This window comes from Moschus berezovskii, chromosome X, assembly GCF_049115385.1.
Source record: "Moschus berezovskii isolate FMDL1 chromosome X, NW_MosBer_1.0, whole genome shotgun sequence".
NCBI lineage: Eukaryota > Metazoa > Chordata > Mammalia > Artiodactyla > Moschidae > Moschus > Moschus berezovskii.
In genome coordinates, this window is record NC_142488.1 from 94,966,643 (window position 1) to 95,028,735 (window position 62,093).

Here is a 62,093-nt window from a genome sequence, read left to right on the forward strand (position 1 = left end):
CTTTTAATTTCATGGCTGCAGTCACCATCTGAAGTGATTTTGGAGCCCCCCAAAATGAAGTCTGTCACTGTTCCAATGTTTCCATTGTTTCCCCATCTCTTTGCCATGAAGTGATGGGACCATATGCCATGATCTTAGTTTTCTGAAAGTTGAGTTTTAGGCCAGCTTTTTCACTCTCCTCTTTCACTCTCATCAAGAGGCTCTTCAGTTCTTCACTTTCTGCCATAAGGGTGGTGTCATCTGCATATCTGAGGTTATTGATATTTCTCCCAGCAGTCTTGATTCCAGCTTGTGATTCATCCAGCTCGGCATTCCACATGATGTACTCTGCGTAGAAGTTAAATAAGCAGAGTGACAATATACAGCCTTGACGTACTCCTTTCCCAATTTGGAAGCAGTCTGTTGTTCCATGTCCAGTTCTAACTGGTGCTTCTTGACCTGCATGCAGATTTCTCAGGAGGCAGGTCAGGTGGTCTGGTATTCCCATCTCTTGAAGAATTTTCCAGTTTGTTGTGATACACACGATCAAAGGCAATTAGCATAGGGGTGCATATATCTTTTATTTTTATTTATTTGTTTATTTTTATTTTTGGCTGTGCTAAGTCTTCCTTACTGTGTGTGGGCTTTATCTAGTTGTGGTGAGTGGGGGGTTACTCTTCATTGTGGTGCTCAGGCTTCTCGTTGCAGTGGCTTCTCTTGTTGTGAAGCAAAGGCTTGTAGAGCACAGGATTCAGTAGTTGCAGCACTTGGACTCAGTAGTTGCAGTATGCTGAATATAAGGTATGCAGGCTTCAGTAGTTTGGGCACAGGAGTTCATGAGTTGTGGCTTGTGGGCCCTGGAACATGCAGACTTAAGTAGTTGTGACTCATGGGCTTAGTTGATCTGCAGCATATGGAATCTTCCTGGGCCAGGGATCAAACCCATGTCCTGTGTATTGGCAGGAAGATTCTTATCCATTGCACTACCCGGAAAGTCCTATGTATCTTTTTTTTTAGTATTAAAATTTATTTAGTTTTTTAAATTTATTTTTTAATTGGAGAAAGTAGTATATATTTAGTATGTGTGTGTGTGTATATATATATATATATATATATATATATATATATATAATGTGTAAAATAGATAGCTGGTGAGAAGTTGCTATATAAAACAAGGAGCCCAGCTTGGCACTCTGTGATGACCATATATCTTTTTGAATTAGAGTTTTTATATTCTTTGGATAAATACCCAGAAATGGAATAGCTAGATCATATGGTAGTTCTATTCTTAATTTTTTGAGGAGTCCCATACTATTCTCTATAGTGGCTGTACCAATTTGCATTCCCATCAATAGTGTATGAGGCTTCTCTTTTCTTTGCATCCTAACCAATATTTGTTATTTCTTGGTTTTTTGATAGTAGCTACTCTGACAGGTGTGAAGTGATATCTTACTGTGGTTTTGATTTGTAGCAGCAGCAGCAGCAGCAGTACTGAGTGTTGGACATCTTTTATGTTCCCATTGGTTATCTGTATGCCTTCTTTGGAAAAATATCTATTCAACTCTTCTGTCCATTGTTTAATTGGGTTATTTGCTTGTTTTTGTTGTTTAGTTGTATGAGTTCTTTATATACTGTAGATACTAACTTTTTATCAGATATGTGATTTGCAAATATCTTCTCCCCTTCAGTAGATTGTCCTTTTGTTTTATTGATGGTTCCTTTGCTGTGCAGAAGCTTTTAAGTTTGATGCAGTCCTATTTATTTTTGCCTTGCTTTTCTTGCCTGAGTAGACATATCCAGAAAGATTGCTAAGACCGATGTCAAAGAGCATTCTGCCTATGCTTCTAAGAGTTTTATGGTTTCAAGTTTTTCATTCAAACTTTTAATACATTTTGAATTGATTTTAGTGTATAGTGTAACATAATCATCTAATTTCATTCTTTTTGCATGTGGCTGTCGTTTTCTTAACGTCTTTTATTGAAGAGATGCTCTTTTCTCCATTGTACGTTCTTTGCTCTTTTGTCATAAATTAGTTTTCCATATATGTAAGGGTTTATTTCTGGTATCTCAATTCTGTCCCATTGATCTATGTAACTGTTTTTCTGACAATATTGTGCTGTTTTGATTAGTATGGCTTTGTAATATAGTTTGAAATCAAAGCATGAGATACCTGCAGCTTTGTTCTTTCTTTTCAGCATCACTTTGGCTTCCTAGATGCTCTGACTCTGTGACCCCATGGACTGTAGCCCACCAGGTTCCTCTGTCCATGAGATCCTCCCAGCAAGAATGCTGGAGTGGGGTGACATTTCCTCCTCCAGGGAATCTTCCCCACCCAGGATAGAACCCATGTCACTTAAGTCTCCTGCATTGGCAGGAGGATTCTTTACCACTAGTGCCACACTAGAAGCCCATTAGTATGTCTTTGTAATAGTTTGAAATCAAGGCATGAAATACCTGCAGCTTTGTTCTCTCGTCTCAGTATTCCTTTGACTAGTCAGAGCCTTTTGTGGTTCCACATAAATTTTAGAGTTTTTGGTTCTAGTTCTGTGAAAAATGTCCTGTGAATTTTGAAACTGATTGCATTAAATATGTAGATTGTTTTTAGGTAATGTGGACACTTAATAATATTAATTCTGCCAATTCATAAGCATGGAATATCTTTCCATTCGTGTCATCTTTAGTTTCTTTCAGCAGTGTCTTATATTTTTTAATGTTACAGGTCTTTCACCTCCTTGGTTAAATTATCAGGTGTGTATTTAAAATTTACGGCACATCTCTGAAGTAGCTACATTTCAAGTGCTCAGTAGTCCCTTGTGGCTAGTGGCTATCAAATTGGACAGTGAAGTTCAGGAGTCTTGCTGCCTAGGTTCAAGTCCCAGCTCTGTAATTTATAGCTGTGTAATCTGGACTAATTGCTTTAATGCATATGTACCTCAATGTGAATATCAAAAAATAAAATGGGAACAATAATTGTACCTACCTCATAGTGTGCAGTGAAGATAAATGAGAAAATGTGAGTAGAAGGCTTTAGTGTTATCATCTTTGTAGTTACTGCAGCATCCAGAGAACATCCATGGTTTCCAACTAATGAATGTTTATTGAATTGAACTGAATTCTGCTCAGAGTTCCTCAAATAGCAGAGGGATTAAAAAGTAATGCTTTGACAGATGAATGGATAAAGAAGATGTGGTACAGATATACAGTGGAATACTGCATGTATGCATGCTAAGTTGCTTCACTTGTGTCTGACTCATTTTGACTCCTTCAGGGGATATTCCTGACCCAGGGATTGAACCTGAGTCTCTTATGTCTCCTAAATTGGCAGACAGGCAGGTTCTTTACCATTAGCACCATCTGGGAAGCCCACAATGGAATACTACTCAGGCATAAAAAGGAATGAAATAATGTCATTTGCAGCAACATGCATGCAACTAGAAATTATCATACTATGTGAAATAAGTTGGAAAAGACAAATACCATATATTATCACTAATGTGTGGAATCTAAAGTGAAAGTTGCTCAGTCATGTCCAACTCTTTGAGACCCCATGGACTATACAGGCCATGAAATTCTCCAGGCCAGAATACTGGAGTGGGTAGCCTTTCTCTTCTCTAGGGGATCTTCCCAATCCAGGGATCGAACCTGGGTCTCCCACATTGCAGGTGGATTCTTTACCAGCTGAGCCACAAGAGAAGACTGTGGAATCTAAAATATGACACAAGCTAACCTATCCATGAAACAGAAACAGAACTGGGGACATAGAAAGTATACTGGTGATTGACAAAGGGGAAAAGGTTGAATTGGGAGTTTGGGATTAGCAGATACAGACTGGAATATATAGAATAGACAAGCAGCAAGGTCCTACTGTATAGCACAGGGAAGTGTACTCAATATCCTGTGATAAACCATAGTGGAAAAGAATAAAGTGAAGCCGCTCAGTCGTGTCCGACTCTTTGTGACCCCATGGACTGTACAGGTTCTTTCTTCCATGGAATTTTCCAGGCAAGGATACTGGACTGGGTTGCCATTTCCTTATCCAGGGGATCTTCCCGATGCAGGGGTCGAAACTGGGTCTCCTGCACTGCAGATGTGGAAAAGAATATGAATATATAAACTGAGTCACTTCACTATACAGCAGTAATTAAAACATTGTAAATCAACTATATTTCAATTTAAAAATTGGTGATTTAAGTACACTTATGGCTCCTTCACATTGTTATACAGCAGAAATTAACACAACATTGTAAACTGATTGTCCTCCAATTAAAAATAAATACTTTTTAAAAAAATCAACCATATTTCAATTAAAAATATTAGGGATATAAGGATACTTATGGCTGATTCACATTGTTGTATGGCAGAAACCAACAAAACATTGTAATGAAGTTCAGTTCAGTTCAGTCGCTCAGTCGTGTTCGACTCTTTGCAACCCCATGAATCACAGCACACCAGGCCTCCCTGTCCATCACCAACTCCTGGAGTTCACTCAAACTCATGTCCACAGAGTCGGTGATGCCATCCAGCCATCTCATTCTCTGTCATCCCCTTCTCCTCCCACCCCCAACCTTTCCCAGCATCAGAGTCTTTTCCAGTGAGTCAACTCGTCACATGAGGTGGCCAAAGTATTGGAGTTTCAGCTTTAGCATCAGTCCTTCCAATGAACACCCAGGATTGATCTCCTTTAGAATGGACTGGTTGGATCTCCTTGAAGTACAAGGGACTCTCAAGAGTCTTCTCCAACACCACAGTTCAAAAGCATCAATTCTTCGGCAATCAGCTTTCTTCACAGTCCAACTCTCACATCCATACTTGACCATGGGAAAAACCATAGCCTTGACTAGACAGACCTTGGTTGGCAAAGTAATGTCTCTGCTTTTTAGTATACTATCTAGATTGGTCATAACTTTCCTTCCAAGGAGTAAGCGTCTTTTAATTTCATGGCTGCAATCACCATCTGCAGTGATTTTGGAGCCCCCAAAAATAAAGTCTGACACTGTTTCCACTGTTTCCCCATCTATTTCCCATGAAGTGATAGGACCAGATGCCATGATCTTCGTTTTCTGAATGTTGAGCTTCAAGCCAAACTTTTCACTCTCCTCTTTCACTTTCATCAAGAGGCTTTGAGTTCCTCTTCACTTTCTGCCATAAGGGTGGTGTCATCTGCATATCTGAGCTTATTGATATTTCTCCCGGCAATCTTGATTCCAGCTTGTGTTTCTTCCAGCCCAGTGTTCGTCATGATGTACTCTGCATATAAGTTAAATAAGCAGGGTGACAATACACAACCTTGACATACTCCTTTCCTATTTGGAACCAGTCTGTTGTTCCATGTCCAGTTCTAACTGTTGCTTCCTGACCTGCATACAGGTTTCTCAAGAGGCAGGTCAGGTGGTCTGGTATTTCCATCTCTTTCAGAATTTTCCACAGTTTATTGTGATCCACACAGTCAAAGGCTTTGGCATAGTCAATGAAGCAGAAATAGATGTTTTTCTGGAACTTTCTTGCTTTCTCCATGATCCAGCGGATGTTGGCAATTTGATCTCTGGTGCCTCTGGCTTTTCTAAAACCTGCTTGAACATCTGGGAGTTCACGGTTCACATATTGCTGAAGCCTGGCTTGGAGAATTTTGAGCATGACTTTACTAGCGTGTGAGATGAGTGAAATTGTGCAGTAGTTTGAGCATTCTTTGGCATTGCCTTTCTTTGGGATTGGAATGAAGACTGACCTTTTCCAGTCCTGTGGCCACTGTTGAGTTTTCCAAATTTGCTGGCATATTGAGTGCAGCACTTTCACAGCATCGTCTTTCAGGATTTGAAATAGCTCAATTGGAATTCCATCACCTCCACTAGCTTTGTTCACAGTGATGCTCTCTAAGGCCCACTTGACTTCACATTCCTAGATGTCTGGCTCCAGGTGAGTGATCACACCATCATGATTATCTTCATCATGAAGATCTTTTTTGTACAGTTCTTCTGTGTATTCTTGCCACCTCTTCTTAATATCTTCTGCTTCTGTTAGGTCCATACCATTTCTGTCCTTTATTGAGCCCATTTTTTCATGAAATGTTCCCTTGATATCTTTAATTTTCTTGAAAAGATCTCTTGTTTTTCCTATTCTGTTGTTTTCTTCTATTTCTTTGCATTGATCTCTGAGGAAGTCTTTCTTATCTCTCCTTGCTATTCTTTGAAACTCTGCATTCAGATGCTTATATCTTTCCTTTTCTCCTTTGCTTTTCGCTTCTCTTCTTTTCACAGCTATTTGTAAGGCCTCCTCAGACAGCCATTTTGCTTTTTTGCATTTCTTTTCCATGGGGATGGTCTTGGTCCCTGTCTCCTGTACAATGTCACGAACCTCCATCCAGAGTTAAGTAGGGAAAACCACTAGACCATTCAGATATGACCTAAATCAAATCCCTTATGATTATACAGTGGAAGTAAGAAATATATTTAAGGGACTAGATCTGATAGATAGAGTAAAGCAGTTACCATCCAATAAAAATGAAAATAAATCTTAAAGGGAAAATTAATGCTTTGGAGTGAGAGGTCATACGTTAAAACTCTAGTTCTTCCCCTTCTTAGCTCTATTCATGACTCCACTCCTCTCACCCTGGTATACTCCTCTAGTCTTTTCTGCTCTGTAACACCTATACTCCTTTATCTCTGGACAGGAAAAGCCGCTTTGAGATTGATAACCATCCCCACTCTCCATATCTTTCCCTTACTGCACATGTGCAGTTGATTTGTGGCAGCCATTTTGTCTCAGTTTCCTCCCAGTCCCAATCTATGACATGACTTTTGGTATGTGCATGCATGCTAAGTCACTTCAGTCGTGTCCAATTCTTTGCAACCCTATGGACTATAACCTACCAGGCCCCTCTGTCCATGGGATTCTCCAGGCAAGAATACTGGAATGGATTGCCATGACCTTCTCCAGGGGATCTTCACAACCCAGAGATTGAACCCACATCTCCTGCATTAGCAGACAGGTTCTTTACCACTAACACCGCCTGGGAAGCCCAGGTGACTTCTGGTGCTATTCCTCAAACCTGGTTGCTAAGTTGTTAGAAATCATTGACCTGACCTGCAAGTGCCTAGGTGATGTATTTTGTTATAGATAATTTATTTGTATTCTAGGATTTGTAGCAATCTCAACAAAATGCATAGACTCAGGTATAAATCCTCAGTCTCATTTGCCTTCCATTCATCTCTATGACCTTAAATCAGTGAGTCCCAGTGTGGTATGAAGAAGACAAAAATCAGAGTCACTTGGAAGAAAGTGTTAAAATATAGATTCTCAGGTTCCACTTATATCTTCTGGATCACAATCCCAAGGAATAGAGCCCAGGGCTTCTGATTTTTTTTTTCTAAGCAACTCACAATTGCACATTCACATTGGGCTTCCCTGGTGGCTCATTGTCTCAGTGCCAATGCAAAAGACACAGGTTCAATCCCTGGGTGGGGAAGATCCCCTGGAGAAGGAAATGGCAACCCACACCGGTATTCTTGCCTGGGAAATCCCATGGACAGAGGAGCCCAAAAGGCTATAGTTTATGGGGTTGCAAAAGCGTCCAACACGACCTAGAGAATAAACAACAACAATAAAAGTGGGAGACTTTTCTCTGCATGTTGGGGCCAGCATGATGAAACATTAGCATGGCCTGCTCTCCAGGGGCTAACTGCCTTGAAAATCTGATACTCTGACGTTTGCCTTCTTTTCCCCTTCTATGATGCCAGCCAAGAACACTCACTTCAACTTTGCAGTCCTTAGCTATGGGAGGGGGACACTCCAGGAGCCCAGTTTCTGTCCTGATGAGGCTCCAGAGCCCTATCATAAAACACATTGGCTGAACCTCTTCCATCCCTTCCAGAGGAGAGAAGAGTTCACTTGGGTTCCCTGGAAGCCCAAGGGTCTGGAAACGACCCCCAGTCAACTCTCTCCTCATCCCATAAAGGTGTCCAGATCTTCCAGAATTCAACATGGGCAGTCACTTTATTCCTTTTACCACAAAAAGCAAACTCTTGTGCATATGCTGTTTCAAGTGAAAAGCAGACTTTGCGTTTTTGCAGAGGAAAGTTGCAGGACAGGGTGCCTCACCATGCCAACCACCAGCTGAGCTCTTCCATTGACAGAGAACTGGAGCTGGAGCTGACCCAGCAATAACTGCAGAAATCAGAATGAGCAGAGGGCTAGGCAGTGCCCAAGCCATGATAGGAGGCAGGATGGCACGTCTTTTTTGTTTGGTTTTTAAATTAATTAATTTTAATTGGAGGCTAATTACTTTACAATATTGTGGTGGCTTTTGCCATATATTGACAGGAATCAGCCACAGGTATACTGTGTCCCCCAATCCCAAACCCGACCCCTGACCTCCCTCCACATTCCATCCCTCTGGGTTGTCCGAGCACACCAGCTTTGAGTGCCGTTTCATGCATCGAACTTGGACTGGTCATCTATTTCACCTATGGTAATATACATGTTTCAATGCTATTCTCTCAAATTATCCCACCCTCACCTTCTCCCACAGAGTTCAAAAGTCTGTTCTTTATATCTGTGTCTCTTTTGCTTTCTTGCATATAAATAAGGTCATTGTTACCATTTTTCTAAATTCTATATATATATATGTGCATTAATATACTGTATTGGTGTTTTCCATTCTGACCTACTTCACTCTGTATAATAGACTCCAGTTTCATCCACCTCATTAGAACTGACTCAAATGCGTTCTTTTTAATAGCTGAGTAATATTCCATTGTGTATATATTCCATGGCTTTCTTATCCAATCATCTGCCAATGGACATCTAGGTTGCTTCCATGTCCTAGCTATTGTAAACAGTGCTACAATGAACATTGGGGTACACATGTCTCTATCAATTCTGGTTTTCTTGGTGTGTATGCCCAGTAGTGGGATTGGTGGGTCGTATAGCAGTTCTATCTCCAGTTTTTTAGGGAATCTCCACACTGTTCTCCATAGTGGCTGTACTAGTTTGCATTCCCACCAACAGTGCAAGAGGGTTCCCTTTTCTCCACACCCTCTCCAGCGTTTACTGCTTGTAGACTTTTGGATAGCAGCCATTCTGACTGGCGTGAAATGGTACCTCATTGTGGTTTTGATTTGCATTTCTCTGATAATGAGTGATGTTGAGCATTTTTCATGTGTTTGTTAGCCATCTGTATGTCTTCTTTGGAGAAATGTATGTTTAGTTCTTTGGCTCATTTTTTGATTGGCCCATGTTTTGATTAGGTCATTTATTTTTCTGGTATTGAGCTGCATGAGCTGCTTGTGTATTTTTCAGATTAATTCTTTGTCAGTTGCTTCATTTGCTATTATTTTCTCCCATTCTGAAAGCTGTCTTTTCACCCTGCTTATAGTTTCCTTTGTTTTGCAAGAGCTTTTAAGTTTAATGAGGTCCCATTTGTTTAGTTTTGCTTTTATTTCCATTACTCTGGGAGGTGGGTCATAGAAGATGTTGCTATGATTTTTTTCAGAGAGTGTTCTGCCTATGTTTTCCTCTAGGAGTTTTATAGTTGCTGGTCTTACATTTAGATCTTTAATCCATTTTGAGTTTATTTTTGTGTATGTTGTTAGAAAGTGTTCTAGTTTCATTCTTTTACAAATGGTTGATCAGTTTTCCCAGCACCACTTGTTAAAGAGATTGTCTTTTCTCCATTGTGTATTTTTGCCTCCTTTGTCAAAGATAAGGTGTCCATATGTGCATCGATTCATCTCTGGGCTTTCTGTTTTGTTCCATTGATCTATATTTATGTCTTTGTGCCAGTACCATACTGTCTTGATGACTGTAGCTTTGTAGTGTAGTCTGAAGTCAGGCAGGTTGATTCCTCCCATTCTATTCTTCTTTCTCAAGATTGCTTTGGCTATTTGAGGTTTTTGTTTGTTTGTTCGAATATAAATTGTGAGGTTATTTGTTCTAGAATGGCTCCTGGCGTCTGTGGGATTTGCTACCCTCGTAATGCCATTGGGGTGAGTGGAGCCAGGTGTCTCAGAGGTCTTAAAGAATCTGCCAGCCAAGCAAGGGGTGCAGGCTTGATCCCTGGGTGGGGAAGATCCCCTCGAGAAGGAAATAGCAACCCTTTCCAGTAATCTTGCCCGGGAAATCCCATGGACAGAGGAGCCTGGTGGGTTATAGTCCATGCGATTGCAAAAGAGTCAGACATGACTGAGAAACTAAACAACAAGCGGATGGAAAGAAGGGTAATCAAAACATGGAGGATTGTATATAGAAAAAGGGTGGTAATGTCAAAGGAAAACTTCACCTGAGTCTTTTTCACTTATTACTCCTCTGTTCCCCCTCACCCATAAAAGGCACAGCCTAGGCAGTGGCAGAACTGTCACTGGTTGTTCTGACTCCACATCCAAAGCTTACTGGGAGGCCTGGCCCCATCTCCAAGTTGTATATACAATTAGGACAATTTGACTAACCAAGTTATAGATGTATGCTAAAAGGAACTAATGATATGGCATAGTCCCCTTACTAGGGCTTTAAGCTTTTTAACAAGATTCTAGGAAATGAATCTTAAATGCAAGAATGACCTACAATAGAAATTCAACCCTGCGGCAGACTGGTAGAAAGGAGAGGGAGCTACTGAGAGGTGGAGACCCAAAGAGAAGAGATTAAGAAGAATTATAGCAATTCTGCTGATGTATTGTGTTGGCAGTTAACCCATAAAGAGACTAATTTTCTATGTTGCATTTTGGAAACAACCCTCTTAGCGAATCATTGAGTGCTGCCAGGTAGCTTTCTTGTTTAGCCTGAAACCTTGGCCTAAAGAGCATCTGGTTCCTAGAAAGTGGGTGCTCCTACAAAGTGTGCTGTGATGGTGACTCCAGGAATCCAGCTGGACCTTGGCAAGGCCACAAAGCTTAGTTAGCAAATCCAATGGAAGTGACTGGCTGGATCTCTTTGGTGGCCTTAGTGTTTCTCCCTTCTCTCATATCTGTGGGTATTAAGTTAGGTCTAGTGTGGTCAATTAACAGCTTCTGTGGGAATAAGTTTTTTGTTTTTTTAATTATGAACCATTTTGCCTGAAGAAAGAGTCATCACATTTGAACTTGAAAAGCAAAGGTAATAGGCAGCCATCCTTAAATGTTCAACAGGAATCTGCAAAGCACCTATTTGGTACACAGTCCTATGCTCTGTGCTGTCTCTTTGCCCTAATGGGTTGCTTTGCCAAAAATACATGACTGCTTCCTAATCTTGTCTTTCAGGACAAAACTTAGATGTCTCCTCCTCAGTCTCCCCTAGTCTTAAGCGACCCACTGGCCAGTCACTTTTCATCACATTACCTGATTTCATCTTCTTCATAGTGCTTGTGTGTACCTGAAATTATCCTGTTTCCTTTTTCCTTCTCTTCCTCCTTCTCTTTCTTCCTCTCTTCCTTTTATTCTTCCTCCCTTCATTCCTCCTTTTTTTTTTCTCTCTCTCCCTCTCCCCACCCTCTGAGCTAGAATGAGTGTACGTGTGTGCTAAATCACTTCAGTCATGTTCGACCTCTTTGCAACCCTATGAACTATAGCCCACTAGGCTCCTCTGTCCATGAGATTCTCTCCAGGCAAGAATACTGGAGTGTGTTGCCATGCCCTCCTCCAGGGGATCTTTCTGATCCAGGGATCAACCCTGCATCTCTTATGTCTCCTGCATTCTCAGGCGGGTTCTTTACCACTAGCACCACCTGGGAAGCCCAAGCACTAGAATGTAAACTTCAGGAAAGAAATCAGGTGTGAGTAGCCACTCAAAAAATATTTTTTGAGTACATAAATGAGACACTTGGAAAACAGGAATATACAGCCAGGTCTTAAAGGCCATGGATCAGAGTAAGTAAGTGTCAGTCGCTACAAGGGAAGCCCATGGATCAGAAGGGAAACCAACTTTCCAGGTGAAGAGATTAGACTATAAGGATCTATGAGCTGAGTTTGCTAGGAGGAGGATCAGAAGGGATCAGCCAGCTCATGGCCCAGGGGCCAGCTTAGGAAGCATTGATGCTGTCATTGGAGGAATGGGAAGGTACAGAGGCAACAGGAAAAACAGGAGGCAACAGGAAAAGCATGTAGCAAAGCCAAAGATACCAGGGTGAGGGTGTAAGTGATTTAAAGGGCAGTGAGAAAAAATCATTTGGTTATTTGGTAGGAAGAAATAATGAAAACAGGGTTTAACAGAGTTTATCCTAAAAGAACAAACTAGAGCAAAATCCAGTCATTTTCTACAAGTGTACTTGTTTCTCAAGTAAATTTCTGTGGGAGAACACAGCTTAGAACAGATAACTACCTGACCTCTCTCATGCTTATCTTATCCTTTCTATAAACCAAGAACTTAAGCAATGTCACTGGGAATAATTACACAATAACAATTCTACCAGGCCAGCTTACCTGTCTCCTGAGAAACCTGTTTGTGGATCAAGAGCAACAGTTAGAACCAGACATGGAACAACTGAATGGTTCCAAATTGGGAAAGGAATATGACAATGCTGTATGTGTGTGTTTTAGTCACTCAGTCCTGTCTGACTCTTTGTGACCCTATGGACTATAGCCCACCAGACTCCTCTGTCTGTGGGACTCTCTAGGCAAGAATACTGGAGTGGGTTGCCATGCCCTCCTCTAGAGGATCTTCCTGACCTAGGGATTGAACCCAGGTCTCTTATGTCTCCTGCATTGGTAGATGGGTTCTTTACGACTAGCACCACCTGGGAAGCCCACAAGGCTGTATATTGTCATGGATATTGTATGTATATATTGTCACACTACTTGTTTAATTTCTGTGCAGAGTACATCATGCAAAATGCTGGGCTGGATGAATCACAAGTTGGAATCAAGATTGCTGGGGGAAACATCAATAACCTCAGATACACAGCTGATATCACCCTTATGGCAGAAACTGAAGAGGAACTAAAGAGCCTCTTGATGAGGGTGAAAGAGGAGAGTAAAAAAAAAATGCTGGCTTAAAACTCAACATTCAAAAAATTAAGATCATGGCATCTGGTCCCACAGCTTCATGGCATGAAAGGGGAAAAAGTGGAAGCAGTGACAGATTTTATTTTCTTGGGCTCCAAAATCACTGTGGATGGTGACTGCAGCCTCGAAATTAAAAGACGCTTGCTCCTTGGAAGGAAAGCTATGACAAACCTAGACAGCGAATTAAAAAGCAGAGACACCACTTTGCTGACAAAGGTCTGTGTAGTCAAAGCTATGGTTTTTCCAGCAGTCATGTATGGATGTGAGATTTGGACCATAATGAAGGCTGAGTGCCAAAGAAGTGATGATTTTGAATTATGGTGCTATAGAAGACTCGAGAGTTCCTTGGACTGCAGGAAGAGCAAACCAGTCCATCCTAAAGGAAATCAACCCTGAATATTCATTGGAAGGATTGATGCTGAAGCTGAATCTCCAATACTTTGGCCACCTGATGGGAAGAACTGACTCACTGGAAAAGACCCTGATGTTGGGAAAGATTGAGAGGCAGGAGGAGAAGGGGGTGACAGAGGATGAGATGGTTGGATGGCATCACCGACTCAGTTGACACGAGTTTGAGTAAACTCTGGGAGATAGTGAAGGACAGGAGAGCCTGGCGAGGTGCAGCCCATGGGGTTGCAAAGAGTCAGACACAACTTAGTGGCTGAACAACAACAACAAAGCAATATAGCTTCTATCATTTGACTACTTATTTCATTCATTGTAATGTGAAGGTAGTTATGGACAGGAAATAAATGAATAGTTGTGGCTATGTTCCAATTAAACTTTATTTATAAACCATGCAGTAGGTTGGATTTGGCCCACACTTTATTGAACCCTGTACTATGTCCTGAGTCTCATCTCAATAACACCAAAGAAGAATGAATTCTGTGGTAGCCATGAAAGTGTCCACTGGGAGACAATCAGCCTCCAAGTATGCAATTATCCAACAGCTTCTACCTGAAGGTTACTTTAGGGCCTGCTGTTTTTAAGCTGAGGTCATGTCCTTCTCAGGCAGCTCTCAGCTTATGACTGAGCATGGTAGTCATACAAAGGCTTGCCATTTCTGGCCAGCACAGGACTATCTTTGCACATCAGCAATCTTTGCAGATTCAGCCATTCAGCTGGCTGAGATTTTTTTGAGCTGCACTGCAATCTGAGGATTTTCATCTCTAGTTCTCCTTTCTTCCCTCTCTGTTTTCACAGGTATCAGACCTGCATCACAGTCTAAAGGCAAGTAATGTGATGACAGCTTAGACCTCAGTGATAGCAATGCTAGTCGCAAGACATGGTCAGATTCTGGACAAATTTTGCAGATAGAGCCAACAGGTTTGCTGATAGATTGAGTGTAGATTGTGAGTTAAAGAAAGGATTCAAGGATATCAATGATGATTCTATCTAGTGCATCTTTGTTTTCTAGTTCATTCAATTTTGCTGTTCTTATTATTATTTGTCTTCTGTTCTCTTTAGTTTTATTTGGTTGTTCTGTCTCTGAATTATTACCTTATACACTTAATGAATTAACTTTAAGCCTTTCTTCTTTTTTAATGAGCATTTAAAGCTGTAAATTTCCCATGAATAATATTTAGCTGCATACGATGAGTTTTGAGGCATAGCATTCCATTCCATTCAGATGCATCTTTTAATTTCAGAATTTCTTCATGGACACATGAGTTGCTTAGAAGTGCATTTTCAACTTCCAAAAATATGGACTTTTTCTAATCATCTCTTGTGAAATTTCTAATTTATCTGAATTATGGTCAGAAGAAGAATTTTTTTTTTTAATTTGTTCAGATGAGATGTAAGGCCTGGGATGTAGTCAAATTTCATAAAAATGCTGTGTCAGCTTACTGAAAATTCTGTAGTAATTTGTCATGGTGTTCTATGTATGTTGTTGTTCAGTTGCTCAGTCGTGTCCGGTTCTTTGTGACTCCATGGACTGAAGCACACCAGGCTTCCCTGTCCTTCACTATCTCCCGGAGTTTGCTCAAATTCATGACCATCGAGTCAGTGATGCCATCCAACTATCTCATCCTCTGTTGTCCCCATCTCCTCCTGCCTTCAATCTTTCCCAGCATCAGGGTCTTTTCCAATGAGTCAGCTCTTCACATTAGGCGGCCGAAATTTTGGAGCTTCAGCATCAGTCCTTCCAATGAATATTCAGGGTTGATTTCCTTTAGGATTAACTGGTTTGATCTCCTTGCAGTTCAAGGAACTCTCAAGAGTCTTCTCCAACACCACAGTTTGAAAGCATCAATTCTTAGGTGCTCAGCCTTCTTTATGGTCCTGTTCTCATATCTGTACATGACTACTGGCAAAACAATAGCTTTGAGTATACGGATGTTTGTCAGAAAAGTGATATGCTTTTTAATGTTGTCTAGTTTGGTCATAGCTTTTCTTCCAAGAAGCAACCATCTTTAAATTTCGTGGCTGCAGTCACCATCCACAGTGATTCTGGAACCCAAGAAAATAAAGTCTGTGACTGTTTCCATTTTTTCCCCATCTGTTTGCCATGAAGTGATGGGACCAGATGCCATGATCTTAGTTTTTTGAATGTTGAGTTGTACATATTCCATTAAGTTTAATCTTGATAATTGTGTTGTTCAAATCTATATTTACTGAATTTTTATCTGCCTGACCTAAGAAATACAGAGAAAAAAATATTTAAAACTCCCACTATAATATGAACTTGTCAATATTTCCTTGTAGTTCTATAAATTTTGAACCTATGTTGTTAAGTGTATTCAGATTTAGAATTTCTGTATTCTTATGGTGACTTCAAACTTTTATCATTACTTAATGACCACCTTCTTTGTTTGGCATAATGATATTTGACCTCAGATCTATTTTGTTTGATGTTAATACAGCTATACCACCTTTCTTTTGATTAGTATTTGCCTGATATATCTCTCCCCATTGTTTGACCTTCAACCTTTATGGAACATGTCTCTTGTAAAGAGCACTTGGCTTTTTAAAAATAAAAACCTAGTCATGCAATCATATGTCTTTTAGAATTAGTTGTTTTAATTTGCTAAGACTTTAAAAAATATAGCTGAATTTATTTCAGCCATTTTGTGCTTTCCATTTGTACTACTTTCTCTACATTTTTTCTCTTTTTTCTGAATTCAAGTTCTTTACTTACTCCATTTTTTCACTTTACAGACTTGTAAGTTATAGCCTCTTTTTTAAGTTGTTATCCTTAAAATTCAAATTTAATTTCTAGTCTGTACAATGTCCTTACAATATTTTGACTCTGGTAATCTCCTAGTGACTTAAAAACTAATTTTAAAGCATTCTATTGTAGTATAACATACTTACAAAACATTGCACATTAGTGTACAGCTCATTGAATTTCTACAAATTGAGAAGGCTAACTAACCACCAGCTGTATCAATAAATATAACATTACCAGTGCACCAGAAGGCCTCCTCAGATACCCGTCTAGTCATTAGAGGCACCGTAGACCCATAAAGGTAGCCACTATCCTGAGTCTAGCAACATAGATTAGTTTCACCTGTATTTTTTACACCATACATATAGTATATACTCCTTATATTTGGTTTATTTTGCTTAACATCATGTTTGTGAGATTCCTCCATATTATGGATGTAGTTATAGATCATTTATGGACTTCCTTGGTGGCTTGGTCAGTAAAGAATCCACCTGCAATGCAGGAGACCCGGGTTCGATCCCTGGGTGGGAAAGATCCCTTGGAGGAGGGCATGGTAACTCACTCCAGTATTCTTGCATGGAGAATCCCCATGGACAGAGGAGCCTGGTGGGCTACAGTCCACGGGGTTACAAAAGTCAGACATGACTTAGCAACTAAACCACCACCACATAGATCATTTATGCAAGATTGCATGCTATTTTATTGGGTAAATGTGCCCTGATTTATTTATTCATTCTTCTGTTGGTCATTTGGGTAGTTTTCAGTTTGGGTATATGAGGGTATTGCTATAAATATTCCATATGTCTTTTTAGCAAACACACACCTTTCTATAGGGCATATATCAAAGAATGGAACTGCTGAGGATTAAGGTACATACATGTTTAGCTGTAGTAAGAGACTGCCAAATAATTTTACAAAGTTCAAATTTCTCCACTCCCTCATCCACACTTGGATATGTGCTATTTTTAATCTATTTAAATTTTTGCTCTTTTAAAAAATAATATCTATTTTTTGAGGTTATACTGTCAATATTTTAGATTTACCAATGTTTTCCTTTTGGAGCCTCACCACTCCTTTTCTCCCCACTCATTTTTTTAAGTATAAGGGATAAACAGTGAAATGCACAGATCTTAAATGCATCCTTCCTTCCTGAAGAAATAGAAACATTTAGAAACTTATTTAGAGTCTGTTGGTGGTAATGTCTGCTTTTGATTTTTAAAATGCCTTTATATTGTCCTCATACTTTTAAACTTTTAATTATTAAAATATTCAAACATATTTAAATATTGAGGGAAGAATATAATTAAATCCCATGTACCTCTTGCCCAGCTTTAACAATTATCCAATCATGCCAACTTTCTTTTGTCTTTGCCCCATATATTTCCCCCACCTGGATTATTCTGAAAAAAATTCCAAACATTAAATGAATTCATCCATAAATATGCCAATATAGAGCCATAAAATATAAACTCTTTAAAAATTAAAGATAACCACAATATCACTATCACACTAGGAAAAATTAATGATTATTCTTTAATATTTAGATCATTGAATATCCAGTCACTGTTACATGTTCATGTTTCTCAAATCTCTTTTAATTGACAGGATTCTCCATCTTCTTGTTTTCCTTGCAATTTTTTTATTCAGGAAATTGGGTTGTTTGTTCTGTTGTGTTTCCCAGAGTATGGATTTTGCAAATTGTATCCTTTTGGTTTCCATTTGAGTTCATTTGAACTCAAACCAACCTGCTATGTACAATCCTGAACCAAATGATACATATATAAACCAGGCCATCAAAATTTACACTTCATTTCTTCTAGAGGTATGCAAACAAGGATGGCATCATCTCTATCCAATGTGAAGTGCTAGGTAATCAGGCTCCCTCCCTGTTTACTTACTATTCCTTTATAGTGTTTTCCATGTACACCAAATGGTGACTTAAGTAACAAAATGTAACAAAAAGATCAGATAGAACTAGTAGACAATGTAACTTTAAGAGTGAGGGAAATATCAACTACTTTAGGGGGCCATCTAGGGGACCTAGATGGGGGAGGGGAGGAGGCTCAAGAGAGAGGGGATATATGTACAATTATGGATGATTTGCATTGTTGTATGACAGAAACCATTACAACATTGTAAAGCAATTTTCCTCCAATTAAAAAAGAAATTAATAAAAGGATAAAACAAACATATTTCTTTTAACAGTCAAGGAAAAACTAGGTGTCAAACTCCTCTGGTACAAATGATGATGTTTTAAATTATATAATAAACTATTTACTTATTGGAATTCTGTGGGAGGTTTAAAAGATCATACTCTCAATGGACATAGATATTTTAATAACTATCTTATTAGCATATACTCATAGTCCTCTGATGACAATGTAATTTTATGATGGCAATGGCACCCCACTCCAGTACTCTTGCCTGGAAAATCCCATGGACAGAGGAACCTGGTAGGCTGCAGTCCATGGGGTCGCTAGGAGTCGGACACAACTGAGCGACTTCACTTTCATTTTTCACTTTCATTCATTGGAGAAGGAAATGGCAACCCACTCCAATGTTCTTGCCTGGAGAATCCCAGGGACGGAGGAGCCTGGTGGGCTGCCATCTATGGGGTCGCACAGAGTCAGACATGACTGAAGCAACTTAGCAGCAGCAGCAGCAAGAGATAAATTGAGTTAATACCATTAAGCAAACATGACATTTTTGTTGTATTGTGATCATAGATGAGTCACGAAGTAAAGTGATTAATTACAAGTCAATGTTGCTAGGGTCACTGAGTGACTCTTCTTCCCTTGCAAGAATTTAGAAACTCTAAATTTATAAGCTAATGAGTTTATTCTAGCTATACACAGGAACTAGCTTCAGAGTATTCAGGAAATTTGTGTGCAATTAACCTAAAAAGGATGACTATCTTAAAATATATTTTGGCATATTTCTATCATACAGAGTATTCTGTAAATATATAAAATGAAATCAAATACCTACAGATAAATTTTGAATAATGGAATCCTAAGAAAAGTATTTTAATGGAATAAAATTTTAAAATAAGAGAATTTTAATATAGGTCTCTAAGCACAATAAACTGTGGAAAATTCTGAAAGAGATGGAAATACCAGACCACCTGACCTGCCTCTTGAGAAACCTGTATGCAGGTCAGGAAGCAACAGTTAGAATTGGACATGGAACAACAGACTGGTTCCAAATAGGAAAAGGAGTACGTCAAGGTTGTATATTGTCACCCTGCTTATTTAACTTATATGCAGAGTACATCATGAGGAACGCTGGGCTGGAAGAAGCACAAGCTGGAATCAAGATTGCTGGGAGAAATATCAATAACCTCAGATATGCAGATGACACCACCCTTATGGCAGAAAGTGAAGAGGAACTCAAAAGCCTCTTGATGAAAGTGAAAGAGGAGAGTGAAAAGTTTGGCTTGAAGCTCAACATTCAGAAAACAAAGATCATGGCATCTGGTCCCATCACTTAATGGGAAATAGATGGGGAAACAGTGGAAACAGTGTCAGACTTTATTTTTTTCAGGCTCCAAAATCACTGCAGATGGTGATTGCAGCCATGAAATTAAAAGACGCTTACTCCTTGGAAGGAAAGTTATGACCAACATAGATAGCATATTAGAAAGCAGAGACATTGCTTTGCCAACAAAGGTCCGTCTAGTCAAGGCCATGGTATTTTCCCTGGTCATGTATGGATGTGAGAGTTGGACTGTGAAGAAAGCTGATCGCCGAAGAATTGATGCTTTTGAACTGTAGTGTTGGAGAAGACTCTTGGGAGTCCCTTGGACTGCAAGGAGATCCAACCAGTCCATTCTAAAGGAGATCAGTCCTGGGTGTTCATTGGAAGGACTGATGCTAAAGCTGCAACTCCAATACTTTGGCCACCTCATGCGAAGAGTTGACTCACTGGAAAAGACTCTGATGCTAGGAGGGATTGGGGGCGGGAGGAGACAGGACGACGGAGAATGAGATGGCTGGATGGCATCACCGACTCTGTGGACATGAGTTTGAGTGAACTCCAGGAGTTGGTGATGGACAGGGAGGCCTGGCGTGCTGTGATTCATGGGGTCGCAAAGAGCCAGACACGACTGCACAACTGAACTGAACTGACTGAACTGAAGATATTAAAGAATGATAAATCATCTTCATTAGCCTATAAAGGGCTTTACTTCATTTTGCAATGAATAGAACTTGTAACCTTAGTAAGCAGCATTGCTGCTGCTACTAAGTCGCTTCAGTCGTGTCCGACTCTGTGCGACCCCATAGACAGCAGCCCACCAGGCTCCCCTGTCCCTGGGATTCTCCAGGCAAGAACACTGGAGTGGGTTTCCATTTCCTCCTCCAGTAAGCAGCATTATCATGACCTAAATCATGTTGAAAGGAACAGGGCTTTACAAAGAGATATACAGTATTCATGCTTTCAATGGATATTCTCTTTCAAATATAGGAGAAAATGAATAAAAGCATTTGGATTTTGTAAATTAACTCTATTTGATTTGCAATCTCCATTAAGCTCAGATTAACAAAGCTATTATTAGTATTAAATTAGCAAAGTTCTTTGCACACGTGTAGGGAACCATGGGGATGTAAGAATGAAGGATAGTGGGGAAGACAAGTAAACCCTGCAAAATGAAGAATGTCATACAGGCTAAATTCCTTTAGATTACTTCCTTCCTACTTTATTGGCATTAAAAAATAGCTTTCCCTTTAATGAAATGCATCTTGGTTCCATCTTTTGTGAAACTGAAAACCAAAGCAAAATAATGTAAGCTGTGTGAGGGCAGAGATTGTGTCTGCTTATTTTCCACTTATCCCCTATGCTTAACACAGTGCCTAGCATACAGTAGGCATCCTATTGCTGAATACATAGATGAGGAAGCAGCAGCTGAGTTTTCCTTTGCAGGATAACAAGGATGCAACAGCAAGTCATTTCATTGTATATTTCATAAATAATGTATTAGTTGTCTATTGCTGTATAACAACATAACCCCAAAATTTATCAGCTTAAAATGACACACATTTATTATCTGACAGTTTCTGTGGGTCAGGAATCTGTTCATGACTTAGATGGGTGCCCTGAGCTTAGGGTCTCTCACAAGGCTGCCATCATCTCAGTGTTCTACTGGGAAGAATCCATTTCCTAGCTCACTCATGATTGTTGGCAGGATTCAGTTCCTCATGGGCTGTTCTATCAAGGCCTCAGTCCCTTGATTCCTTGCCATGAGGGGCCTCTCTGCTGACATGTCACAGCATGGCAGCTTGCTTCATCACAGTGAGCAACCAAGAGGACAAGAGAGAGCACAAGCAAGATAGAAGTCACAGTCTTTTGTAACCTAATCACAGAAGTGACATGCCATCCCTTTTGATGTATTCTGTTGGTTATAAGCAAGTCACGAGGTCCAGCCCACACCTAAGGGAAGGGAATTACACAAAGGAGTGAAGCACCATGATCTTTGGGGACTACATCAGAACGTGAGTACTAAAAATGCTGAGTAGACTGGTTGTTTTGAGTACAGGTAAATGGAAAACTGCATAGATAGTGAAGCTGGAAAATAGATTGGAGTTAGGCCAACCATGGAGGTTCTTGAGATGTCCTAAGTTGTCTGAACTTTGTTCTGATGCTCGCTACTCAAAATGTAATTCATGGATCAGCAGCATTCATATCACCTAAATACTTGCTAGAAAGACAGAAGCTTGGGCTCCTATCACAGACCCACCAAATTAGAGTCTGCCATTTTAACTAGATCCCAGCTACATTAAACTTTTAAAAATGCTGCTTTTGTTGCTGATAAGGAGAAAACAGCTTTTGCGAAAAGACTGAATATGGAAAAGGAGGAGGAATGAATCAAAGATGACTACATTTTTTGAACATACAAGATAGGATTGGTCTGCTCATGGCATTAGATTTACAGAATAATATGGCTGACCCTCAATATCAGTGATTCCCATACTTAATTCTGCATTAAAGTCACAAGAAGCTTTTAAAATGCTCCTTGGAGAAATGCTGATTCTAGGGCTGGAGCATCATGTAGTGCCCAAAATAAAGTGCTCAAAACACAAAAGGATAGGAGTAGGTCAAATGGATGCTGGAGCTAAGCTTTAAGAGTTCCCAACATCCAAAGCTGGAAAATTTGAGCAACAAAATAAATAACATGGTATTAGGTTATAATCCAAAGTATAAAATAAATATCCATGAATCCATACTGATATAAATGACTGAATAAATAAATGAGAGGCCAATATCCAGTTGCTTAGTCCCTCAGTTGTGCCCGATTCTTTGTGGACATGTAGCCCGCCAGGCTCCTCTGTCCATGGGGGAATTCTCCAGGCAAGAATACTGGAGTGGATTGCCATTACCTCCTCCAGGGGATCTTAACCCAGGGATTGAACCCAGGTCTCCCACACTGCAGGCAGATTCTTTACCATCTAAGCCACCAGGGAAGCCCAAAAGGGATCCAGTAATGCAGGCAGAAGCCACTGCAGGTGAAGGCCCAGTGAGGCATCAAAGGAAGGTCATGGTCAAGTATGACCACAAGGAGCTACAGAAGCATCTCAACGTGGAGCAGTGGATCCAGGAGCAGCTTGAAGACTGCCAGGCCCTTGTTTCTCCCTCTTCCCTAACCCCTACCCCAGGAAGAGGAGATTCCAGAGCTAGAAATTGATGTGGATGAACTGGACATGGAGAGCAATGATACCTGGGCTGCCAGGGTTAAGGAGCTGCTGGTTGACTTACAAACCCACTGAGGCCCTCATCTGTGGCCTGCTGGACAAGATCTGGGGCATGAAGAAGCTGAGCACACCCCAGAAGAAGGGTCCTCGACCCAGGTAAACAGTGGCTCCCACAGGACAATTGCTGGTCCCCTCCCCCAACCTCATAGCAACAGCAATGGGGGTGGGGGGCGGCCTGCGGCCAGGCCTGGTGCCATAAACCCTGGCCCTGGCCCAGGGGCCTCTTCTCTGCCCCCAGTTTTCCACTTCGGGGGTTTATTATTATTATTAAACTGATGGGATTTTGTGTTTTCATGTTTACTGCAGTGTGGACCCTCTAATAAAGCTAGGATACGCCTTTGATGCAGCTAAAAAAAAAATCATGTTGATAGTATGTACCCTTCAGGATAATGAGAATGGCACCTCACCTCTATGGTGTGTGCTCAGTTGTATCCAACTCTTTGGGAGCCCCATGGACTGTAGCCCACCAGGTTCCTCTGTCCATGGGATTTCCCAGAAAAGAATACTGGAGTAGGTTGCCATTCCCTTCTACAAGGGATCTTCCTGACCCTGGGATCAAATCCACATCTGCACTGGCAAGCAGATTCTTTACCACTGTGCCACCTGGGAAGCCCACCTCACCTCTGTCGTAATCCTCTCCAAATCTCAAAACCTCAGACAAACCCAAACTGAGGACGACATTCCACAAAATACCTGACCAATTCATCTTATATTTGTCAAGATCATGAAAAACAAGTGAAGAAAGAAACTGTCACAGATAGGAGAAGCTAAGGAAACATGATGATTAAATGAAAGAGGGATCCTGGATTGGAGTTTGGAACAGAAAAAGAACATTAGTGGAAAAACTAATGAGATCAAATAATGAATGAAGAAATAATAAATCTGTAGTTTAGTTAATAGTAATGTACCAATGTTGATTTCTTAGTTTTGACAAATATACCATAGTTATGTAAGATGTTAACATTAGGGCACCGGGTAGCAGGTATACAGGAATTCTCAGTGCGGTCTTTACAACTTCTCAGCAAACAGACTTATTCCTAAAAAAAATGTCCATTACAACTCAGTAGATGTCCATGCCTCACTGACTGAGATTCTGATTCACTATTTCTGGGTGAGGGGGGACAGGTGGTTAAATACCATTATTTTCTAAAAATTCTCCAGATGATTCTGGTGTGGGGTCCATACTTTAACTACTGCTCTGTACCAAATTCTTATGGTGATTTCTCTCAAACCACTGTGAAAAGTAACCACGTGATACAAAGCAGTGTTATACAGTGTAAAGAGTACTAGTTTACAGCTCAAGAGACTTAATCCTTCATCTATCATCATTCAGCTACAGAACCTGGATAAAGCACTTCATTTCTCGTAGCCTCAAGCTTCTCACCTGCAAAAGAGACTAGTTTAATGACCATTAAAGTAAATAAAATCTATAAAATCTAAAAATGTTTCCAACATTTTTAATATTTTAAAAACTTTTAAAATTATTTATTTGCGGCAGTACTGGGTCTTCGTTGCTGCATAGGCTTTCTCTAGATGCAGAGAGCAGGCGCTACTCTAGTTGTGGTGCTCGGACTTCTCATTTTAGTGGCTTCTCTTGCTGCAAATCACTGGCTGTAGGTGCTCAGGCTTCAGTATTTGCAGCACATGGGCTCAGTAGTTTCGGCTCACAGGCTCTAGAGTGTGAGCTCAGTCCTTGTGGCATTGCCCCGCAGCATGTGGGATATTCCTGGACCAGGGATCGAACCTGTGTCCCCTGAATCAGCAGGCAGATTCTTAACCACTGGACCACCAGAGAAGTCCTCAACTTTTCAGATTACCATCTAGTTCTGTTATCGCCAACTTAATAAATAATTCCATGAAATCTAAGACAATATTTTTAAAACATTAGTGGAAGATTTTTCTCTAGGATACAAGCTAAGAAGTATTGAAGACTATTTTAATCAATAAGTCAGAGCCGCTGCTGCCACTAAGTCGCTTCAGTCATATCTAACTCTGTGTGACCCCCATAGACGGCAGCCCACCAGGCTCTCCCGTCCCTGGGATTCTCCAGGCAAGAACACTGGAGTGGGTTAATATATCTCAAATTAATAACATCCACATTTCATAGTATTAACCATATACCCAGTCCAATGATGTTGTCATTGCCCCAGATACTTTGAGACTCCTTTAATATAGATAGAAGCCAGTTTTTAGGCCACACAAGAAAGTCTTTTAAAATCACACCTCATTGACCAAATGTAGTCAGATTTCTCACCCATGTTTAACCACCAGACAGTCCTCCAAATGACCCTTGGTTATTTCTAAAAGCCAAAAGTGCCCTAACGGAACAGAGCCTGGGCTATTAGGGGGAAGAAAATTCATTTGAGTACTTGATAAAAAGATACACAGTCCTCCCCAGAAAAATATATCAACATACAAAAAAAAATTTGCCAACAATTTGAATCCCTAGACTTTATTTTAAAACTCCCAATCTGGGGAGATAAATATTTACCATTACTAAGAAAATCCAAATGTTCCGAAAAGACTCAGAAGAAATCCTTTGGAGGCGACTTCTCTGAAGGAAACAAACACCCAACAGGAAAACACTGCACTTGGGGTGTGAATAAACACCTCAAGATTTGGCTATGTCACTGCTGCTGCTGTTGCTGCTAAGTCGCTTCGGTTGTGTCCGACTCTGTGCGACCCCATAGACGGTAGCCCACCAGGCTCCCCTGTCCCTGGGATTCTCCAGGCAAGAACACTGGAGTGGGTTGCCACTTCCTTCTCCAATGCATGAAAGTGAAAAGTGAAAGTGAAGTCGCTCAGTCGTGTCCGACTCTTCACGACCCCATAGACTACAGCCTATCAGGCTCCTCTGTCCATGGGATTTTCCAGGCAAGAGTACCGGAGTGGGGTGCCACTGCCTTCTCCGGCTATGTCACTAGTTTGGAGCAAAAAAGTCACCTTCCTCTTAATGTCAATTTCCTCATTTGCAAAATGCAGAAAAGAGGATTGTGCTACATCAATGGTTCTCCATGTGTTCATGGACCAGACTTACAATCACCTAGGAGGTCATTAAAAGTGCCGACTGAATCAGAAACTTTGGGAATGGGGCCCGGCCGTCTGTGTTTTAACGAGCCCTCCAGGGGATTCTAATGTACAGTCAAGTTTGAGAACCACCAAGCGAAATGATCTTTAAAGTCTCTTTGAGCTCTCAAATTGTACAATTTGGAAAGTATAAACTTCAGTAATTCAAAATATAAAACCAACAGTTTCAGTTACACATCTGTTAAAAGATTGTCTAAAATTAATTTCTAAGGGAAAAAGAGTAAGAATCTTCACTTTTACCTTATATCCCCCATAGTACCCGTACATACCTATTTACAAATACTGGGCATTCATATATTTACCATGTGGTCCAATTTGGCTGAAAAAGAAAATTCTTTCACCCAGAGGTAGGGGAGAGAGAAAATACCTAGTTCAACTTATCTTGTACAGTTATTTACCCTACCTTCTACCTGCAACCCAAATTATTCCATGGTTTTATTAACAAAGTAGTAGGGAAAACTGGACTTTGTTTTTATCTAAAAGCAATACATATGTTGTTTTCACTGGAAATATGCTCGAGACACACCACCAGGAGTTATCAAGCAATAATAAAAATAATTATTCTTAGTGCCAACAAATGTGTAATAATTTTGAAATTAATAAGGCTGATGGTAACGGTTTTATTTCAAACAAGTAAACCAGATATTTAATATTAAGGAATTATTTTAATAAGTATGATAATAGTTATGTATAATATAGAAGTGCCATTATCTTACTCTTTGCAGCCCCATGAACCGCAGCACGCCAGGACTCCCTGTCCATCACCAACTCCTGGAGTTCACCCAAACTCATCTCCATTGAGTCGGTGATGCCATCCACCCATCTCATCCTCTGTTGTCCCCTTCTCCGCCTACCTTCAATCTTTCCCAGAATCAGGGTCTTTTCCAATGAGTCAGCTCTTCACATCAGGTGGCCAAAGTATTGGAGTTTCAGCTTCAACATCAGTCCTTCCAATGGACACCCAGGGACTGAGCTCCTTTAGAATGGACTGGTTGGATCTCCTTGCAGTCCAAGGGACTCTCAAGAGTCTTCTCCAACACCACACTTCAAAAGCATCAATTCTTTGGCGATCAGCTTTCTTCACAGTCCAACTCTCACATCCATACATGACCACGGGAAAAACCATAGCCTTGACTAGACGGACCTTGGTTGGCAAAGTAATGTCTCTGCTTTTTAATATACTATCTAGATTGGTCATAACTTTCCTTCCAAGGAGTAAGTGACTTTTAATTTCCCGGCTGCAATCAGCATCTGCAGTGATTTTGAAGCCCCCAAAAAATAAAGTCTGACACTGTTTCCACTGTTTTTCCATCTATTTCCCATGAAGTGATGGGACCAGACGCCATGATCTTAGTTTTCTGAATGTTGAGTTTTAAGCCAACTTTTTCACTCTCCTCTTTCACTTTCATCAAGAGGCTCTTTAGTTCTTCTTCACTTTCTTGCATAAGGGTGGTGTCATCTGCATATCTGAGGTTATTGATATTTCTCCCAGCAATCTTGATTCCAGCTTGTGCTTCCTCCAGCCCAGCATTTCTCATGATGTACTCTGCATATAAGGTAAATAAGCAGGGTGACAATATACAACCTTGACGTACTCCTTTTCCTATCTGGAACCAGTCTGTTGTTCCATGTCCAGTTCTAACTGTTGCTTCCTGACCTGCATACAGATTTCTCAAGAGGCAGGTCAGGCGTCTCTTTCAGAATTTTCCACAGTTTAGTGGATGGGGAGTTAAAAGGAACAAAATTGGCCATGAGAGAAGCGTTGAAGTAGATATGGTATATGGGGATGCATTTTACTCTTCTACTTGAATTTTTTAAATAAGACAAAGCAAAAAATATACCAATTCAATTATCTGCTGTTTTGAGTAAAAAGCAGCATATAGTGGGATCCTGCCAACCAAATGAATAAACTGGAATTTTAAAAATGTTATTCCTCCATTACAAGGGAAGTAACATACTTAAATCTAGTATCTATCAACTAAGAAACACAGATAATGTACTAAAACATCCCACTTACCCTGAGATTCAAACTGATAGTGAGGGAGAGGTAGAGATTGTCAGACATAAGTAACAGTGATTCTATTAAAGCTCTCACATTATAAGAAAAAAGAAGCACTCTGAGGGATGATTCTGAAATAAGCACAGTTTTTTTTAAATAGACTCTTTAAAAATGTATGTCCTAGTATCGTCACTTAGGACTGATTTTGCATCAGAGAAGGATGAACTCAGAGAAAGCTCCATGGTAGCACTCTTTGCAACAATCAAAACAGAAACTGGCACCCAATTTCCATATTCAAACATTAAATTGTATTCATAGTCAAGTGAAATACTCAATATTTGAGAAATTTCTCCATTAAACCATCAAGTTCTCAACTTAGATAGTGGCCTTAAAGAAGTAGAAAATGAAATGTAACACACTCTTCCTCTCATACCAATCACTTATAAACAGTAACTGTGGGCAGCAGTTTTGAGTCACTGATTACTGTTCACTGGTAAAATGATGATAGTGGTCACTACATAAAACATCAAATATCTAGATCTGTACTATCCAACAGAACTGTGATGATGGAAATGTTCTATATCCTGTATTTTCCAATGCAGTAGTCTCTCACCATATATGGCTACAGTACTCTTGAAGTTGTGCTAATGGAACCAAGAAGCTAAATTTTAATTTTCATTCACTTAAATAGCTATGTGTGGTTATAGGTTACCATAATAAACAGTAATACAGTTTTAGAGTACCTAAGAAACACATATACACAGATACACACACATTTCACTTAATATCTGACTTACATTTATTAAAAATTGAAGATTACAGAAAAGCATGAATAATATTGGCTTTATTAAACAAGCTCAATTAACTTACCTTTGACTAACAAATCAAAGCATTTAATATCACAAAAGGAATTTTGAGCATGAGGTCAATTCCAACCTCTGAAGTTAAAAACAAATGAAAAGCAGCCAAGACATTTTCCAAAGGAGAGAGCAACCACAGATCTCCCTCTAGTGGCAAGAGATAAAGTTGCTGCTGAAAAGCGGAACTGTTTCTGTACCAATACATAAAACTGCTCACAGACATTACTTTTATATAACTTAAGAAAACTCTAGAAGGAAAATAGATCTGGTTTTTGTAAACAATGTTAGACCTAATTTTCACTTACTATGAATTCTAATGTCTCTAGAAATCTGATTTTTCCAGGAGAAAAGAGATTTGCCAGTGACATCTGGGGAATTGGAACTTACACAAAACAAAACTATGGAACCTTAACCAAACTGAGCAAAAGAAAAGAGAGAAATTTTTCTCTGCTGATAAATGTTCTAGGATGGGACATGAAAAGGAGTAGATTCAGAAGTATAAAGTAAGCAGCAGTGGGTTTGTAAAAATCCATGGTACATCAAAAAAGACAAAAGTATTACAAGTTTTTCATAACCAAAACACTTTTCATTCTTATAATCAGTTTCAAAAGACAGCGCTGCCACATTGCCATTTTAATTACAACCGTACATACTATATAGATTTAACTACTGAATGACTACTTTCAAGTACAAGAGGAAACTCAAAATAGAAGTGACTTGTGTTACAGCTATTGTTTTTCCCTCACAGCTTCAGGAAAAACAGCTTTTATATACACTGAAGTAAGTACAGAATGTACAGAAGACAGATGTATGTATATACAAAAGTACATTAATACAGTAATACATTTAGCAGAAACACAGGAAAAAAATCCTGGTTAACAATCTGATACATTACAGTATTTAAGACTACTTGAAGATTCTCCAAACCAGTCAAATTCCTACTTGCTTTGGTTATGATATTGATGCTACATAACTAACCTTTGAAACTAAAACCAAAAAACTGAAATTTTTAACCATCTGTGAAATGTTTTACATATACTGGCGTTTATCCTTAATAGCTTTTGAAAACAGTTCTATAAAATTCCCAACACAAAGATTTAGAATGGATAATACATATATCTAAATTAGAGTATTCAAAGAGGAAATTAAATTGATCCACTACAGGAACAGACATGGTCTGCTCCATTCCTCAAAGCCGCAGCTTGGTAACCTAACCCCAAAGTCTCAACTTAAATCCAATTGGTCAGCTACTATTAAAGAGCAAGCAGCTCCACAAAACAAGCCATGGCTTCAGGCCACTGTTCCTTAGAACAATTCACAATAGGTAAGTGTTAATTTGTCATTTATACATATTAATTCTACAACTACCTTTATATAGTCAAAATGCATATGTATAATTAGACTACTCTCTGCATATGTATAATTAGACTACTCTCCTCTTTTCTACCCCCATTCCTCACCACAAAAAAAGAACACAGATTTCCACAGGTTCCACTGACCACAAAGATGTAACAAAGAAATCCAACAATACCTACTGAAATCAGAGAAGACCAAATCAGTTTTTCCAAGTTCAGTATGGATATTAAATTTAAAAAATTAATTTACTATTATGTGATCTAGGTTAAAACATTAATAACCTTAATTTAAAATACAGTTGTGAAGGGGGGCTGAAAATAAGTAATTTTCATGTTAGAAAAAATATGTAAATAAAATTTTAGTGAGTCAACTAAACCATGCCACTTCCTATTTTTTGTCTTAAAATATTTTATTGAAGTATAGTAGACTTCTTACTCTTATTAATAATAGCCAGTTACTTAGAATTTGTAGAGTTCCTTCTAAGTCTTCTGGAATTTTCCTAAGAAATAAGAATTAAGCATTTCTAAGGAGCTATATTCCAGATACTACACTGATAAGGATGCCTAGGTCTAAATCTCTCTCAGATACCTCCCACCACTTAGCATAATTTAATTGTAAAGATAAAACTTATCTTACTTGGTCAGACTTAAAATGAATCCAAAGTTATCACAGTACATGTGTATACAAATATTTATTTTCTACCTAATAGTCCTTTAAAGGATTAAACTTACCTCTAAGTTTAGACATATTGTATGTCAGTGTGCTCAACATCAATATTATCATTTGACTGTAACTGGAAATTTTCCTATCAATCATCTCAAACTATAAACTGATTTTAAGTAACCCCTTCCCAGTTTGAAGCAAACATTTTTTCTTGTAGACAAAAGTGTTAAGTTAAAAGGAAGAGGAATGTTATGCTATTACATAAACGAATACAAAGAATCACTAAAGTTAACAAACAAATCAATTTGCCTATAATCTCTGCTTTTGAAGTACTTTTGCCTTGAAAATTATCTTTCCAGAGTTAACTCAATTTTAAAAAATATTCTTGGGAATTCCCTAGAAGCCCAGTGGTTATAACTTCATGCTTTCACTGCCGAGGGCCTAGTTTCAATCCCTGGTCAGGGAACTAAGTTCCTGTAAGCTGCACAGTGAGGCCAAAAAATAAAATAAAATAAGTAAAATAAAAAGTTTTCCGCTTTACGAGTTTTATCAGGGGAAAAAATAAACAAATACATTATACTTTAGATGACTTCAATGTTCTATGACCTAGCTGGGCCAAAAATCAAGTTATATAAGTGAAACTTAAGATCTGAAGGTTTTCGTTATGTACTCTAATATCATTGATTAGTTTGATATAATGCCTTTGTTTACTGATATCCAAGAGCATGGGCACTTTATAAAATGAATTACAACATTTAGATTACTTTTGAGTTTGGAAAAGCCTAATGTTGATGAAAAGTATAGAGTTCACCTTTAAGGCACAGGAAGCTATAAAGAGTAAGCCACAAACAAAAGACTCTATGCTAGAGAATCCTGGGAACAAGACTTTTCTATTTGTCATTAACTAACATTTTTGGCTTAAATATGAAGACATTTGATAAATTTCACAATTTTTAAAGCTCATCAGAATCTGAATACCTTTATATATTAGTTTCTTAAAATTTTTCCTTCATGAGTGGTTTTAGTACTTTTAAGAGCTAAATAAAATGAGACGTCTATCCAGTCCACGGAGTCATCAAATTTCAAATCAGTTTCTGGAATTAATTCAGCAACATCTAGTTAACCCAAAGGACTGACAAAATGGACAAAACAGCCACCACTTAACTAAAAATGAGACAAGTCTCAAAAAATAAAGTTATTTTACTCTAAGTTCTTCTTGGGACAGAAGAACAGTATAAAGTCCTTTGTAATTCACTACACATTATACAACATTGCCTCACTTTAACTCAGTTGCAAAACTGTAGAAAAAAATACGCCATTTTGTTTAAACTCAAGGTTTGTACTTTTAAAACCTGTGGTAGCGACTGACAGACTTCTACAAGGTCTTTTTCCCCCAGTTTTGTTGAGATACAATTGACATACACACAAGATCCTTAATAAAATGTTCTGGATAAATGCGATGTGACTTCATTATGCCCTTAATTAAGAAGTCTTATTTTTTAATCATGCCCTCATGTATCAAGGCTTATTTTTAAAGGGAAAGACTTTTTTGCTCTAATGTCAATTCTCCACAGTTGAGAACTGACAACGGAGCAAATAAGTCTCACATTGTTATTAATTGGTTAGTCAAGGTTTATACTTTTAAAGAAAAAAATTGAGTTGGATTTGTTTTAAACTGAACTTAGAAAGAGATTAGACTAAATTTATTATTTATTCTAAGAAAGAAATAATTCAAACCTGAATTATCTACATGAGGCATTAAAACCTAAAAAAAAAAAAAAGTATAGCACATTAACAAAGACGAGAATTTTTTGTCTTTTTCTGTTGTTTTATTTGGGGGGGGACAGTCCACGGGGTCATAAAGAGTCGGACACGACTGAACGATTTCACTTTCACAAGGTAGAGAAAAGGCTGTAATCTCCCTCTTCAATCAAAAGCAAACACAAATTGCTTATATATTTTTTTCTGTTCTTTCTTTCAATCTCTTCCAAGCCACCTTACTGAGCTATCTCTAATTTATGGTACCATAAAGACAGTGCATCCAGATTTGCACAACACTTCATGGTATACTTTACTATAAACACTCAAATCTTTATAAACTTTAAAAATTGGCTTTGTGGCACTTTGGTAAACTTGCTTAACAGTGACTGAAGTTAAATCTATGGTAATAAGATTACGGTTATTGGGAGAGTAGAGGAATTGGTCTTATTAGGATCTTCTTTTACTGGTCACTGTCAAGTAAATTGTTTCCAAGTATTTAACAGATATACATGCTGCTCTATGGTCTCCAAAAGGGGCCTGTTTTCCTTGAAGAGTAACTGAAGAGAACAGGCAGTCGTTCCCTGGATTTTTGCTTTTGCTAAGAACAGGTAGAGAATTCAGTTGTATTTGCTCTTCTATTTACTCTTTCTATATTTAGAAGGGAAAACACAACAAGGTGGACCCTTTCAATCTTCCTCAAGAGTATTCTGGGATTTATCCCCAAGCTCTCTTTGGGCCCTCTAAGCTAGTCAGAAGCACTAAAGGGGGGTAAGAGGAAAGTCAGAGGGAGTACTCCAGCTGACAACCATCTACACATATATACTGTTATTTCAGTAAAATTTTAAAGTATGAATTTAGTAGTCTTCAAAATGTTACAACCATACCACAGACCTCAGTAAAGCTGCAATATATCAATTTTTTCCCTTAGTTTCAATTCTTTAACTTTTGAGGAACCAAAATAAAGTAAAAATTTCAAAATATATGATTGTAAGCAAAGGTTATGCTGAGAATTAAGAATTCGCAGCTGAGAATTAAGGATCTACATTATTAATCTTTTTAATGGATTACTTGATATGATACAGTGTAAAAAAAAGTAGGAATCTATCAATCTCTGACTAGAGTTTAAAAAAATATTGACAACTCATCCTACAAAATCATGATTACCTCCCAAGTTTCCACAATAAAAAGAAAATTATGAACGTCAGAAAGCAGCTTGATTGTCAGTAGTATCAGTTTCCATTTTCTTTAACCCGTGTCAATGTTTAAAGATGTGTGGGAAACTAAAAGGAATCACACTACTTATAACATTCATGATAACAAACTCTTCACAAAAACATTTAGAGACTCTATGATTTCACATTTAAAATTAGAGTACTATTAGTAGCCAAGAAGCAAAGGTTTTTTAATATCTCACTGCTCAGTGTATTTCTAGCGATTTACAGAGTTTAGCAGAACTGTAAGGGTTTTCTTGAGTTAATTTTGAACATTAACTTGTTCACATGCCATAAAGCTGTTATACCAAATATTTAAAAATTAGAGCTGTGCTGAAAATAAAAAAAACCTACAAAAAGAACTTGACAGAGATGTTTCTTGCCTTTAAGACAGTTTCACAGCCTAAAATTTCAAAAAGCAGTGAAAAGTAGAATTGGTTGTTTTGCTTGCTGGAGTTTTCCATTTGAATATTAATCAATGTAGCATTAAGTCTAAAATTCAGCTACTAGTAACATTATTTTCTCAGTAGTTATCACTTGCAGAAAGGATTCCGAATATACATAAAGTGAAAAACAAAAACAAACCAAACAAAAGATGTTAGGGCCTATTTTTTACACATTTGAGTTAATAATGAAAGAAAACAAATAAACCTAATGAAGGCACTATTGTAAACAGCAATCCACATTATATCCCTACAACCTCAAAAAAAAGACGTCCACTAGGAATTGAGAATTATGCTATGGCCCTTTAGAAAAACTAAGAAATCATAACATTAAGAAGAAACTGAATTATGATCTCTACGCATTCTATACTGACATAATAAATTATCTGTCAGCAGTACCTTGAAATCTCCTAAACTGTTAAAGTACTAGTCTGAAAAAGCCCACTTAACCACTCTGAAGTTTAAATAGTCAAAACATTTACTAAATCAGTGGTTCTTAAAACTATAGAGTGTGTGGCAGAATAAACTGGTACCTGTTAAACACAATGCTATGCCCCTCCCCCAGCATTTCTGATTCACTAGGTCTGGGGTGGGACCCAAGAGTATGCTTGTCTAATAGCTTCTCAGGTGATGCTGAAGCTACTGGTCTGAGGACCACCTGCTGAGAACCACAGACCTAAATTATGAACGGTACATCAGCACAGCCCTAACCAAAAGTTTGGTCAAGATGCATGTAAACAAACAAGGATAGAATAATGCTTAGAAACAATGCTGATAAATTCACCCTTATTACATCAAAACATCTACATCTGCTTCATGGTCTTCCTCAGTCACTTTCAAGGACAGCACTTCTTCATTAAGGAAGAGCCCACTGAGCCTCTCCTTCCGAGCCTGCCTCTGCTCTTTCAGCTGCCTCTTGCGTAAGGCCTTCTGCTGTAACTTCCGTTGTTTGGATCGCTTCTGTCAAAATAAAAATTTCTAAATCAGTGAGGTTCAGTTCTGGCATATCCACCCCAAAGTACTGTATGGATCAAATTCAATATTTTCTGAATAGAGATGTTCAAATTCCTCTGCAGTACAGTCCTGGTTCCAGTAAGTGAGCCATTAGCTTAGACATGAAAACAATTCTTCAGAATTCTATATTTATGGTATTTGACCAGGAAATCTTCTGATTAGGAAGGTTTGAAACTTGATCATTTGACTAGTTATGGATAACCAATCATTTCTAAGGCTTTTTTATATTAAATTAAGGTACACTGGTGTCAGTGCAGAGGAAACATGCAGTGAACAATAATGAATACAAATGTAGAGAACTTTGTCAAAATCTCTAATGCTTTTGCTTTGAGGGTGCCTTTCATCCAAAAGCATTAGCAATTTTACAATAGCTGGGAAAGAACCATGTCTTTTTCATATTAAGCAAATACCATCTTTTAAGCCCATTAGAAACCCAGTGGGTACTCTATTTCTTGCCACTGGTGAATTGATGCCAAAAAAGAATGACCACATACACAGAGGAAACCCTTGGCAACCAACAAAGCTGGCTATGTTTCTGCTATTTTGGTTAAGAACCAAGTAAAGTATCACTTTCCAGGAAAAGTCACCACTGGGTTCCCAAGAGTTATAGAGATATCATCTGTAAGTTGGCTCCACACTGTCACCACTGCAAGGAACTGAACTGTCCTGCTAAGCATCACAGAACTATTTATATACATTTAAACTTTCTACTTTTTATGCAACCAAAAATATTATACAGAGTTTTTTCAACTGTGAAAAGAGTAATCAGAAATTAGAGAAAGCATTATTACATTTTAAAAAGAGCTACAAAGAAACATTCAGATTAAAACTTTAAGAAAACATTTAACACACACACACACAAGACATACAGGACACTTTTAGGAGCTAATAGACAGCAACATCAGCAACCTAGTAAGATCTGCTTAATAGTAAGTTGCAGTCAGTATTGCAATCTTGAGACTCACTCTCATTATTTCCATCAATTTATCTTACTTAAAACAGACACAAAAATCAGATAAAATTGAAGGTAATATGGCTGTGGGTCAAAACGACATTTCAAAGCACTCAGTGTAGAGGGCTTTGTTCAACAGCAGAGAATCCTGCTTGCTCAATTAAAATCAAAACCCACAGGCATCTATAGAGCAAGATAATTTTAACTCCTCAAGAACTGTATATGAAGGAATACTAATATTAATATTGAAAGGTAAAGTTTTGTATTGATTAGACATTTTACTTTTGAATCCCGAATCCGCTCTGCTGCACTTGCAGACAAGTTGCTGTCACTGTGTGCTCGACTCATGTTGGCACTGGAGTTTGAAGCAGAGTTTCCAACACTGGACCCACTGCTGCTTGCAGAACTGACCATGCTGGCACTGCTGCTGCTGGCACTGGCACTGGCACCGCTCACTCCACTGGTGCTTGCACAACTAAAGTTGCTTCTCTTCCAGGCCTCTCTTGTGGGCCGGAGGCGAGGGCTATGCTCCTTGATATAGTTTCTGACCTTGGAACAGACAGACAAAAACTGGTTAGTATTGCACCTTGACATTCTGCCCTCAAAATAATGGAGAAAAGAAGAATACTGTACTTAAAGATTGTGAAAAGTGCTTCAGATGCATATAGGCAGACCAGAAAGACGAAATCTCTAAATGTAGAAACAAGTACCAGAAAAATTCTGGTGTTCAAAAGTCTAGAATAAATATTATGAAGCTAGATTTTTTAAGTATATAAAATATAATCAGTAAATGATAAGCTACCAGCTTCCAGAATTTAGGAGTGTAAGAAAATAACACTAGAAACAGAAACAAGCAATAAAATAGATAAGAGTAGGCATTTTTTAAAAGGTTGCCACTTAAGTATGCTGCTGATTATATTAGAGTGTTTCCTAGATCTTAGGTAGGGGCCCATAATACCTGTCTTCAAACACAAGGCATCAATTTACCATACTAGTGAAAAATGGGCTGGAATGCAGAAAATTATATAGTCTGTTAAGAGAAACACTGAAATGAGAGAAATTTTTCATAAATGATGACAAATACAAAAAATTAAAATGTTCACTCAAGTATAGCTCTCAATAATATTTTGATTCTGTCCACTGGTCTTTTGTAAGATGAGTTAGAATAAATCTATACCTTAGCATAACAACTCCTTAAATTGTGAAGTCAAATTTCAAAACCTATATAACTAGAAAGTAGGTTCTAGATCCAAACCATTCCAGAAAGGTATGGCCACATGAGATGTATCATAAAACCTCTTCAAACCACATGTCCTAATATTACATTTCACAGCAGTGATTTTGACCTCAATTATCTATATATTTACATATGAGTATTCAAGTCATATATGACTATTCAAGTATAAAAAGCAGAGACATTACTTTACCAACAAAGGTCCATCTAGTCAAAGCTATGGTTTTTCCAGTAATCATGTATGGATGGGAGAGTTGGACTATAAAGAAAGCTGAGCACCGAAGAATTGATGCTTTTGAACTGTGGTGTTGGAGAAGACTCTTGAGAGTCCCTTGGACTGTAACGAGATCCAACCAGTCCATCCTAAAGGAAATCATTCCTGAATATTCATTGGAAGGACTGATGCTGAAGCTACAATACTTTGGCTACCTGATGTGAAGAACTGACTCATTGGAAAAGAACCTGATGCTGCGCAAGATTGAAGGCAGGAGGAAAAGTGGACAACAGAGGATGAGATGGTTGGTTGGCTTCACCGACTCAATGGACATGAGTTTGAGTAAACTCCGGGAGTTGGCAGTGGACAGGGAGAGGCCTGGTGTGCTGCAGTCCATGGGGTCGCAAAGAATCGGACATAGTTGAGCTACTGAACTGAACTGCTTCAAGTATACATGTCATAAAACAATAGTATTTTTAATAGCTGTAGAATCTGTATTTTCTTTACATACCTGCTTCAGTTTTTCATCTGTGAGACAGTTAAGTTCAATAATAAACTCACTGTCGGTAGGGGAGATTTGAGCAGAAGGATCAATTATTTTAATAATATCAAGTTGTTCCCGAAGACCCATCTCAGTACTGACTTTACGACTCAGATACTCAATATATTCCACCTATATGATGAAAAATTATAATAAATAAGATCAATGCCGAAACCTCTGATCTTTTAGTGTGCAACTTATATGTTTAAGTATCAGAAACACTTATATTTTTCCCTGCAAAACAATTAGAGCTCAAATTCATATTTACTAAGCAATCCACATTTATCCAGTAGCTTTAAATTAGACAATAAATCAAACTTCACATATTCCCCACATATATGCTTTTAATTAAGAATGTCAAGATCTCTACCTGCTCATCATTTGTCATTGCACTCCAAGGAAGTTCATCTAAATTCCGGTGCTTGTTTTTCTTCTTAGGAAGCAGGCAAGGTGAACTTGGAATACTGGGTATAACATCAGAAAGTACATCACTCCCGCTGGCAATGTCACTGCCAGGTAACTTTATAAAAATAAGAAGGTAAGGAAATAAAAAATAAAAGCAAGAGTTTAAATGCCATGTTTCATATTGACTAAAAATTAATAAAAGACTAATGACAAATACTGAATCAGAAGACATTAACTCTGATCCACTCCTATTTTAGACAAAGCAGCAATATCAACATACTCTTTGTATATGCAGTCAGTTATTCAATGAGCGGTATTTTCCAAAAGCTTAAAATCACAATCGAAGCTTATTAAAATGCTAACTTAAGAATCACTCATCATTAAGGTTTTAAATTCATGTGAATACAAGCTAGGGCCCACACAGCATAATGAATAAGGAAGCACCAGTCTCCATCTCAAGAAACCTGAGTGATCTGCCACTATCTGGCTCTTTGCCAGACACTGTGCTAGACATACTGCCAATACAAAGGCCCTTGTCCTCATGTCTGTATTAATAACCTCAAGATAATTAAAATAATTTAAAATATGTTGTTAATATGTACCCATGGCACTGTAACAGGTACACAGAATCCAAAGGAGTCTAAGTCATGATCCTTACGCAAGAACTTTATATTCTACTTGGAAAGATAACACAGTAGCACAAACATATAATTATACAACATAACAAATAACAAAAGAATGTTTGAGATGACAAGTCATCAATGGAAATACCTAGAAACAAGCTGAAGCTGCAAGATTAAAGCTTAGAGAACTACTAGGGGACAGGAATTGGGGAGTCAATTGCATAGAAGAGATGTGTGAAGCCACAAAAAGGGGGTGGATCACTATGCAAGGTGATCATGCTTACAATGAAGTTATCTAAGTTAGCTATTTCCCCTTAAAAACTACATTTTCACTTTGATAGTCATTGATGAATCCAAGTACATAAGTGACATCCAACAATCTATGGCTTCCTTCAAAATCTCATTAACTAACACTGCTTGAATTGTTCACCCTTAGCCCAAACGTCAGTGTAATAGTCAGTATTAAGAATGATTGTTGAATGCATGCACAAAGGCCATCTTTTTCTGTTTTTAACGTCAATAAAACATTTTGCTATTTCCCCTTTGAAAAACTTCAAATCACAACATTACTATGTTAAAGATCCTCCTGGGGTTCCTAAAACAAAATGAGATACTCCTTATCAGATGAAAGGCCTCCCCTACTTCAAACTACTTTGATAAACTAGGTAGAGAAAGGAACTTTCAAAATATCTATACTCTCAAAACATAAGAAAAAATTTCATCTAAATCTTTAGCAAATATCTGCGAACTGCCAGACTACATGCTAAGCATTTTAATTTGTCCCTTTAATTCTGTTTACATGGTTGTTGGGGGGTGGTAAAACACAGGCAATTAATGGTCCTTTGGCCATTTTTTTTCTGGGGAGAAGTAAAAGATCCCAGAGTTCAAATCCCAGCCCCACTGCTTACTAGCTGTGTGATCTTATAGAGGTTAGTTCCCTTCTTTGAGCTTCAGAGTCTTCAGTAAGTTATGGTTACTATCATCCATCTCAAAGGACTATTGAGAGACTATATGAGGTAACATGTCTGGCACATAGGTGATACTCAATAAATTGAAGTGTATCCTTTTTTTCTGTACCTTGCCATGGTTTTAAAAAGAAAGGAACATAAACTCTGAGAATACTTCATGTTGCTTAAGTGGCTGGGTTAAGTTTCACATGTTAGTCTCTAAGAATGACAGCATGGGGAAAAGGAAGAGGCATTCACATAAAGAGAATAATAAAACCATAGGTAGAAGGGGAAAAAAACCAACACAGGATGAGATTAAGAAGACTTATACAATTAAAACAGAAAATCACTGCTAGGGATTTAAAAGCTTCACAAATGAACCAGAGCTGTTATATGATATAAAGAAGTAGGCCAATAACATTTCTAAATAGAAGAACTAATGATGAAATTGGTCTTGAAGGAAGACGAGTTAAAAAGTAGTATGGGGGCTTCCCTGGTGGTTCAGTGGTTAATAATCCTCCTGCCAATGCCAGGGACATGGGTTCAGTCCCTGGTCTGGAACGATCCCACATGTCTTGGAGCAACTAAGGCTGTGTGCCACAACTACTGAGCCTGTGCTCTAGAGCCTGAGAACCGCAACTACTGAAGCCCTCGCACTGTAGAGAATGTGTGCTGCAAGAAGAGAAGCCAATGCAATGAGAAACCTGTGCACCTCAACAAAGAGTTGGTCCTGCTTGTTGCAACTAGAGAAAGCCTGCAGCCAGCAATGAAGACCTAGTGCAGCCCAAAATAAATAAATAAATATTTTAATAAAGTACAGTATGGGAACAAAATAGCGGAAAGACTGGAATTAGGAAGCTCTTGTGATTTGGACCTCGACTAAGATAAGCAAAAACAGAAAGAAAAAATGGGAACAGATAGGGAAATTTTCAAATGAAATACAATTTACAAGACTATTTGATAACTGAATAGATAAGGATAATAATCAACTGGGGCTACCCAGGTGATCCAGCGGTAAAGAATTCACCTGCCAATGCAAGGGATTCAGGTTCAATCCCTGGGTCAGGAAGATCCCTTGGAGTAGAAAATGGCAACCCGCTCCAGTATTCTCGCCTGGAAAATTCCACAGATAGAGGAGCCTGGTGGGCCATAGTCCATGCAGTCGCAGAGAGTCAAACACGACTAAGCACATGGCACACAACAGTCAAATGACCATATGTGAGACCAGAAGAAAATTGGCAATATTTCACAGTCATACAATCCATCCAGGTTAACACACAACCCTTAAAGACCTCACTTTTTTATGGCAAGAGACCTGAAGTAATGTTACATAGATCTTCTAGTCCAACACCTCATTTTATAAGTAAGGGAAAAATGATATCCAGGGAGGGTCATACGGTTAGTGGCAGCATCCAAATCAGGACACAAGTCCAGTACTTTCAACTATATCAGGCTGTTTTGCCCTGCAGGTAGTTTGGAATAAGAGAAGAAGGCAATTTGGGATATGGTGAGTTTGCAGTGATAATGAGAAAACCAAGTACAACTGTTCTTTGAAATTACAATAATCATTTTCCAATACACTATAAGACATGTCACAAAGCAGAGTCTTTTTTTCCCCCACAAAAACACAGTAATTGGAAGTTGCATTACTGATCAAGGATTCAGCATCAGATAATGCTGCTGCTGCTGCTGCTAAGTCACTTCAGTAGTATCCAACTCTGTGTGACCCCATAGACAGAAGCCCACCAGGCTCCACCTTCCCTGGGATTCTCCAGGCAAGAACACTGGAGTGGGTTGCCATTTCCTTCTGCACATCAGATAATGGGTTAGCATTAAATAATAAGGTCATTCAAGTGGAGATATCAAGTAGCCAATTGGAGATATGGGATTACAGCTGCAGATGTACAGAAGAATTAACTGTATGGATTACCATGTATTTATTAGAGCAGCAATTTTCCATTTTATAACTGAATATATTTCAGAATCAAAATGGTTAATAATTCTCATATTTTTCATGGACAACAATATTTTGTATATTTATATTAGAATCAGTACTTGTGACAAGGAGAATTAAATCAAACCTCTGCCATATTTTCTGTAGCATGTAGCAAAATTTTATGAGTAAGCTCATTTCTGTAACATCTAATGTGCAATTTCAAATTGCACCTCTAGGTTTCAAGCATGACAGCTGTATTATTCACTTTCTAAATTTTCTATGCTTTCCTGCTCAACAATAAAATAATTTCTCAAGCTCTAAGACTAGTCAAATATATCTTTAATAATAAAAGGACTGCAAGCAAAGAAAACTATGTGCAAGGCAAAATGCTTTGATGCAACTTCAAATGCTAAGATGCTTTTCATTCTAAGGTTAAAATCCTGCCTTATCAGGTAGTTAGCATTTCTCTTCCGAGAGAATCTGTGAATCATTTATATTGATTTTAGTAGTAACTGAAACATCTGTTTAGAAGAAAGATTTAAATATGTGTAGATTTTAATCACAACAGAGGTAATATGAATTTTTTAACTACAGTCAATGATTTTTAGCCTATATTAATCCTAACACATAATTTGTAATTATCTTCTAGGGTAATTTACTATTCATCACTATGAGATCTCACAAAGACAAGAGAGCTTTTTAAACCTTTCAGCATATTTAAACAGCAAATATCCATGGTAACAGAGTACCTACACTCCAATTTCAGAAGTGGGAAAACACATTACTAAGGCAGGCCTTAGTCTATTTCAATGTTGTAGTCAGTCGTGCGCATTAATGGTGAGTGGTTGGGGATAGTTTTCCACTCTACTCATAAAAAGAATGAAGAAGTCAGCGATTAAGATTTTAAAATGCCTGCCATTTTGCAACATTATGGATGATAAGAACTCGAAATAAGTCACATGAAATAAGCAAAAAAAAAAATTTCTCAGAATTATCAGAACTCCATCTGCTTACACTTTATTAAAAATCCTTGTAGTTGGATATTAAATACAAAGTATGTACTTCAAAAAAATGAGACAGTGGGAAGTAGAGGAGCAAAGAATGAGAATTTGTGATTAGCAAACTTAAATATAGGATGGATAAATAACAAGGTCCTACTGTAGAGCACAGGGAACTATATTCAATATCCTGTGATAAACCACAATGGAAAAGAATATATATATATATATATATGGGAGTGTGTATGTGTCTAACAGTCACTTTGCTATTCAGAAGAAATTAATACAATATTGTAATCAATAATAATTCAATAAAATTTTTTAAATGAGGCACTGAAGAATAAAAAGGTATAATATCTAAACAAAAATGCACACTACTTTATTATTTATAATAGAAAAAACCTGAAACAGATATGAATAGAGGAATGGTTTCATAAGTTCTGGAATATCTAGTACCAGGAATATTATGTAGTCATCAAATGAATAATTTAAATATCACAAGAAAGTTTATATGTTAAATGAAAAATTTTTATTACAGCATCTTATCCAGAAGAAAAGCAAACACTGCCCAATTCATTCTGTGAGGTCAAAGTGATATAAAGGCATCACAAGAAAGGAAAACTACAGACCAATATCTCTTATGAATACCAATGCAAAAATCTTCAACAAAACAGTAGCAAACCAAATCCAGCAGCAATTTAAAAGGATTATATACCATGAGCAATTACGATTAATCCCAGGAATGCAAGGGTAAATCATTATTAGAAATCAATATACTACATCACACTAACAGAGTGAAGAGAAGAAACTGCATGATCATCTCAACAGATGTGCAGAAAAAGCATGTGACAAAATCTAACACCCTTTCAGATTAAAAACACAGAACTAAGGGAAATGCCTCAATATAACAATAAAGAATTTCTGTGAAAAACCTACAGCTAACATACTCAGTAGTGAAAGACAAAGCTTCTCACCTAAGATATGGAAAAAAACAAGGATGACTGATTTTGCCAGGGGTATCTAGATCTTCTCTCTTTCAACATTGTACTAGAGATCTTGTCAGGGCAATTAGCAAGGAAAAAAGTATCCAGATTGGAAAGGAAAAAACAAAACTATATATTAACAGATGACATGATCTTAAATACAGAAAACCCTAAAGAATCTATACACAAAAAATTATTAAAAATGAGTTCAGCAAAGTTGCAGGATACAAAATAAACATATGAAACACAACTATATTTCTATGCACTAGCAGTGAATAATCCAAAAAATGAAATTAAGAAAACAACTCTATTTACAACTGTATTGAAAGAATAAAATGTTTAGGAATAAACTGAACCAAGGAACTAAAAGACCTAATTAAACATAGAAAACTATTTAAAAAATCACTGAAAGAAATTAAAGAAGGCCTAAATACATTCCAGCCCATGTTATGGACTGGAATATTTAATAATACTATTAAGATAGCAACATTCCCCAAACTGATCTACAGATTCAATGAAATCCCTATCAAAATTCTAACTTCCCTTTTCGAAGAAGTGACAACCTGATCCTAAACTTTGATAAAAAAGAACAAAGTTGTAGAACTCATACTTTCTGATTTCAAATCTTGTTACAAAGCTAGAGTCATCAAAACATAAGGATAAGAATATCTTGCCATAGATAGATATATGAATCAGTGGAATAGAATCAAGAGTCCAGAACTAAACCTATATATGTCTATGACCAATTCATTTCCACAAAGATACCAAGATCATTAGACAAGGAAAAAATACAGTCTTCAACAAGTGGTGCTGGGAAAACTGGATATCTACATTCAAAAGAATGAATCTGGAACTCCTACCTTATACCATATACAAAAAGTAACTCAAAAGGATCGAAGACCTAAAATGTAGGAACTAATTAAAGCTATAAAATGCTAAGAAAGAAACAGATGAAAAAATTTTCATGATCTTGGATTAAGGGATGGTTTTCAAAATATGACATGATAAGCACAGAACTCAAGAAAATATAAATTGGAATTCTTTAAAATTTAAATTTTTGTGTATTAAAGGATACTATATCAAGCAAACAGACACAATCAAGTGAAAAGACAACATACAGAATGGGAAATATTTTTGCAAATCATGTATATGATAAGGGTCTAGTTCAGTTCAGTCGCTCAGTCGTGTCCGACTCTTTGCGACCCCATGAATCACAGCATGCCAGGCCTCCCTGTCCATCACCAACTCCCGGAGTTCACTCAAACTCATGTCCATCGAGTCGGTGATGCCATCCAGCCATCTCATTCTCTGTCGTCCCCGTCTCCTCCCATCCCCAATCCTTCCTAGCATCAGACTCTTTTTCAGTGAGTCAACTCATCACAGTCTAGTAGTCATCATGTATAAAGTAGTCTTACAATTCAACAATAAAAGACAACACAACTTAAAAATGGGCAAAAGGATTTGAAAAGACATCTTCCCAAAGAAGATATACAAATAGTCAATAAGATAAGAAAAGATGCTCAACATCATTAGTAATTAGGGAAATGCAAATCAAAATCACAATGACATACCAACCTTACACATAGTAGGATGGCTGTAATAAAAAAGACAGACAATATAAAGTGTTGGAAAAGAAGTGGAGAAACTGGAACTTTCATGTATGGCTAGTAGAAATGTAAAATGAAACAGCCACTTTGGGAAACATTTTGGCAGTTTCCCAAAAAAGTGAACATAAAGTTATCACATGACCCAGCAACTCCCAATGTATCTTCAAGAGAATTAAAAGTAAAAATCCATATGAAAACTTATAGCTGAATGTTCACAGTAGTATTATTCATAATAGCTCTAAAGTGGAAACAATCCCTCAGTTGATGAATGAATTAAACAAAAAGTGATGTATCCATAAAATGGAATATTTAGTCATAGAAAGAAACTGCTACGGACTAGATATTTGTCACCCCCTAAATCCGTATCTTGAAACCCTAATCCCCAATATGATATTTGAAGGTGGGGATTTGGGAGGTAATTAAGTTTATAAGAAGTCATGAGGGTGGAGTCCTTGTGATGGGATTGGTGACCTTATAAGGGAACCAAAAGAGGATATTGCAAAAGACAGCATCTGCAAGCCAAGAAGAGTGTGCTCAGCAGAACCTGTCCATGATGGCATTCTGATCTTGGACTTTCAGATTCCAGAACCATGAGTGTTTGTTTTTTAACCCACCCAGTCAATGATGTTTGTTACAGTAGCCTGAGCTGACTGAAGACAGGAATGAAATACTCTTATGTGCTATAACATGGATGAACTTTGAAAACAGTATGCTAACTAAAAGACCACAGACACAAAAGGTCACATATTACACGAGTACATTTATATTAAATGTCCAGATAGGTAATTCCATAGAGAAAGTAGAAGAGTGGTTGCCAGGTGACAGGGGGAAATTAGGACTATCCACTAACAGGTATGGGTTTCTTTTGGAGTGATGTAAATATCCTGGACTTAGATATGGTGGTGGTTGCACTACATTGTGAATATATTAAAATCTCTGAATTATAGAATTATTAAAATGGTACCTTTTATTTCAATTTTTAACAATTTTTATCCAAATCATACTTATAACTACATATGAAATAGAAGCATTTGAAATAAAGTAAAATACAAAAATAAAGGGGTTGTAGATTATTTCTTTCTCTTTAAAAACCTCTTATTTTTCAGCATAGTATTTTTTATAACTAGAAAAAACTGAAATCAACCTAAATATTCATTATTAGGGAAAATATTAAATTATGCTTCAGTTATTGAAAAGAATGAGATAAAGTAGCTGAAACAGCAGAGGTGACCAGGGATCAAACCTGTGCCACCTGCAGTGGAAGCACAGTCTTAACAGCTGAACTGCTAGGGAAGTGCCTTTGTGTGCCTTTTTAACACTGTGCAAACATACTGTATCTGTATAAGCTCTTAAGGGTGGTAACCACAGCAGAGCTGGACATGAGACTTATTTTCAATTTTATGCCATTCGGTATTATTTTATATTTTAATAAAAATTTTTTGAAATAAAAAGTTTGATTCCTCTTTTGTACAACAATTTCAAGTATCTAGAAGGTGATACTCAAGCATACACTGAATATAACAGTTGCTGTATGCAAGGAAAGCTTCTTCAAATGTTACTATCTTTTTTGTTGGTGTTGTTATTCTCTTTTACAATCAGAAAATGGATGTTTCAATAACATGATCTACATTTTCTGAAGGATTGTTTGGAAATACTGCCTCATAATGACAGCAATTTGCCACAAAGCCATTTTGTGTGTTATAATGTGCCAGAGAAGAAAAAACAGTTAGGTGGAAAACATCTCTACATGTGAAGAGAATACAAAATGAGAAATTATATTCCTGACAATTAAAAATTATGTATTATGGAGTGGTTTGTGATTTTATATATAATATGACCCTGGTGTAAAGTTATTATACGTATAAAGACATGAAGGCCATTTATTACTGAAAAGAATATTTGCTTGGATTAATGCATGGAAAGATACTGATGATATATATATTAAGAGGAACATTATACAAGTACTAAATTATATGAAAATGTACAAAAGGTTACCTGCAGCATGAGAAGCCTAAAAGGTACATGAGTAAAAATAAAGGATACATATTCCTTATAATTCTTAATGCTGTCAGAGAATCTCTAGGACTGAATAAAAATTGGGAGAAATTTACTTTGAGGTAGAAATGAAAATACTGAAACAAATTCATACTTCTACTTATGGAGTAATAATGAAAAGGAAAAAAAATAACCTACCTGCCATTCAAATTCGCTATCTGACCAATCCCAGTATGTGCTAATAGAAGAAGAGACATCACTGCAGACACTCCCTTCAGGAAATAAATCAAAAGACGTGAACTCTTGATCATCTAATAGGGAATAGCAATCATCTTGATCTCCAACAGAAACAGATGAAAACAGTTCTTCACTGCATTCTGAGCTGGCCACACTTGTTCCACAGGAAGTTAAGTTCCACCTTAAAAACGACACAAAATCAATCACAACAGAAACCATACAATTTTTTAAGATACAAACAGTTCAGTTCAGTCACTCAGTCATGTCCGACTCTTTGCGACCCCATGGACTGTAGCATGCCAGGCTTCACTGTCTATCACCAACTCCCAGAGCTACAAACAAGACAAATTTATTACATTTATGAGGAATATGAGCATATTTCTAGATACAATAATACAATAATTATTTTCAAAAGAGCTCTATCTTTTAAAGATATATAGTAAAATATTTATGAATGAGTATATCTGGAACCTATCTCAAAATTATATGGAAGGGACTGAGGAATGAGTGCATGCTCAGTCACTTCAGTCGTCTGACTCTGTGCAATCCTATGGACGGTAGTCTGCCAGGTTCCTCTGTCCATGGGATTCTCCAGGCAAGAATACTGGAGTGGGTTGCCATGCCCTCCTCCAGGAGATCTTCCTGACCCAGGGATAGAACTTGCATCTCTTAGGTCTTCTGCACTGGGAGGTGGGTTCTTTACCATGAGCGCCATGGATAGGGGCATAGATAAAGTACACTGCCATATGTAATTACTGAAGCTGCATGATGGGTATATGGGGTTCATTATACTACTCTCTACCTTCATACCTGACTAGAGCCAGAATGAATTCAAATTCTTGCTCTGTCATTTGCCTGCTGTTTGATCTGAAACAAAACAAATCTTCGCCAAGCCTGGGTCATCATCTTTAAAATGCAGTTACTATGAACATTATATGAGAATGAATACAGAGCACTCAGTAGATATAAAATGTGCTCAATACATGGCAGCTATTATTATTATTATTTTAAATTATTGGTTTTAAGCTGCACTGGATTTTTGTTGCTGTGCCCAGGTTTTCTCTAGTTGCTGCAAGTGGGGGCTACTTCTCTAGTTGTGGTGCATGGGTTTCTCATTGTGGTGGCTTCTCTTGTTGTAGGATACAGGCTCTAGGGTGCGGGCTGAATAATTGTGGTGCAGGGGCTTAGTTGCTCTGTGGCAGGTGGAATCTTCCCAGACCAGGGATCAAACCTGTGTCTCCTGCATTGGCAGGTGGATTCCTAACCACTACGGATGACCAGAGAAATCCACAGCTATTATTATTAAAGGAAGAGGGCAATCAGTGCAGGGCAGAGAAAAGTACCAACACAGTATACAGGTAGAAACTCAAAGTGTTTCTTATATTTAAGTAATTTTTACAAATCAATGATATACAGGATCATTGCAAATATGTTAGAATAAGAAAGGAGTCATGAATAAGATTAAAATGACTAATAATTCCACTAATTAGCAATAACTGATCCATGATGTTTTGGTACTTTTTTCTACATGCATATGTATATTTTTACAGAATCAGTGTTGTGTGTATAGATATTAGTACCCTATTTATTTTCACTTAACATTATATACTGAACATTTACCCAGCTATATTACTTGAAAACATTTTAATGCCTATATAAATAGTCCATTGATTGAACATCATAATTTATTAAACATTATCCTTCAATAACAGGTACTTAGCTGTTCAAAATTCTATTTTTTGGTATTACAAATAATATTGAGATGAAACCTTTTTGTTTGTAATTATTTATCCAAATATATAATCTCTCAGGATAAGTAACTTGAAAGGAAATTACTAAATCAAACAATATGAACATTTCTAAGGGTGATAGTATACTTAGCCAAGTACCTTTTTGAAACGTTGCATAAATTTACACTCCCTAAAGCAGTCTATAAAAGTGTTCATTTCACAACCGTAATAGCACTGAAATTTTCATTTTTAAAATTTTACCTAGCTAATAGGAGAAAAACTTTTTTTATATTAATTTTTATTTCTTTGACTACCGTCAAGAGCAAAATTAAAAATATTTATTAGCTATTTTACTACAGCATTTTACAATGTGTTAGTATTTTTCTTCCTGATTTTGTTGAGAGTTCTTTATATAGTAAGGATACTAATATTTTGTTTATATTATTTGTATGCAGGTCAAGAGGCAACAGCTAGAACTGGACATGGAACAACAGACTGGTTCCAAACTGGGAAAGGAGTACATCAAGGCTGTATCTTGTCACCCTGCTTATTTAACTTATATGCAGAGTGTATCATGTGAAATGCGGGGCTGAACGAAGCACAAGCTGGAACCAAGATTGCTGGGGGAAACATCAATAACCTCAGATATGCAGATGACACCACCCTTATGGCAGAAAGCGAAGAGAAACTAAAGAGCCTCTTGATGAAAGTGAAAGAAGAGAGTGAAAAAGCTGGCTTAAAACTCAACATTCAAAAAACTAAGATCATGGTGTCTGGTCCCATCACTTCATGGCAAATAGATGGGGAAACAATGGAAATAGTGACAGACTATTTTTTGGAGCTCCAAAACCACTGCAGTTAGTGACTGCAGCCATGAAATAAAATTTGCTCCTTGGAAGAAAAGCTATGACAAACCTAGACAGTGTAGTAAAAAGCTGAGACATTACTTTACCGACCAAGGTCCATATAGTCAAAACTATGCTTTTTCCAGTAATCCTGTATGGATGTGAGAGTTGGACCATAAAGAAAGCTAATCACCAAAGAATTGACGCTTTTGAATTGTGGTACTGGAGAAGACTCTTGAGAGTCCCTTGGACTGCCAAGAGATCAAGCCAGTCAATCCTAAAGGAAATCAATCCTGAATATTCATTGGAAGGACTGATGCTGAAGCTGAAACTCCAATACTCTGGCCACCTGATACGTAGATTCATTAGAAAAGACCCTAATGCTGAGAAAGATTGAAGTCAGGAGAAGAAGGGGATGACTAGATAATTGGATGGTATCACCAACTGAATGGACATGAGCTTGAGCAAGCTCCAGTAGATGAAGGACAGGTATGCCTGGCATGCTGCAGTCCATGGGGTCTCAAAGAGTTGGACACTATCGAGCAACTGAAAAACAAGTGTATTATCTGTTGCAGGGTTAGGCATTTTTCATTTTTTTTGGTCTTGAAACCTACAAATCTGTTTTCTTTTATAAATTTCCACTAGCTTTATATTATTGCAATAATATTCATTGCTTTGGCAGTAGCCTAGGAAATAGACATCCAATACTAAAAAGGTACTGAAATAATGACTTCCTGAAGAATAGCCTATTACTTACCTATTATTAGGTTGTTTCTCATCCTTCATTAAATCCAGTTTTTTCTTGAATTATGTATTCATTTTTTAACTTCCCCTTTTATTTTATATAGCTAATCTTAATTCCAAAGTTCTTGATTTACAAAATTTGGGCAATCTGACAATTTTATGGCACCTTTTCCTTTGTGATAAAGGTAAAGTATTTTAAAGCACTGAAACACACACAACAGAAAACACTGAAACACACACGCTAACCTAGTATAGTTCCATGATATAAAAGCAGATGTCAAAAAGCTTTTATAAATAGGTAAAAACTCAAAATTCATCTAAGAATCCTAGAATACCTTTTAATATTACCTAGTTTTATCATATGCTTGCTAAGTAAGCAGTATATGCATTTTTTTAAAAGATCAACAAACCTGGTAGAATTAACTTAATTGCTTCAGTCATGCAATAGGGCAATAAAAAGCCGTGAATGGCAATTACAAGTACTGTCCTTTCACACACTCAACAGACATTTAGTCAGTATCTTCAAAGTGCCAAGCACTGTGTCATGTACTAGGAAAAACTGTTAGGTAATTGTTTTAATGAGAATTTCTTCTCAGCTTCAAAAATTTAGTAGAAATATGTTTTCTTTCAGGAGTAATAATGACTCTCTTTTTTAAAAAACTATGCCAAATTTAATAATCGAAACATTATGTCACTGACAAGGAATCTGGAATTTGCTTGATTTTGTGCTCTTACCTTACTGCAAAATCAGGATGTTCCTCAGTTTTTCAGATCTGTAACTTTTAATAGATATTACACAGTTCTGGGTATTCTTAGAAGCCTTAGCTCCTTGTTCTTTTCTTTTTTTAATTAACAACAAGGAAACTAATCTCATACTTGAAACAGTCATTTCTAAAACAAAAATAGCACTTCGAGTTTTCAAAAAATTATCTTATCTTTGAATATGCAAATATTATTATTGTTGTTTTAAAACAATGTAGATAAAAACCAAGTAGGAAGTACTTTCATCCACTGCCAATGGGAGTGTTATATATATTTGGTAGCTATGTGTATAAAGCAATTTGGTAGTGTATATATAAACAGCTTTAAAAAGGTTCATTCCTTTGGACCCAGTAATTGCTTCGCTAAGAATCTATCCCTTTTCCCAAATAGAAATTTTGAAAAGAAGATGTATATATAAACTTGTCCAAATATTATAATGGCAAAAAAAGCCGGGGGGGGGGGGACAAATGCTCCCAAAACATTGGGAATAATTAAATGATTATGTTTTATAATCATTAAAATCATATTTTCAGACCATTTATTGAAAAAGAAAACACAAGTCCAAATAACCTGATCACAAATTATATATATAGCTTGATCCTGGTTTTTAAAATTATATGTATACAAAAAAATAATAACATTAAAAATAACAACAGGGAATTCTCTGGTAGTCCAGTGGTTAGGACTTGGTGCTCCCACTCCAGGGGCCCAGGTTCAATCTCTGGTCAGGGAACTAAGATCCTGCAAGCCTCACGTACAGCCAAAAAAGGTAACATCATCAAAATGTTGACAGCTGTTATCTGTAGTGAAAAGGATTATAAGCAGTCTTTATGGTTTTGTATATATGCCCACAATTTTTTCTAATGAGCTTTTATAACAGAAATTTAAGTGATGCTTTTAGACAGTTCTGTCGGCTTCAAATATGTAACACAAGAGCACCTGAACTCTTCAAACTTACAAAGCCCTTAAATCTTATTCCACTAAGAGAAAACTACCTAACACTAAGATCCTAGCCATAACCATGCAATTATTCACAAAGGAGACTCTCACCATATCTCAAAAGAAAAATGTTGAAAAGAATCCATGAAATGGGGTTTAACTCAGTAACTAGGCTTACTGCCAAAATTTTAATTAAAAAAAAAAATCCAAGAACACTTATCCTCAAGGCATTTCAGCAATAATATACAGATGAAGGGCTTTCAATGGCATTTTTGTAAAATTAAGGAAAGCACGTGCATCATAGACATTCTTCTGAAGCCTTTCTCAGGAAGACCTAACCATTACCTCTGAGAATGAGAATCCAATGAGTACTGTGGAATCAAGTCCTACTGTCAATGATGAAAAGTCATTCCAAAGCCATCCTTTCTCAGGTAACAATCCCCTATCATCACCTGTATTCATCACTGACGCCCTGCTAGAATTCCCATACAACCACCTTGATCTCTGCTACTCTTCCGGAGCCCAAAAGGCCATCAAGGTCCCAAGTTAGAACAGATGACACAACCCCCTACTTGGCTCATTCAAATTTCCAACTTTAACCCCAGCGACTTCAATTGTCTTGGGATCCTTACCCATCCCTCTTACCCCCTCTATAGTTTGGGAAGTTAACAACATTCCATGTCATTTCTAAGGCTAATTCTTCCATTTAGCCTTCTGAGTTAATCCCATCCATCTCCTTGTCATCCCACCTGCTCTAGTATTTTGATTTCTCCTTTTCCTGTGGGCTTCTTCTAAGGAGCTAACATAGCTATTCTTCGAAAATAAACACTAAACAAGGCAAAAAACGAAGAAACTTTCACTTTTCTTTCAAATTTTCATCACATCTCCCTTTCCTTTCCCTATTAAATTTGTTGAAAAGTTACTTCTATTCTCTCAACCTTTGTAACCCACAGTTCCACTCCTATTGCACTACTCAAATTGCTGTTCTGATTACTCCCCAATCTACATTTCTAACCTGGGTAGTTCTCCAAAGCCTTATCCCCATCCTCAATTTGTCGCAACAAGTCCCTAAATAAAATTCCTCCTGCCTCTGTAACATCTTACTTCGTGAAATGTGGGTTCTCCCACCTGTAACTCACAGCTCTTCTGCATCTCCAATTTTCTAACAAGACAGGAAAACTGTGGGTGGAACAAAAGGCACCCGATAGTCTTGGGCTTTTTCTAGTTAATGGTGATTGAAAATGGGGCTCTGAAATCACAGAACTGAGTAACTAACTGCTTTATACAATACGTAGTTCATTTTGTATCCTGCCAATAGGGTGTAGAAAAGTGAGACACTGTCCTCCCACATGCTTTTCACAATTGTTCAATGTCAAAGTATTGATGTATTCCTGAAAGAGGAAGAGAAAAACACACTGAGTAGTTCATATTAACCTCCTTCCTCTCACAATTATAGGATCTACCAATATCGCTGTAATTTTTTCAGTTTGCTAAAGGATATCCTTCATTTGATGACAATGGAAGTTATAATGGACAAAGGCTGAAAGAAAATCCACAATTACATCAGAAAAATCCTGTTGTCCAAACCAAAAAGAAGGCTTAAAAACTATATACATATATATTTCATATTGACATTTCAATTAAAAAATGTTTTTTGGCTTACTGAAATTTAATTTATTCTCCCCAAATTTCAGACAAATTCAACTTGGTCATAAAATCCTAAAAGATACTGCTGCTGCTGCTAAGTCACTTCAGTCGTGTCCGACTCTGTGTGACCCCATAGACGGAAGCCCACCAGGCTCCCCCGTCCCTGGGATTCTCCAGGCAAGAACACTGGAGTGGGTTGCCATTTCCTTCTCCAATGTGTGAAAGTGAAAAGTGAAAGTTAAGTCACTCAGTCGTGTCCGACTAGTAGAGACCCCATGGACTGCAGCCCACCAGGCTCCCCCGTCCAAGCGATTTTCTAGGCAAGAGTACTGGAGTGGCTTGCCATTGCCTTCTCCAAAAGATACTCCTAGGAAAGTGAATTCTCAGGAAGTTGGCTATGTTCATGTAATTTATTTTCCTGTGAACCTAGACCAGTGACACACCAATATAAGTCACTGGTGACTCTAAACACAACAAACATTCAAACTTAGGGATCATAAGTAATAGTGCCTTGAACCTCTTGGTTAATGAAGACTGACGGCATAGATACCCCAGAGTGCAGTAAACGAGCAGGCAGAAAATTGTCATCATCACAAGGCCCTTATCAATAGCATTATCTAAACAATCTCCACAGTTTTATTATCAGGTAACAATGAAGAAGCAAAATAAAGGTAAATCAATTATCTACCCACTGACAAGCTTTCTGTTTTCGGTGGGACTTATTTTATAATGATTAAACCCAAGATACGGCTTCCCTGGTGGCTCAGACAGTAAAGACTCCACCTGCAATATGGGAGACCTGGGTTTGATCCCTGGGTTGGGAAGATCCCCTGGAGGAGGGCATGGCAACTCACTCCAGTATTCTTGGCTGGAGAATGCCCATGGACAGGGGAGCCCAACGGGTTATGGTCCATGGAGTCTCAGACAGTTGGACATTACTGAGTAACTGAGTACACAGCAAACCCAAGACACAATATCAGTACTCGAATATTCAGATCTGACTGATGGATTGTTCCTTGAATTGGTGAATAATGTGCTGTGAAGAAAAAAAGTGACCCATATGATTCTGAAATAAAATAACTCCTTAAACTAAACTTTGCCCACATATATGATTTTGCTGTTTGCTTCTCCCTAAAAAGAAATGACTGGAAGCATATGGTCCTTTCAAACGCCATCTTGAGGAGGGGATAAGAAGGCAGAACTTTCCAGAAGGAAAAAGATTTAAAAAGGTAGCCTGGGGGAGAAACATCACCTGCTCTAAGAATTGCTAACTCTACTTCCCCTAAACTCTGCTGAGAAGAGTACAGAGCAAGATACACTAGACCTGCTACTACCATTCCAAGCCCTGTGAAAAGGAGTTGTTTAGTCGCTAAGTCCTGTTGGACTCTTCGTGACCCCCTGGACTGTAGCTTGCCAGATTCCTCAGTCCATTGGAGTCCCCAGGCAGGAATACTGGAGCTCGTTGCCATTTCCTTCTCCAGGAGATCTTCCCCACCCAGAGATTGAACCCGTGTCTCCTGGCATTGGCAGGCGGGTTCTTTACTGCTGAGCCACCAGGGAAGCCCAGTGTAGGAGAGGGGGTTTTGAAAAACAGGCAGTAACTAGAAAAAATAATGCTTGACTTGGAAAAACTGGGGTTGAACAAGTACCTCCCCCTCTATCTTCATCACCTCATTCTGGAAAACAACCTTGACCTTACCAAGGTCTGATAGACAAGGGGGAGAAAAACACAAGGAGAAAATGGGGAGGAGGAGAGAGAACAGAACAGAACAATCTGTAAGAAATGTATTATTCACCGTTCTTCACTCCCCAACACCCCCACACATTTTGACAGCACTTAACCCCTGTCCCCACTCCCCTGCCCTCATCATTAGAGCAGGCTAATCCTGAGATCATTTAACTTTCCTGTGTACATGATTTACTCCAATGCTGCAAAACTTAAATATCAAATACGTATGTGCACAAGTATTTGTATTTTCCAATGCAAACAATTCTAAGCACACTTGATTTCATAAATGTTACATTCATGCTACAGTCACATCCTGGGCTTCTGTGAGTTAGTCTAAGAAACTGTAACAACCATTTATAACACTGCAGCCATTAGCTCTGTTCCAAGTTTCATCACTGGCTCCAAAGGAGTAATCCTGGCTTTGCCAAACTCGGTTTTATGACCTTGAACTCAGTCTTTTCTCTCTGGGCCCCAGATTCTTCATTTTTTTGTAACCAGGATTTGGAACATAACACCATGACTTCATTTTCAAATGTGTTACAATGATGAGTTGTATCATTATTTAACTGTAACACCTTGTTTCCAGACTATATCTTTTAGGTAACATGTATTTTATACATTCCTGGTACTCAGCAACTCTGTAGATTGATTTAAGGAATTGGTAGGGGGAGCATGCAAAAGGTATCAGAATGTGGAAGGATTTGCTTGTGTTCATATTGCAAAATGGACCAGAAATCAGAACTAGACGCCTCCGCCTTAACTCAGCCCCATTATTCTCCATAGCGGACTCCCTCTCTCCTTCCCTCTTCCCTTGCCTCTCCTCCGCCTCCCTTGTTCTCCACACACCTTCCCTTGCCTGTCTGTGCACCCCTATACAGGCTTCCCTGGTGGCTCAGCAGTAAAGAACATGCCTGCCAAGCAGAGACTTAAGAGACTCGGCTTCAATCCCTGGGTCGGAAAGATCCCCTGGAGGAGGGCATAGCGACCCACTCCAGTATTCTTGCCTGGAGAATCCCATGGATAGAGGAGCCTGGTGGGCTATGGTCCATGGAGTAGCGAAGAGTCAGACATGAGCGACTGAGCATACACATACACGAATACATATAATACGCACATATGTTATAGGTTGGGGCTGTGTGTAAAACATCTTCAAATTCCCCACATTTGATATAACACAAATGTCTGCATGAGAGAATTCTCCGGAACACTCTGCCTTCTAATAAAACCAGTTAGAGGATGCACCCTCTGAAGAAATTTGTATAAGCAAGCTAATCCTAAGCTTCGTTCCATCCGTCCACTGGCGGAGCAAACCAAAGGATGTGCTTCAGCAAAGAATCTTCCAGATTTAAGCTTATACATTTTGGCAGGGCCTAAAGCGCTAGGGCAGAGTTCATTGAAGAAGGAAAGAAGAGAATCGTCTGGTTTTCTAGAGCTTCACTAAGAAATGGGAGGGGGGGTTGGAGGTTGGAAACAGCGCTATAAGACATTAAAAAAATAGGGAAAGGAAGATTCTAGCTTTTAAAGTGCCACCTTTCAAAACGTCGACTGATTTCGAGCCATCCGAAATCCTCTCTATAGCATACCGGAATTGGAAGGGGTTAAACTTTTGCGGGTGGATGGAAACAGGGAAGCATCTAAAAATCAAGGGTGGGGGTTTGGGATTCGCAGGGTACAGATGGGGCAGGAGGGGGAAGGGAAGAGTCGCTGGGTCAGAAGATGAATGGGGTGGGGGGAGAGGGTAAAATGCCAGGCAAAATGAAAATCGGAGGGAAGGGGTGCAATAGGGAGGGGGAGAGGGAAGGAGCCCGGGAATGAGCAGGGTGGAGAAAGGTGGGGGAGGGGGCAAGTGGACGCACAGCCCCCAGGCGGAGGGCCAGGATCGGGGGGAGACGGCGTTGTCCGACTGGAGTCAGGGGTGTGGTAAATTTGCTCCTGCCCTCAGCAGAGGTTTGTACCTGTTGGTGTGGAAGCGGTGGAGCGGGTCCGTGCGATGGCAAGACGAGAGCTGGCAGCCGAAGTCGCTGATGTCCAGGCAGCCCGGCTCCTCGCTCGGGCAGGTACCCACCCCGCGGGGGGGTCCCAGAAGCGGGAAGGGCTCCTCGGGAGTTAGAAACTTCTCGTACGAAGTGGTGGCTGACGCCTCGTCGGACATGGCTGGAGATGGCCTGGCTCGGACGCCCACTCCGGCCCGGGGCTGCTCCCGCGCCTGCCCCTGCCCCCACTCTAGCCTGTCTGCGGCCCACTGCCGCCCCGGGAGCGCCTGGCGGCTCGCAGGGGCTGCTCGAGGCCACCCAATCAGCGCCTCAGTGGCCTCTGCAGCCACCTCAGCTGTCGTCGCAGCTGCCCGACCTAACCCAGCGTAGCGCCGCCGCCACCCGGCCCGCCCACCGCGCTCGCCACTCGCGACTGCAGCAGTCGGCCAGGCGCCCGCAGGGAGGGGAAGGGCGGCGGGAAGCAGCTCCCTGCGCCCCCTGCTGGAGCGGAGGAGGAACTGAATCTCCGGCCGCCGCAGCCCGCGCCGCCGGCTCCGCCCCGCCCCGCCCCGCCCTCCGCGCGTCGAATCAGGAATTCCAGGAGCTGTAAGAGCCGGACGCTTCAGGCCAACCTCCTCCTCCACTTTCTCACCGTCAGCTGATTACTAAGCAGCAAGCCGCAGTTCCAAGAAAAGGGACTTGGCCAAGGTCACACTGCGGGTGCGTGAGAAAGAATCCGGAGGCTTTGGTTCCCAGCACACTCGATCACCCTGTCCCAATTCAACAAGTATTTATTGAGCTCCTGCAGTGTGTGTGCCCAGCACTGTGCAATGGGCTGCAGGGGAAGCGGGCCAAGTAGGAAAAAAATAGTCCCCGCTTCTCTCTGGATCGCCTAACCCCGAGAAGTCTTCGCAACAGCCGGCGGGCTTCTTAGAGTTGCTGGGCACGTAATGCTCTTTTGTGCTCTGTGCTCTTGCTCGTATTATGCATTCTGCTTGGAAAGCCCTGCCTTTTCTCCACTGCTAATCCTTAAAGCCCCAGCTCAAACGTTACCTCCTCTATGAAGCCTTCCCTGACTCCCAAATGAGACTTAGGCATTCCTGCTCCTGTAGAAGATATAATACATTATGGCGCTAAACGTCTTGAACTGGATAAATCAACTTATTAGGTGTCATATGCTTTTCTTTCTTCCTACCTCTTTCTCATCTCTCTCATTTCTAGACAGTAGTTCCAGATCTTGGGCGTGTAAATTTTTAAAAAATAGTCGGAGGAAAACACAAGGTTACCGATTACTTATTTTGCCAAAGACAATTTTTAAAACTGCTGCTATTTTACAAAAAGAAGTACATTTTAATATAAAACGATAAGGCCATAATCTCTCAATTACAAAAACATTAAATATATTTAGCTTTATGGGAAAACATCGCAATGATCCTTGAGGGAAGTGTAGAAGTAGATGGAAAGGAGAGGAACAGTGAAAGAATGCAGGAGGACTGGAAGGAGAAAGGGGATTGGGAGAAGTGGGGAGTTGTCACATGAGCCCCAAACAGTGTCTTGTCCTACCAACTCCTCAACCGTTCCTTAAAATTTAATGTCTTGCTTCAGTTATTTGGCTACCCTACTGTTGAGTAAATCTTCTTTCACTCAATTTAGAGATCAAAGAACAGTGATGATGGTTTAACCTATGGTCTCCAATGCACCCATTTTCAGGGGCCTGGATTAGTGAGACAGAATGGCCCATACCTTAGACCTCACAAACAAGACACTTGATTGTCCAAATGAAGCAGGAATCAAGTGCTGCATTATAATGCAGGTACTCAGGTAATAGCACCAGAAAGTATTAGTAAGAAGGTAACAAAATAGTCTCATTTAAACATATATTTATTTACACATACTATAATAGGACAGAAATTCAAATTCAAACCGGAATCCAATGACAGAGTCTGAGTTTTTCTACAAGTATATTTTACATTCAGTTTTAGGCATATTCTGGAGTATCTGGATGACTGAATGGTAACAGCTGCCACATAATTAGGACATGTATTTGAGTCTGTTTTTAAAACCAAGTTGGCACAAAGTAATACTACTTTGTCATGAGCTAGTGAGAAAAGAAATGAAGTGACCCTCCTCCTTCAAGGCTTACTGTACAACTGAAAATTTTCATCATTTGAAAGTGGAAAGTGATGGGAAAGGAGAGTCCTCACAAGACACACATACAAGCATGCTGAAAATCAAGAGTGCACACAGGCCAGATAGATGTAGTATGCTCAGGTTTCTAAGGGCAGTTTTGTCTCAGCAAACATCATGTGCCACATTAAATGAACACTTTTAAAATTTGTGCATAATTGGTTAATTGAATTTGCATAAGAGCTTTATGAACAGCAGAGTTCATATTTAGCTTTGTTTATATTTAAGAAATAGTAGTATAAAAATTAACATAAATGATTGGGTCTGAGAAAGTTTTTAAGACTTCCCTTAAATATATTTTCAGTCGAGAAACAGTGATAGAAATAATGACAGCAGCACATAGAGTATGTGAACTACGTGTATAATGTTTACTTAAATATATGATCTAGGAGTTGATGACTGTTGTGCATCCTTACTTCTTGCTTCACTTCAGCTTTCTTGGTTAGTTCCTTGGGGTTACCTAGTCTGAATACATTTACCCAATTCATCCTTCCCTACCATTATAATGAAATGGAATAATTCTGATATGTATATATTAGTTCCCTACCTTCTTTGAGGGTCTGGGCCTGGAAGGCAACCCTGGAGTGATCTACCTTCCTCAGATGCATAACTGAGTACCCAAGTTTCCCACAGTGGTTATTTATATCTCTGTATCAGGCTTTTCTGCTCTTCCTGCTATATAGCCATTTGCTAGATTGTTTGTCATAATAACAGCTGTGATAGAGATCATAGATTTGAAACTGAAAAACAATACTAAATACTGAAAGAAGTATTATGATCAGAGTTTATATGTTTGATTATGATCAGAATTTTTGGTCCACTTCTCAGCCAGGAGCCATGAGTGCCTATATTAAACCAAGGGAATATATTCCATCCCTGATCTGAGGAGCCTGCCAAACCAGCTATGGGGTTATTCTCCAAATTACCCAAATTCAGATTTCTTGGTTTACTTCCTGGATTTTTAGTAGTATCAAAGATCTCAGAGGACTTCCCTCATGGTCTGGTGGTTAAGAGTCCACCTTCCAATACAGGGGACATGGGTTCAATCCCTGATCCAGGAAGATTCCTCATGCCACAGTACAACTAAGCCCATGTGCCCTGCACTCTAGAGCCTGCAAGCCACAACTAGAGAAAGTCTACATGCAGCAATCAAGACCCAATGCAGCCGAAAATAAATAAATAAGTATATCTCAGAGAGGTCTATAGGGATGTAGGCACAATATCCTACTGTTAAATTAGCTCACGTTCTCCCTCAAGAAGCCAATCCTATATCTAAGGCAGTTCAATTCTGAACCATGGCCCATTTAATTGCATGAACTTCTGGGGCAAGAAGTTCTATCATTTTAAGTGGTTGTATTAGTTTCATAACGCTGCTATGACAAATTGCCACAAACTTGGTGGCTTTATTCTTGCACAGTTCTGAAGCCTAGAAATCTGAAATGTGGCAGGACCACACTCACTCCAGAGGCCCTAGAGGAGAAGTGGTCCCTTGTTTCTTTCAGCTTCTTGTAGCTGCCCTTGCATTCATGGACTTGTAGACTTATTTCTTCAACATCTGCCTTCATCACACTGCCTTCTTTGTGTGTCTCTCAAATCTTCCTCTGCATCACTT

General features: G+C 38.6%; 1 protein-coding gene and 1 pseudogene across 2 annotated transcripts; one reads left to right on the top strand and one right to left on the bottom strand.

Annotated features, from left to right (window-relative positions):
• The first annotated feature begins 22,591 nt into the window (after positions 1–22,591).
• Positions 22,592–23,061, top strand: LOC129563972 (protein phosphatase 1 regulatory subunit 14B-like; annotated as a pseudogene).
• Positions 23,062–28,726: 5,665 nt separating this feature from the next.
• Positions 28,727–58,736, bottom strand: FAM199X (family with sequence similarity 199, X-linked). 2 transcript variants are annotated; one of them, XM_088833695.1, is made up of 6 exons: positions 58,277–58,736; positions 47,887–48,106; positions 38,565–38,714; positions 38,165–38,326; positions 36,617–36,754; positions 28,727–35,199 (listed from the first exon to the last, which is right to left on the bottom strand). In XM_088833695.1, the coding sequence occupies exons 1-6, from the start codon at positions 58,471–58,473 to the stop codon at positions 35,029–35,031; spliced, it is 1,038 nt and encodes a 345-aa protein (XP_088689821.1). In that variant the 5' UTR covers positions 58,474–58,736; the 3' UTR covers positions 28,727–35,028. The 2 variants fall into 2 exon arrangements, with proteins under 2 accessions (XP_088689821.1, XP_055294650.1); XM_055438675.2 differs by having other exon boundaries at positions 36,488–36,754; positions 58,277–58,734.
• Positions 58,737–62,093: the final 3,357 nt, after the last annotated feature.

What these genes read in the sequence shown, in the direction of transcription:
- FAM199X (XM_055438675.2), bottom strand. Translation starts at nt 58,473, where the DNA reads ATGTCCGACGAGGCGTCAGCCACCACTTCGTACGAGAAGTTTCTAACT. An exon ending in CACCGCTTCCACACCAACAG is followed by an intron (nt 48,107 to 58,276) that starts GTACAAACCTCT and finishes GTCGTTTTTAAG; the next exon opens with GTGGAACTTAACTTCCTGTG. An exon ending in CAATGACAAATGATGAGCAG is followed by an intron (nt 38,327 to 38,564) that starts GTAGAGATCTTG and finishes TTCATCATATAG; the next exon opens with GTGGAATATATTGAGTATCT.